Source organism: Tachypleus tridentatus, chromosome 6 (assembly GCF_004210375.1).
Source record: "Tachypleus tridentatus isolate NWPU-2018 chromosome 6, ASM421037v1, whole genome shotgun sequence".
In the NCBI taxonomy this organism is placed as follows: domain Eukaryota; kingdom Metazoa; phylum Arthropoda; class Merostomata; order Xiphosura; family Limulidae; genus Tachypleus; species Tachypleus tridentatus.
Window position 1 is genome coordinate 61334786 of NC_134830.1, and position 64323 is coordinate 61399108.

At 35.7% G+C, this 64323-nt stretch overlaps 2 protein-coding genes across 6 annotated transcripts in view; both read left to right on the forward strand.

Moving 5' to 3' along the window:
• Positions 1 to 316: 316 nt before the first annotated feature.
• On the forward strand, positions 317 to 29631 carry LOC143252657 (uncharacterized). 5 transcript variants are annotated; one of them, XM_076505135.1, is made up of 6 exons: positions 317 to 699; positions 14354 to 16760; positions 17393 to 18614; positions 24010 to 24291; positions 25178 to 25613; positions 28155 to 29631. In XM_076505135.1, exons 2-5 carry the CDS (start codon positions 14599 to 14601, stop codon positions 25607 to 25609), a joined length of 4098 nt encoding a protein of 1365 aa, XP_076361250.1. In that variant the 5' UTR covers positions 317 to 699; positions 14354 to 14598; the 3' UTR covers positions 25610 to 25613; positions 28155 to 29631. The 5 variants fall into 5 exon arrangements, with proteins under 5 accessions (XP_076361250.1, XP_076361252.1, XP_076361255.1 ...); XM_076505137.1 differs by lacking the exon at positions 317 to 699 and adding an exon at positions 3179 to 3312; XM_076505140.1 differs by lacking the exon at positions 317 to 699 and adding an exon at positions 3341 to 3480.
• A 24836-nt stretch (positions 29632 to 54467) lies between these two features.
• The window catches only part of LOC143252658 (uncharacterized), a 21012-nt gene continuing 11156 nt past the window's right edge, over positions 54468 to 64323 (forward strand). Inside the window, exon 1 of the mRNA XM_076505141.1 lies at positions 54468 to 54652. Within this exon, the coding sequence (XP_076361256.1) occupies positions 54571 to 54652 (82 nt within the window). The 5' untranslated portion in view covers positions 54468 to 54570. The remainder of the gene's footprint in view (positions 54653 to 64323) is intronic.

Consider the following 64323-nt stretch of genomic DNA (forward strand, 5'->3'; position numbering starts at 1 on the left):
CAAGTCTTAAGATTCAAGATGAACAAAGGATAGTAACGAGAAATGTGACAGTTCGGCAAGTAAGAAATGTATTTAAGCTTTGTTCGATAAATATCGGTGTTTTCCTGTTATGTAAACATTTTGTTAAGGTGTACGGATGAAGAAAATGTATAAGTTTAGAGTCTGACGACATGCCATTGGGAAAATTTTCGTTGTGCAATACTTGTCGTGTGACTAAATTAACCATAAAAACATGGATACGTGTTCAAAGAGAGTACTTTAGATGTAGTCACGTGATCAAATAAGCTACAAGCTGCTGAATCTATTTTCGAGACATCATGAAGTCATAAGATTTCAGCTAGAGCCCACTTCCAAATCAGCCAATCCGTGAAACCGTACCAAAACGTCAATTCTGTGTTATGCAGTTGCAGTCCCAATAGTTAGAAAGATGAAGGTTTGGTGTGTCTTTGGTTTAAATATCAATTAGTGCAAGGATGATGTGATCAGGAGAATTACAGTAGTACGTGTTTTCACAAGTAAGAATAATTGACTTTAACAACACAAGGAAACACTTGACATTTTCTCAGTTAGAAGCAGTGTCTCGTCAGGAAAGCTTTATTTCTTAGCTCAGTAAACGTGGACGTTCTAAAATTAACCAAAGCATAGCATTCACCCGGATATACTTAAGTTGAAGCATCAGAACCAAAGATGACTAGAAAGGTTAGTAGATTTTGTTAGCTTAATCGTACCACATAATAGCAGCTAAAAAAGTGTTTATTTTTTCAAAGATCCATGAACAATGTTCTTATCTTTTAGAGTTTACAAAAACGACTGGAATGTAAACTGTACTATAAAATAATTTATTAAAATATCAATCTACCAAAAACTCCGGAATGTTTTGTTAAAATAACTAATACTTTGTCAAGAAAGCTGAATGGTTTACCTAGAAAAGCAACAATATTTTTATTTTCATTGTAGGCTTTCTTTTCCCCAAGTTAGCCCTACTGCTGACGAAAGAACATTTACTAGCATATTCCAGAGAATTTGGTCTTTGATGTTTAATAAATTATGTTGCTTTTTTGTGATATATAATATTTATGTAAGTTGATAGCTATACGGTACTTTTGGTGTGTTTTTTAACAGTTAGACTTTCACGATGGCTAAATTTCGTATCATGATTGTGAAACTCTGATCATATAACTGAAAAGTATGAACGTTTACAACACTTTATGGCCAGCTAACAAATTGTCGTGAACAATAATTTTAAATAACAGACAACAAGTAATTTTCAGTTCAACAGATCTCCCTTTCCTGAAAGTTAATATTAATTTTATGTTATGGCCTATTTAATTAGTATTATTGTTTCACTCCACTTACAAACAGTATTTTATTTAACTTCGATATGAAACGTATAGTCCCTCGCTGGGACAGCAGTAAATCTAGGGATTTATAACGCTAAAATTAGGGATTCCATACCCCTCTGTGGACACAACAGATAGCCCGATGTGACTTTGCTAAAAGAAAATACACAAATAAATGAAACGTATGTAACTAAAATATACTTCACTCTTTGTTAGTTCGTAGTATTACGGTAAAACGTAACATTTTTTTGCTTCATCCAAATGACGCTTAACATGTGAACGTTACTACTCGTTATTTAACATTAATATTGTCTTAGAAATTGTTTGTTTGATTGGAATTTCGCACAAAGCTACTCGAGGGCTATCTGTGCTAGCTGTCCCTAATTTAGCAGTGTAATACTAGAGGAAAGGCAGCTAGTCATCACCACCCACTGCCAACTCTTGGGCTACTCTTTTACTTACAAATAGTGGAATTGACCGTAATATTGTAACGCCCCCACAACTGAAATGGCGAGCATGTTTGGTGCGACGGGGATTTTCATGTTCAAACTGAAATTTAAAAAGAACAGATTGAAACGGTAACAGTATAATGGAGTATTACCTATATAAATAAACGCTTGTGTTTGTCATGTTTAGAACTTTTTCGTCAAGTTCTCTATCAAACTCTACAAATCTCATATCATTAGAAAAGCCTTTGTTAAAAGAGGATATTGGCTTTTCCATTCAGAATCACCTTACCTATATTTTGTTCAGTCAAAGCTTTTAATTCAATGGGTATGGTACACTATGGCACAGTGTCGTTGTCATCACGTGACGACTGGTTGCAATTTCAACTTTAGTTGTTTTTTTTGTTGTTTTTTCTATTTGCAAAGTATTTCACAAAAACACCATTTAACCCACGCGTAACTTCCTAAAAATTGAACGTTACACTAAATACAACTGGCATGGGTTTTCTCAAAATATTTAGGTCAAAAATACGCATGCGTAATTCGTTAAAATTCATATGTGTGTCCTACACTTACTTTCCGTTGCAGTAATTTTAGCTTCGGTTTGGTTTATAGGCTGCTAAAAACATCGTTTAGCTACATTTTTTGTACGTTTCTTTGTTTCAATTTGTACAACTGTGTCATAAAGTGAACGCTAATAACTGTTTCGTATTATGTACACTATTATAAATACCATTACTATATTTACTTTGAGTGTAGCTTTATTAAACAAAATTATCTCGACGTGGATTTGTTTGTCTGACTGCATTTTTTTTTTTTTCCAAATAGACCAGAAGTTATCCATCTAACACATAATGCCTACAAATGCTTAAATTTAAATGCCAGCGTGAAAATGATGGAATAATGAACATGAAAACTGCCGCAAATATTTTGCGGGTCGTGGTTAGTCTCCTAATAATTCCCTTACTGACATGTGGGACGTTGGCAACATAACAAGAAAGTCAAGAGGGAAAAACCACAAACGCATAAGATTTTTTAGTACTTTTGTAAGGGTGAGGGCGGGAGTTATTTTTCTCTTATTTGGTTTATTGTCTTATATAAAAGTCATTGTTAGAAATTAAAGTATAAACGTGAGCAGGAAAAAATAAAGTGATTGATGCGTGTTATTTTCAGTTTATTAATTTCGGTGCTGTGTGAAATTTCCATTAGTTTTAATCAAACATACAGTATAGTCTTGTAAAAGAAAACACCAACAAAAAACCATACGTGTACGTCATGATGTTCAGCCACCAAGTATAGATGAGAGTGAGTCAACTCGTATGTCATCGCTACCTCTCTGTGTAACTATTGTTGAAAGGTGAGGTGTAAATTTAGCTTCATGTCCTGATATAGTTGAGCACGTGGCACGTGGATAAGCGTTCCAGAAAGAGCATTTATATTAGTTGAGTAATTCAAGTTGTGTCACAAGTCTCAAGAGGGGAAGTCAGGTTGGGTAGCATATATTTCCTGATCACAAGCTAGAAGAGGTTAGTGAAATGTGTAACGTGTAAAATAAATAGCTATTACTCTTGAATAACTTTATAGATGTTTTCTTTTCGATTTTAGAGTTTGTTGTTAATTTCGAGCTTTCATTACATTCCTTGTACTTATTGGGCGCGAGTTGGGTTTAAGTAGATTTGGACGGTAGTGCACAGGTGAGTATGGATAATAAATTAGGGATAAATGAATGAGAATATTAGGAGTACATTCCTTGTACTTATTGGGCGCGAGTTGGGTTTAAGTAGATTTGGACGGTAGTGCACAGGTGAGTATGGATAATAAATTAGGGATAAATGAATGAGAATATTAGGAGATTACTGGCGCTCAGAGGCGATTGATCTATGTGAGTAGGTGTCAATGTAAAACCAGTTATAGAAGAAGTAAACGTAAATGATGAAATGCTCGGGCTATTTGCTATTCTGTGCATTTTGCTCAGCCTTGTATTAACAATATGCTTACTAGCTCAGTGTGTCTGTGTGTGTGACAACTCTATTCAAATGAGTTTGATTTTTTTATGGCTTACGTGATACTTTTAATATAAATAAGAAAGTAAACAAGAAAAGCAAAGATTTTAATTGCACTAGACACGTTAGCAATTAGGCTTAGAAGGCAGTTACAGCCTTTAGAAATTAAATAGCTGAATCATGATGTATAATCCTAGGCATACTGATAAATTGAGGTTTTACAAACAAGTTGTTCTCAGATTGGTTATCTAAAGCACAGTTCGTTTGACTATATTTAAACTAAATCGAATGACATGTTTTAAAATACCTTATAATATTTCAGAATGTTCACTTTTGCCGTTTTATAGTTTTAAGATGTAGGGCCGGTAGTAAATTCATAAAATAGTCACAAATGAAACGTCTGGTTTAACATTATTATTTGTTTGTTTTGAATTTCGCGCAAAGATATACGAGGGCTATCTGCACTAGCCATCCCTAATTTAGTTGTATAAGACTAGAGGGAAAGCAGCTGGTTATTACCACCCACCGCTAACTCTCAGGATACTCTTTTACCAATAAATAGTGGAGTTTACCAAGACACAATAACGCCCTCACTGTTGAAAGAGCGTTTCAAAACCTGCAAATAGGGATCGTAAAAAAAAGTAAGGAAACAAAGTTAAAAACACTGTAGACATTATTTATTCAATACAAACCCTTATTTTGATAACTCCAAATGTAATTCTGCGTAACAGTATGGAGCGAAAATAGAGGTTTGTAATTGGTGTAAATAACGCTCCAGCTTTGTTTCCTTACTTTTTTTACGATCCCTATTTTCAGGTTTTTAAATTCTCAAATATATATTTTTCTTGTTTGTTGCCTTTTTTATGCTGAAATATGGATATGGGATTGCTTGATACTGTAGCTAACCTTGTACATTTTAATGATAATGCACATAGCTAGTAGCTGGGTTATATAGTACATGATGATTTACTGTGGTTATTGACTATTTGATCACATTAATTCGAGATGTAAAACGTTAAACTGAAGATTGTCACGGAGATTCGTTTAAGAATATAGTAAACATTTATAGTTTCTGTGTAACTAAGTTCTCTTTCTGTACATAATGTATAACAATAGACAAATATATGCCTAAACTAAGACATAACCTCCTCCCCCAAAGTGCGTATAAAGTTTAAAGATGAAAATAAGCTGCCTTTTCAAATAAAACATATACGTCTAAAACATCACTTCATGTAAGTCATCGTATCTTTTAAGGTAGTTATTCGATGAATATACGTAATAGAATTTAATATTTATGTGTATTTATTCTTTTTACTCCTTCACTTCATACGTAGTGTAGGGGTTGGATCCTTAAAGACATCGATCGCATAGTGTACAAAGCATTAAGTGTACGCATTGTTACAGTCATCTAATATTGGCTGGTAATTCCTGTTTTACACTGTACTTACGCTTTTAAAAGGAACATCAAAAATTCGAAAAAAAGCTAACACTAATAACATCGTTTATGCTAGATCGACTTCTCAATAGCCATACAATCTTTACAGCACTCTATGTAGTATTCTACAAAAGGTTTAGGTACAATATACCAACGTGTATTTGTTCTAGTCTGGCAAGGGGATGATAATAATAATTAGCAACTGACATTTTTGAACTGACTTTCATTTTCTTGTAAGTCTAACATGTGTGCTCTTTGGTGCATTTTTATATGTCTACAGCCTTATCAGTCAATAGTAAAGGTTTTAAAGTGTTGTTTGAGCTGAATATTTACTGTTTAAGGTGCTTTTCGCCGAAATGTTCCCTTTGGGTTTTGTACAGTTCCTTACTATCTCTATGTTAAACTACTCTCTTAGTTTATGATAAGGTATTTTAAAACCTTGAAGATTTAAGAACTGACCATGATTTAGCTTAATTTATTTCAACATAAAAATACCAAGAAATATGTCCTCAATGTTTTTTTCTTTTGTTGTTGTTGTTCACTGGCTAGGGCATTTTCTTAACAAATTGCCTTTCGTTATTGAGATATTGGGAAATAGTTTCTTTTGTTATTTCGAAAATACAAAAGATTTAAATATAAACAGTCAAATCTAGCCTTGACAGACGAAAATATTATTTTAAGATATGACTGTTAGCCGGAGATTTATTTCGTACTAGAATAATACACAATTATATGCAGGATTCATAAGGTGGAAACGTTATAACACCCTCAATATCCGTATCCATAAAGGTCAAAGTAAGGATAGTAATGGTGTCACTATTGTTATTTACAAGGGTCGAAGTTAGGGTAGCAGTTCTTTAAGTATTAGTATTATGACAGTGATTCATAATAAAGATCACACAGGAATTTGCTCAAACTAGCAGAATACTGACACAAAAACACATTAAAAAGGAGATTTATTCATAAATTCACCGTCAAAATTTTTTTCGTCAGTTAAAACTACCCAAACATTGATAATAAACAAAAAAATTGTTTGTTTTTTAATTTCGCGTAGAGCTACATGAGGGCTATCTGCGCTAGCCATCCCTAGTTTAGCAGTGTAATACTAGAGATAAAGCAGCTAGTCATCATCACCCACCGTCAACCCTGGGGCTACTCATTTACTACGAATAGCGGGATTGATTGTACATTAAAACGCTTTCCACGACTGAAAGGGCGAGCATATTTGATGTGAGGGGATTCAAAGCCGCGACCCTCAGATTACAACTCTAGTGCCTTAACCACCTGGCCATGCCGAGCCCCAAAATAAGTGATTTCACGATTGTGGATAAAATAAAAAATTTTCCATTTGTTCATATTATTAATATTATTGCTTGACAAGCTTGTATCAAAATCAGCTGGGTATGTTCTACCAAAACCTAGAAGAATATAGTATGTGAAACGCTGCAAATGTGTGTCACCTACTTCAAAGTTGATTATTTGTCATTGAAAGTCAATTTACATGGTTATAAATACATAATAGCCGTGATGTTTTTATGAAAGGCTGCCTTTGTAACTCGACGCGTGTCAAACGCCTTTTTTACACAAAATATCAGGCAGAAAGCCACCTGACTCAAATATATTTTCTTTTAAATATAAGAAGCCTTATTTAAAGCGATGTTTTAGACGTATTTGTTTCATTTGAAAAGACTGCTTTTCTATTATAGAAATATTTTATGCGCTTAGAAGATATTCTATCTTATTCTAGGCATATATATTCCCATTACCCTGTATTAAGAAATCCAATACAGAAGAAAATTTAAAATATATAAATCGGGATCGCAAGAACATTGAACATGCAAGACAGGAGATATATTGCTGACAGTTTGCTCAAGCTACAAATCTCTATTATGAGGCACAAGAATTTTGCAAAAGAGTGAAATAATTCTTTTCATTAATTTTGTTGTGCTGCTTGTCTTTCTTCCATCCAAAAATATAGTGGTTTCCAAGCATGCGGATAAATTATAAAATACAACCCATGCATTTTGTAGCATATTCATTGGAAAATAGAAACTACCATGTGAAAGGTTCCCGATTTTGCTGTTTTGTATCGTTATTCGAGTCACTATTGTTCATCGTCACTCGAGAATTTCCACGACTATATTTCAGTAAGTTTCTAACAGTGGACGATAACCTAGTCAGACGGCGGCGATGATTCTCTTTACTGTTTTTTTACAATTAGTTGAAATCGTGAGTGAGTATTTAGTATTTATTACTACTGCATATAACTGTTGCCGTGTTTCATGTAGACAAGATAAACATGTTAGTGCGTCTGATAACGATATATAGCTTGAGAAAATAATGTAGACAAGATAAACATGTTAGTGCGTCTGATAAGGATATATAGCTTGAGAAAATAATGTAGACACTATGTCAAGCCTTGTTCCTTTACTTATTTAGAGTCATTAGTTGTAGGTTTGAAAATATAATATGTGCATTTTTATTCAACTTGTTTATAAACTTTTTTCGATGTCCCCTATTCCACAGGCCCGACATGGCCAGGTTAAAGCACTGGACTAGTTATCTGATAATCATGGGTTCGAATCCTTGTCACACCAAACATGCTCGCCCTTTCAGTCGTGGGGGCGTTATAATGTGACGGGCAATCCACTATTTGTTGGTAAAAGAGTAGCCCAAGAGTTAGCGGTGGGTGGCAATGACTAGCTGCCTTCCCTCTGGTCTTACACTGCTAAATTAGGGACGGCTTTTTGCGCGAAATTAAAAAACAAACAAACAAACCCTATTTCCCTTTTTAAATACTAATTTTGCTGATGTATGTTCAATTTAGAATATTAATATTGTGAATATCATTATCGATACAGGTATAAGTTAGGGTAGCAAAGCTTTAATATTACGTAACTCTAGGTTAGGGTAACAATGTTGTCATTATCATTTATTGATACCAGTTTAAGTTGGGATAATAATAATTCCAGTGTCATTATTATTAAGTGTAATTAAGATAGTAAGAATTACTTGTATTTTAAGTGAACTCTTAATGAATCCATCAGCTTTTCATCATTCTTATTGTTTAACATACTTGTGGTCACTAAAGTATGTCATTGTTTTATAATTTCACGACACACATAAGAAGCCAACCTTTAAAGTAAGGTGCAGGTGATATGCTTAAAAACTCAATATGATTTAACGAATCGAAAAAATTTGAAGATATTTTATTGTATAAAACACATTAAAACCTGAAATGTGTTTCGAAGGATATATCATAAGACTTAATATCCTGCTCACGATAGCCACAGGTGATTGGTTATAAATGTCGAAGATTAAAATCATAAGTTTAAAAGTGATTAAAAGTCATAAGTGTGACCTCTGTTGCTTGAAATGACTAAGGTACCAATACAGTTCTAAAACACCTATTGTAAACAGAAATGTCTTTGTGGTGTGCATAATGTTACATCAAGTTTTTCCTTCTTGGTACATTCTGTACTCTTGAGAATTAATATTTCTCAAGTACACAATAAAACAACTAAAATAGATTTACATTAAAACGGTACGATGTGATGTGACATTCAGTCAGAGTTTAACAAAATCACTTTGAGGGAATTTCGGAATATAGTATGGCAAGGATTATCCTACATTTATAAAGAATTAGAGCAAGTTAATCCCGCATCTGTTTCAACGCACATGAGGCTACACTTCACCTTCCTGTGATACTTTGGGATGATGTTGGTGACGCATTCTTCCTCTGGTCTCCATTATACTGACTGGAACAATTGTAATCTTGCTCAATGACACGAAGTTTGTCTCAGGCAAACATCGAACCAGCAGCCTGTCGACAACGTGTGTAACGCGCTAATCATTAGGCCAAACTGACTCCTATGTATTACTGTTGCATTATATTTAACTCAAGAGCGTGAACGTAATAAATGTGAAATGTCTGAACTTTATAATACCAGGATGATCATGTTAAAATTAGATATGTATGACATAAGACTTAATATACAACATAAAGGGAAGCTATAGGTTTAATTAGGAGGACCAGTCACTTGGGGAATTCCTATTTTTCATATTTAACTTTAATGTTTTACCAAGAATCATCTAAGTTTTATTCAAGTTCCTCATAACAACAACAAAAAAGAAGTAAATATTGTTTAGTTTCTATTAGTTCAGAGATGTAGAGCATTAGTTTTAAAGTTGTTGTGTTTTTTTTTTTCCAATATCTCAGAATTAAATTTGTATTAATGTTAAGTTCTATAAGTTATAGTTTTTTTTGTGTGTGTGTGATATCAATAACTCTTAACAGACGGAACGTGGCCTTGTGGTTAACGTGCCAGGCTGAGGATCGGAAAGCCAAAGATGTTTATTTTTGTGATGCTGCTGAACACGTCCCGTACTTTTAGTTGCTTGAACGTTGAAAATGTGACTGTTAATCCCGTTATTCCTTTAAAATTAGCCCTATAAGTGGTAGGTACTGCTGACTGGTTCCTTTCTCTGTGATCCGTAGTTGAAAATGAAGAACGGGTTATACATAAACCTTAGGTACCTCTGACCTGGCTGTTTAGTTCACATGCGTATAAAGTGCCGTTTAGGTAACTCCCAGTGGCATAGCTTTCTTTCTGCGAACGTAAAACGCTAGAAACCGAGTTTCGGAGCCTGTGGCGGGCAGAGCACAAAATGTCCTTTGTGTAGCTTTGTGCTTAACTTCAAACAAACAGAAAGCCGTTTAAGTAAAAACTGGAAATACCAGTTTTAAATTAATTCTTTTTGCCTGTTGTCAGATAGAAAGTTATAAGTAAACATCGGATCGTGATAACATTCTGGGGCGTGTTATATGTGAATGAGTGGTAATTAATTTCAAAATATTTTATATCAAGTAAATTCCTTATATTACATATATATATCATCAGCTGAGTTATTGTTATGAAAATAAAACTATAATCTTCAAGAGAAATTTCTGGTGAGTTTAACACAAGAGATAACTTTACGAGATATCACATTACCAAGTATCTTGATAAAGACGATATACGTTTCCGGCTTACCATTTTTGGCCCGAGGTATATAAATAAACTCTAGCATCACTGCTGGCTTAGAAAAGTACTTACATATAAGCTTTAAAAAGAATGGAAATTTTTTGTTGAGAACATTAAAACCTAGAAAATTGTTATTTTTGAGAAGCAAGTGTTAGGAATGGTAGAAATATAAATAGTCATTTCCAAGAAACTTTATAGTGTAAGAATATGGTTAGCTTTTGAATTGTTTTAGCTTCTTTTTACATAGCAAAGAATTACGTAAAGAATTGTATTAGCGTTATTCTTAAACATTATAAGTAATATGTTGTTATCTAAAAAGACTGTATTTATATAAGTGCATTTTAGTGTGTTTTTTAGATCATAGTCGATTTTTAAAATAACTGGAATCTTGTGTTTTTTTACGGTTTACTACAGCATGAATTTCAAGCATGTAAGTGCGTTGTTGTTGAATATTACTCAAAATGTTTAAGATGTTTTACTTTATATACTAACCAGGTATACAATTCAAAGTGTTTAGAGAGACAGATTAGCTGACTTACAATGACAGTCGTCATTTGTAAGCTGTCGAATTTAATAATGTGTTTTATTTGTTGTCAGTTTTTGAGAAATAATAAACATGTTTACAGTAAACCTAAGTCGGGAAACGCGTTGTGAAATAGTCGAGCATTTTCTGTTTACCGTAAATTCATGATTTTGCAATTAACGGTTGTGAAAGATGTACTTGGAGTTTTCTTAATATTTTAGGATGCCAAGAAACTGAACCGTATTGATGTAGTTGTGTCATTGTGTAATAGTTTGTAAATATACTGGTGACAAGTTGTCTGATTTGGTGCTCTATTTGTTTATTACTTCAATGATTAGTGTTCATGAGTTAAGAGTAGAATTTCAGTTTCATGCGTTGCTTAATTACCTTTTATTCTGTGAGAAGTTGTCAGTCGAGTGGTGGTAAGAACTTGTTTATTTCTGTACTGTTTTGTATAGATTATCATAATTTTGATCTTAACGTAATGCATTTCGTATGGTTGTGTGATTAGTTGTTATTGTTGTGTGATAAGTTATTATTGCTACATTGGTTAAGTGATTGACCAACAACATGATTATGTATTCAAACTATCAGTTGCTATATTTACATGTAAATTACAACCAGTGGTTCACACAAATTAAACTTACAGCTATGTTTTGGTCTCCATTGCTATAAAATAACTATAATATTTTTTGTTCTTCCTTTTTCTTTTTAATTTCGCGCAGAACTACATGAGAACTACCTGCGTTAGCCGTCCCTACTTTAGCGGTTTTAGACCAGAAGGAAGGCAGCTATTCATCACTATCCAGCGCCAACTCTTTAGCTACTCTTTTACCAACAAACAGTGGGATTGACTGAAACATTATAACGCTCCCACGGCTGAAATGGCAAGCATGTTTGGTGTGACGGAGATTCGAACTCGCGACTTTCAGATTACGAGTCGAAAGCCCTAACCACCTGGCCATGCTGGGATTTTTCTAGACTTTCACATTGTGTCTACAATATACAAAAACGACAACAAAAAAAAAACACACATAAAACTACTGTTCCCAGAACGTTATTGTCAGGAAAACATTAACTTGAAATCTTTAGGTAATAATGTTTTATAGGCCCTTATTATCAACATCGTTTATAGAGGTTGTTTACATTATGTGAACGAGCTGAGGAGTATTTTTTTACATTTTCAATAAAAAATATTAGTTTAGATTTATGTTCAATTTTCATTTTCAAGTAATTGGCAGTTAAATGTTACACTCTTCTCAAACCTTAATAAAAATTAAGTGATATGACCTTCGTGCATAACTTACTGCTTCTGTAGCAGAAATACATTCAGTGTCGTGTGTAGTTGAAGTTATGTCGTTTACATCAGAAAATAGCAGACTCGGCAGTGAAACATGACGCTCAGGCACGTGTAACAGATTCAGAAACACGTGACCTAATTCTATTTCTTTCGGCTTAAACTCGCCAAACGTTTTATTTTCCAACTCAAATTACTCAATTTAATTTTTTATATATAAACATTTTAAATTGTTAATAATTTATATAGTTGCTTTAAAATTTAGTCAAATGGATTCTTTTTGTTTTTGTAATATTTATGTGCTTAAAAATTCGGTGCCCCTGATAAAACTACATGTTTAGTTAAACTGGCTTATTTAGTTCCAAAATATGATAGATAAGTCAAATATAAACTCAATTATATGATTATGTGACCTTTAAATTTTCTATAATTTGCCACTTTAGAAAACGTGGTGTATTAACCTTTGATCCATAATGAATAAAGGATAATCAACATCCAATTTTAACCAAAACCTAATCCAGAAAAAGTCCTTATACTAGATGAAATTATCATTTAGAAAAACCCAGTCGATATCATATTTCTTCACTATATTTGACCAATGTCGTCATTATTTGACTTCTTTCACATAATTCCTTTTTTCATTATTACCTTTAAATTCATTCAATAACATTGATTGCTACTCGAAAAAATCCTAGCGTTCGAGAAACAAAGTAATTATATTAGGTAATTCCTCTATAAAGAGGTGAATATTTTTTATTGAAAACCACAGGAACCGTCAGTGTTGAGCCATTTAATACTTAGATCATATACGTGGCACTTGTATTCTTTCGCAGAAAGATTTTTAAAACAGTTAACATGTTTGTTACCTGCACCTACTAACAAGTACTTAGTTGTGAAGATAATGTGAAGCGTCAAACATTAGGCAGTGGAAAACTGTTGCTTCGTGACTTGTCTGACTTAAATGTTACAACGAAACTGACTGTTCTCATAACTTAAACCTCACCAAGCAATGCTGATCCTTGTTTTTATATAGTGTGCTGTTTGTGGCAAATATTTGATACCATACTGAACTAATTTGTTTTATATTAAGTTTGGCCCGGCATGGTCAGGAGGTTAAAGCACTCGACACGTAATCTGAGAATCGCGGGTTCAAATCTCCGTCACACCAAACATGCTCGTTCTTTCAGCCGTGGGGGCGGTATAATGTGTCAGTCAATCCCACTATTCGTTGGTAAAAGAGTAGCTCAAGTGTTGGCGGTGGGTGGTAATGACTAGCTGCCTTCCATCTAGTCTTACACTGCTAAATTAGACACGGCCAGTGCAGATAGCCCTCGAGTAGCTTTGCACAAAAATTCAAAACAAACCAAACCATATTAAGTTTACTAGAAATCTGTCGAGATGTCCTATCACACAGTATTTAGGATTTGGAGTCATTTTTCGGGGTTAGGACTTTTTTGAAGCACGTTGACCAATGAGTCATAGTTCTGAGTTAACCAAGTATTTGATAACAGGTTCATTGGTGATGAAACGAACATATTATTGTTTGCGATATTGTGAAATAAACCTGACTAAAGCTGCATAAGTTTAATATTGTCTAAGATTTTGTTTGTGTGAAGTTAAGCACAAAGCTCCAGAATGGGCTATCTGTGCTCTGCCCATCCTGGGTATCAAAATAAGTTTACAGACATTTCGATGATTCCTCTCGGTGGAGTCAGCAGATAGCCCGATGTGGCTTTGCTATAAGAAAATACACACGCGTATCAATGTGCTACTGGGAAGCTTTTGTAAGGTAATTAACTGTTTAGAGATATAAGTGGTATTTTGTACGAAGTTGTGTTATAGTAATAAATAGCACTATATACATGTGTGTGTGTGTATAGGTTTTTTTCTTTAAATAATTGTGAATTATAAGATAAACCTACAAAGAATTGAACTCATTTATACTTGTACACACGCTATGTATGCCGCTGTGAAGTTCCCATTTAATTTTAGATGTTAACTTCTGTGATACACAGGCTGAAGCAAAACTAGTCCTTACTTTGGATTCTAATCAGTTTTTAACTCCACTATAATATTTACATTTTTATTAGCAAAACACTTGTTAATGAAATACTTCTCTCAATTTGTTTTTGTGATTGATTTTAAATTTCAACGGTTATCAATACGATATTGTGTACTGTACGTTCTTGATATAACACTTTCTGTGATTCAGAATAACTTAGATCTAATTAAATTAAATAGTGTTGCAAGTTCATAAAGATTGATAAATATTTTTCTTTTTCTAGAAAGTTCAAGAATGAAATCAACCCTCAGAAAATTGGAGGATAAAGAATCACTTCTGCGATCTCGTATCTTATGCAGCGTATATTTGTACAACTTTTGACACCTGTGGAAAGTCATAGACAAGTAATTTCATCTTGGTAGTGAAGAAAGGTTTAGTTTTCGTCTAGTGAATAAGAACCTTGTTTATCCATATTATTTTTGGAAATCTTGAAATTCGTGAGCGTTCGTATAGTACGGAATAAGGATCATGTCTTCAGCCTGGAGTCAACTAGAACAGCTTCTCACTTGCGCGATCTGTTTGGACAGATATAGAAATCCCAAACTACTTCCATGTCAACATACATTCTGTACAGACCCGTGTTTGGAGGGTCTTATAGATTATGGTCGCCGGCAGATAAAATGCCCAGAGTGCAGAGCGGAGCATCGAATCCCCTATCAGGGAGTTCAGACATATCCTACAAACGTGACTTTAGTGAGGTTTTTGGAGCTCCATAGAGACGTCACTGGGGAAGAGCCAGAACCTCCACTATCCATGATGGAGCGCTGCACCATATGCAGCGAAAAGGCTTACGTTGTTAAATGTGCTCATTGTGATAAAAAAATATGCGATGAATGTCGAGAGGCTCACACAGATATTCTTCGTCGGGAAATCGGTCGAATTAACAACCAGGTCAGAAGAGGTCTTCAAAGGCTATCTGAATGCTTGGTGACTACTCAAAACAATACAGAAAAACTTAAGCAAAACTGTAATAAGGTTAAGGATGAAATAGAAGAACTGGTTCGTCGCTGTACTAAAGATTTAAAAGATTCGGAAGACAAACTCCTTCTGGAGCTGGACGAGTACTTGCAGTCTGAGACGTGCCAGATGAAACAGTTGAAAAGTCATCTGGATGTTGAAGTGGAAAATTTTAACAGTAACTGTGAACTTGTAGATAAGTATGTCAATGAAGATATGGAGTGGACAGACGTCGAACTTGTCCAGTACAAAGAAATATTACTGAAAACTTTGGAATTCATTCGAAACTTCGAAAGTGATCCTTCAGATTTTTCTCGTCGCGTTAGATTCCACACCCGAGCTGATTCCGACGTTCTGCATCGAATGTTGATAGATTTAGGAGAGTTAAATATTTCTTCATTAATTGCAAAACCTTCAGTTACTGTATCCGCACCACCATCTAATGCTCTGATGAGGAGTCAGAGTGACCATCGGTTAGCCAGTCAATTTCAGCGTCGTCAAGAAGGGAGAACACAGCTTGACCTTAACAGAATGTTGGGAAGTCATACCAGTGAGTTAGAACGAGAAAGCAGTTCCACTGGCTTTGCCCGAAACTGGCGAGAAGCTGGAGAGGGAAATAGTTACAAGCGTTTTGGAGAGCGAAGAGATTATGACATATCTGATAGAGAAAGAGGAAGAAGTAGATTTTTAAAGGACGAAAATGGAGCTTTAACGTACAGAAACTGGCGAGACGTAGATGCTGACACATCTTTCTACCGGTCTCGGTTTACTAGAGATCATTCTGATGAGAGTCAAGAACAAGAAGTAAATATTGGGCGAAGTGTCCGTTTTGAGGAGCCCCCTGAGAAACAAGAGAATTTATTTAAAACAAGTGATGCCACTAAGGGTCCCTTGAGTGGAGTCGTGAAACTAGTAGATTCTCCGTACTTCATGGAAAGACTTCACCAGAACGAGGTTCGTCAGAAACAGCAGCAGTTGGAAAAAGAACAGCAGGAGAAAGAACAATCTAATCCTATACCTCCCACTTCTGTTCCTGTTTTTCCACGACAACATATGAACCGTCAACTTAGTGAAGATGAAATAGAAAAACAAAAGAAGCAAAACAAAGCAGCAGCTGCTGCAACTGTCCCCTCAAATGCATCTACACCTGAGGTCAGCCCGCCACCCACTCCAAACACTGATTCCTCAAACCGTCCTCTAACCAGAAGAGTTTCAGCTCTACAAAAATCTGATGATTCTACAGCTAAACGTAAGAGCCTCGATCTCTCACAGAACACCCAAAAATCAGTGGAATCTCCTGGGGCATCATCTTCCTCATCTCCTGTATCAAGTCCACCTCCCACTCCTACCAACCTCGAATCATCAGCACGCCCACTTACCAGAAGAGTATCAGAACTGCAGAAATTATATGAGTCAACAGCAAAGACAAAAACTCCCGAATCATCAAAGCGCACTTATAAATCAGGAACATCTTCTTCAGATGGTTCTACAGAAAGCAGGATATCATCAAGACGGAGTTCCCAACAAGACGATGTTCCAGATACCTCCGTTCTTCGTCTAGCAAAAAAGCACGAAGGAAGTTCGTCAAATGAGCCAGAACCTGAAAAAACAAGTGCTGCACGTACATCAGAAGTATCACACCCCATAAGAGAAGATGACAGGCCAAAGTCCAGGCAAGTATCTGAAAATAATGGGTTAGTAGATTCTACCGAACTATTTGCTTTCAGTCCTAGTCACGAAATAGTTGGAGCTGTGTCTCACATCCAAGACACAAAAACCTTAGAAAATAAGGAGAAGCCAAGTGCAGCAACTTCATTAGCTGCATCCCCTCGCCGTCCTTCCTGGAGGGAGAGAAAATATTAAAAATTCACCATTTTTTAAACTTACTTTGAATCAACAATTAGTAGCTACAAACCCAAGTTCATACTATTGAAAAATCGTGTCATCAGTAATATTATCATATTTCATCCAACAGCGAACTTGTACTCGAGATCAATGCTAATAAACCAACCTTGAACGAATATATCTACTGCGATGCCTAAAGAGTTAAAAGAGCAACAATATTGTATCCAAATCAAAAAGGCTACTCTAACCCCTTCCCCTCAAGAATCTCCTTTAGCCAGAGTTCCATAAAATCCAGCATAAAGGACAGTTCGTCAAGATGGCCGTCTTCATAGTTTTATTTATTCTGTAACTAGTACAAAATATTCTTACGAATTTTATCTGAATACTCATAGTTCCTGTTGCCGTTGTAAGTAACCAAAATATATATTCAAACGTGACACTGTTTGTTTTCTTTCTATAGGTTTATCCGTTCCTCACTGGGCAAGACTCAATCGGCAGAAGCGGATGGTAAGCAAGGCAATCCTCCTGTGACCAGTCCCACCTCTCGCAGAAATGATAGTTCATTAGGAAGAAACTCGTCACAAGTTAAGGAAAGTGACGAGAAAAAGACTCCAGTTCAGTCTTCCTTTTACGGAAGACTTCTTGGCCAACAAGCAGCCTCCAAGACTCCAGTTGAAGAAGAGGACAGCGAAACCGAAAGTGAAAGCGAGGTCAGCAGTACGGAAACCGAAAGTGAAGAACCAGAGGAGCCTAAAAATCTCAATATTAGCGTGAATAGTCCTGCTGCCACAACCACACTGTCTCGAAGAGCACAAAATTCCCGACAAAGTACTGATTTATCTGGAAAGGATGCTTATCCTTCCACGGGATCCCGTCCTTCTCATTACGATACAGCTAGAGAAGAGACCAAGAACCGGTCAGCTACAAGAAGTAGTTTGATTCGTGACGAGGAACCTCACTATCCAAGCAGACATGACAGCTCCATCCGAAGAGCACCACTTGAGGACGATACCAAAGACAGTACATCTGCTTATAAACGCTACCTGGCACGTAGCCGTAGCTCAGCAGGCCTAGGTAGATTGTCCACTAACCTCGATGATAGGCCTGAAGATCTTTACAGGGGTGCTTCAGACCGGTACCGATATGACACAAATGTTGGAAGTAATCTCCGCCGTACTAGAGTGTCCCGCAGTAAAAGCTCGGCTGATATCCTTGCAGGCGAGGAAAGCCCAGATGATGATTTAACGTCACATCGACGTAGGAAGAGCTACACTTTTAAGTCCAGTAGAGATGATAGCCCTGACGATTCAGCACCCACCGGATCGAGATCTTGGGCGCAATATATACGAGATAAGTATGGATCTCGTTCGTCAACAGGTCTTGGTTGTTCTGGACTTCGCACTCGTACTTCTCGTGGCCTTTATTCCAAAAGTGATAGTGATGACAGCTCAGATGACGAATCTCCTAAAGGACGCAGCTCAGAATCTCCATCTTCCAGACGTTCCCGAAGCCAGTCCTATTCATTTAATTATCCAAGAATTTCTTACATGCATAAACGAAAATGTATTATGAAATTGGGCGTTAGGGGGAGTGAACCATCCTGTTTTACATGGCCCAGAGGAGTCTGTGTAGGACCAGACAATACCATTGTTGTGGCGGATAGTAGCAACCACAGAGTCCAGGTAACAGTCGTATTTTGAAACAAGCGATCCATGATGTTGTCTTACTTCAACAGTCCTATGGGTTAAGGGTGATTTAGAATTTAGATAACTTCATTTTCTATAAACAATGCCCCTCCAGTGGCTAAGCGGTATGTCTGCGGACTTATAACGCTAAAAACTGGGTTTCGATACCCGTAGTGGGCAGAGCACAGATAGCCCATTGAGTAGCTTTGTGCTTAATTCAAAACAACAACAACAACAACTATAAACAATAACTGGCTACTGCCGTTACTTATCCATAATTAACTTCGATAAAAGGCCCGGTATGGCCAGGTGGGTTAAGGCGTTCGACTCGTAATCTGAGGGTCGCGGGTTCGAATTCCCGTGGCACCAAACATGCTTGCCCTTTCAGCCGTGGGGGCGTTATAATGTGACGGTCAATACCACTATTCGTTGGTAAAAGAGTAGCCCAAGAGTTGGTGGTGGGTAGTGATGACTAGCTGCCTTTCCTCTAGTGTTACACTGCTAAATTAGGGACGGCTAGCGCAGATAGTTTTATAGTAGCTTTGCTCGAAATTCAAAACAAACAAACAAATAAGCTTCGATCGAAAAAAGTTACGTACTAACATCAGAACTAAACATGAGCTCAATAATGAGTATAGCTTATTAAATATACTTTTCTAACATTATTAATTCTAAAGGCCAAAATGAATTATCTTTGTTTCATAATTTGGGTATTTTCGTTGTTAATAATTATTTATATATAATGCTGAGATAGACCTCAGTGTTGACGAGAATGCTGTCTAACCTATATAAAAACCAATGTGTGTCATGCTATGTCTTACTTGATTTTTCGTAATAGGAGGAATGATAAAAGCCAAAATGCATTTATGCAGATAGAATAATTCGATTACTGTCTATCTGTTACGATTTTAGTGACGGGAGTGCAAGGGGTGTGTATGTGTGCCATGAAACTTTATAAGTGTATTGAGTGTTGATATAATAGCTTGGTTTTGCAGAATTTATTTATTTCAATTAACTGTAAAATATGATATTAAGTAATTGTATGGGTTAGGGCTGATGGTGTTTACTCTATTATTGTTGACGGGCTGTACACTAGATCATAAATAAAATCTACTTAGGTTGTTATAAAGCGACACCTGTCATTCCGAACTAGTTAGTTAGTTATCGCCATTAGATTCCATCTAGGAACATAAGGCCGCAATTGCTTGCGGATTCTTCAACAAGTATTTAAGTGAGTAGATTGTTAGCCCACTGCACCGAGCCGTCCCTAATTTAGCCGTGTAAGACTAGAGGGAAGGTAGCTAGTCATCACCACCCACCGCCAACTCTTGGGCTACTCTTTTACCAACGAATAGTGGGATTGACCGTGATATATAACGCCCCCACGGCTGGGAGGGCGAGCATGTTTGGCGCGACGCGGGCGCGAACCCGCGACCCTCGGATTACGAGTCGCACGCCTTACGCGCTTGGCCATGCCAGGCCGTATTCCGAACTAGTATTATATCAAATAGTGAAAATATGCAGATATTCAATCAGTAGATATAAGCGCTTTAACTCATTCTGATTCATTTAGTAGAAACCATCAACTGATTTGAACAAGCGTGTTTAACGCCCCCTTTTAAAACAAGCACAGAAGAAACTTAAATTTTAGTTAAATTTTAGAAGCTAAGAAATGATAACACTATGTAACACTTTTTTTTCCTGGATTGTAAGTGTTATATCCCAATTGCTTATGTTGTAAAAGTACAAAAAATAGCCATTATTCCCTTCAAACTTTGCTTTTGTGACCTGGATAATTAAAATTAGAAATTAACCTATTTTATATGTAAAAACGGGCATATTTGCACATTTTCTTTTACATAATGTCTAAATAAACCAACATATGAATCAAGATTTACATGTATTTATACTAAAGTTATACAAAAATGAACAAAAATGTTTAGAAGTGACCAGTTTTTCGAGATTTGCAACTGTAATGTAAATCATTTTCATGTATCAGCCTCCAAATACAGTCTCCCATCATGTTTTCGTCATATGTGGCGTTCAAAGTCCAGTGGAAGCGCTCGCTTTGCTCCTCTGAGTATGCTCCCATGTTCTCCTTGAATTTATCAAGATGAGCGTCAAGGATATGGACTTTCAGGGATATCCTGCAGCCTATTTTGTCGTAGTTCTTCACCACAGTCTCAACCAGTTCCACATAATTTTCGGCCTTGTGATTGCCCGAGAGCCTCGAATCACTGCGAGAAAGCTGCCCCAAGCTTTTTTTCTTTCCCACTGAGCTTCTTGAGGAATTCTGTGCACTCCAGGATCTTATTTATTTGTGGTCTACAGAAGACACTAGCTTTGACCTTTGCCTCAGACAGCTTAAGGAAGAAGTCTCGAAGGTACTTGAAGGCTGCAGATTCCTTATCAAGAGCTGTGACAAATTACTTCATAAGAACCAATTTAATGTGTAAAGGTGGAAACAACACCTTCTGGACGTCCACTAGTGGCTCATACTTGATATTGTGCCTCCCTACAGAGAATTCGGTCCGTTGTGGCCAGTGCTTTCTGTTGTAGTGCGCTGCTGTGTCTCCGCTGTCCCAAAGGCAAAGATAACAAGGAAACTTGGTAAAGCCTCCTTGGAGACCCGTCAGGAATTCCACCATTTTGAAGTCTCCGATTACTTCCCAGCTATACTCATCATACTTCAAGGCTTCTAGCTAGATCATGGCGCTATTGTATTCCTCTTTGAGGTGCACCGAATGAGCCAGGGTAAGAGACGGATACTTATTGCCGTTATGGAGCAGCACAGCTTTGAGGCTTCTGGATGAGCTATCAATGTATAGGCACCACTCGTTCGAGTTACAGGCAATTCCAATTGTCTCACACCGACCGGATACATTAAGGCAGAATCAGAGTGAAGAAGCTTGAAAAATGTCGGTGACACTTCCTCTGACTTGGAACATTCTAGAAAATTCTTGTAAGTTCGAGAAACGTCTCTATCAGCTACTCAGCACTGAATATACCTGGAATGTTCTGGAAAATGGGTAAATTTGAAAATTTCATTGCCCAGGTCACAAAAGCAAAGTTTGAAGAGGAAAATATGTCTTTTCCATTTACTTTAGGCATAAGCAAAAGGGAAATAACACTTTTTGCCCAGGAACAAGAAAACGTAAAAATTTTGTTACATATTATTATAGAAACCTCTCCTTGCATGTAATGTTCTGTATTAACATTAATGAGAAATAACTGTAATCACTTCCTGCTCTTTACATTACGACTTTATTTTCAGTTAACGTATTTTAACCTTATGTGTTATATAAGAAAGAAAACGAAGAAACCTCAAAACTGTTTCAGTGTCTCTGATGTAAGTTTCAAACTACATATATATATATATTATTAAAAATATTCTTATTTTTAGGTATCAAGTTTCAAACTTTATGAAAGATATCTTATAACTACCTTTTACGTGCTGATATAGGTATCACGTGGTAAACTATTGTATGCCCATTAAACACAAAATTTTTGTAAATTGAATGAGATGCGATAACTTACTCATTCCGATAACAACAGTTCGCAACAGTTTAATCTTAGAAATTACTTGCTCCAACCTCTTTGATGTTTTACTGCATTTATTTGTCATCTCGAGATAAATTTCATTTTAAACACTTTGCTGTTCATGTATCATATGTAGGCTTAGGTTATTTTTTGGACAAGTTCAGTCAAACCCTATGTGAACATGTGGAAGAAAAGGTATTCAATCAATAAACAGTCCCCCGTTGGTAGAGCGGTAAGTCTACGGCTTTACAACGCTTAAATCAGAGGTTCGATACCTCTCGGTGGACTCAACAGATGGTCCGATATGGCTTTGCTATAAGGACAACGCGCGCACACACAACATTCAATAAACATGGAATTTCGATATTCAAGATTTAAATTATGCAATGTTTAAAAGAGTCCGACATAATTTGGTGGGTATAACACTCGACTAGCAATCTGAGGATCGCAAGTTCAAATCTCCTACACTGAACATGCTCGTTCTTTCAGACGTGGAGGCGTTATAATGACGAAGTCAATCCCACTATTAGTTGCTGAAAGTTATCTCCAGAGTTGGTAACAGGGTGTATTGACTACTTGCCTTCCTTCCAGTTTATCGCTAGTAATGTAATGAACGGCTAGTACTGATAGGCCTTGTGTAACTTTGCGTGAAATTAAAAACAAATCAAACAGAATTTTAAATAAATATTACATTTTTACCTATTTGACTCTTCGGGTTTTTAAATACACCCGTTCTACGCACGGGGAAACACTCTGATCCTTAGAGGTGACATGGGGATTGTTTGTTCGTTCTTTTTAATTTTCGCGGAAAGCTACACGAGGGATATCTGTGCTAGCCGTCTCTAATTTAGCAGTGTAAGACTAGAACGAAGGTAGCTAGTCATTACCACCCACCACCAACTTATGGGCTACTATTTTACCAACGAATAATGGGATTGACCGTACATTATAATGCCCCACCGGCTGAAAGGGCGAGCATGTTTTTGTATGACGGTGATTGTCAAATAATCGTTTATATAATTAACAAGATCTATTAATCTTCATTTCTAGCCCATTTACTCAGATTAGCTATCGTATAATAACGACTAGATCTGATGTTTTTACTTAACAAAATTTTATTATTTTACAAATCCTTTGTTTAATTAACTTAAGTTTACAGACTCTTAATGTTTTAATATTTCTAAATAAAAAAAAAAGCTATACATTTTGATTTTAAAATTGTAACACTACAAGTGTGCGAAATTAAAATCACCCTTCCGTGCGTTTTCATTGGTTAATTCGCAGTTTTATTCTTGTATGTTCGTCTCTTTCGTGGGGTTGATAGGTGCTTTTCCCTCTCACGGCAGCTATTCTTTCTGCCTTTCAGTAATAAACAGTCACATAGTTACGAAATTTGTAATTCTGAAATGGTTGAAGTAAAAACAGTGTGATAAAATCAGTGTTCTTACATTAAACTGTTCGTGGCATATCTTGCAGCCAGTATATTTGATACTTAATATTTTAAATATCAGGCACCCTGAGCTTCAAGCATAACTTTCTTGATTTCTATTTGCTTACATGGCTACTTTTAATCGAACAGCGAGATTGACTATTACTTTTATAACGCTTTCATAGCTAAAAATCAAGAACGTACTCAGAGACGTCTTGCGCTTGAACCTTGGACCTTTCGATTCCGATCTACTGAACACTAGGCCACGCTTGTCTTATTTTTACTAATAATTCGACACACACTAGTCATTGTTTGGTGTTAGATCCCTACAGTCGAAGTATTTGATCAATGGTGGCGTGCATATCACATATTTTTTTATGCTCAGATAATTAGGTAAGCTTGTATTTTGTTTTCTGCCAACAGGTTTTTGACTCTACCGGAAAGTTTTTACAAAAATTCGGTACCTATGGAAGTGCAGAGGGAGAGTTCGACTGTCTAGCTGGCATAGCCGTCAACAGGATAGGGCAATTTATCGTCTCTGATCGTTACAACCACCGGATTCAAATATTTGATTCCTCGGGCAAGTTCTTGAGGGTCTTCGGCAGTGAGGGTCGTCTTGATGGAAGATTTAATTATCCCTGGGGAATTACTACTGACAGTCTGGGTTTCATCTATGTCTGTGACAAAGAAAACCATAGAATTCAGGTAAGCTAACTTGACTTGGAATCAGACTTTGTATTGAATATCATCCCAATGTTTACATCTTGAATTTTTAACGCCTGTAAAATATATCATCATACACTTTACGTTTCTTTAGCTTGGTTTTATGCAGTAATATGTTGTTGTATTTTTAACTTATTGTCAGATTAAAAAACGTGTTTATAAATAGCACAGGAATGCGTTGTATATAATACTGGCTTTTGGGTTCACTAACACAAGTAATAGCAACGGCTAGGTGACCATATGTGGAAAATTAAAATAGAAGGCACTTGAAGAAATATTTTAACCTGTAGTCACCATGATTTCACATGCAGGCAGGACTAAAAAAGCTTGCTGTGTAGTTACAATTATATTTATTTTCCTGATAGAAATATCTGTTTAATGATTTTATTGTCCCGAAATAGAACGTGACTCTGATTGCATCAGTATTGTCACGTTACGATGTTATAACTAAGATTATGACAATAATTAGCCAAGTCTTTATTTTTAAGATGTTAAACACATTTTCAGTTGTTTTTTTTCGGGAACAATGTGTCACTTTCGAGGACTGCTCTAGTTAATTGTGATCGTATATTCATTTCATTATGACTAGAAATTTCAAATGGAATTATAAAAGATCCACCTTATATAAAAGCTCTTGGGTTTCCAAGCTTCTTTAATCGTGACGTATTTGACCTCGTCGTGTTCGTATTTACTGTCTCCAAATTTCTTACCATTATTACATTCTATACGATGTTGATCTTCCATTTTTGTTATTAATTCATTTGTGAGTTGTTTACGTAATTTTTCTTAGGAAAATCTTCATATACGGTTGTTTTCTTACAAGCCGGTACATAGTATGGCTTATTGATTTTTCATTATTGGACTACAGGTCTTCCAGTCAGACGGTACCTTCGTGGGGAAGTTCGGTACTTTTGGAACCCGGCCGGGTCACCTTGAACATCCACATTACATAGCTGTCAGTAATACTAATCGAGTCGTTGTGAGCGATACCAACAACCATCGCATCCAGATCTTCGATGTTAATGGCCGTAGCTTATCTACTATAGGAAATGAAGGATCAGAAGAGGGACAGTTTAAGTTTCCCCGAGGAGTTGCTGTTGATGACCAGGGTTACATCATCGTAGGGGACAGTGGAAATAATCGTATCCAGATCTTTCACCCTGATGGCTCTTTCCTAAGGGCATTTGGAAGTTGGGGAGCTGGAGACGGAGAGTTTAAGGGGTTGGAAGGTATAGCTGTTACGTCAAACGGATGTATCCTCGTTTGTGACAGGGAAAACCATCGTATCCAAATGTTTTAAAGCAGTAAGTATAAATTCGAAACAACTGGTTAACAAGTTCAGAAATATATCAATGGCTGTCCTACAATTACCACCCACAAAAAATGATATATTTGGTGTTATTTAAAATAGATCAAGGGCTCTCTAATAATTACCATTCACAAAAAATGATATATTTGTGATATATAGAATAGATGAAGGGTTCTCTAACAAAAAATGATATATTTGGTGTTATTTAAAATATATAAAGCGTTCTCTAACAATTACCACTCACAAAAAATGATATATTTGGTGTTATTTAAAATAGACCAAGGGTTGTCTAACAATTATCACTTACAAGAAATGATATATTTTGTGTTATTTAACAAGTTACCCCCCCAGTGGTTCAGCGGTATGTCTGCGGACTTACAACGCTAAAAACAGGGGTTCGATACCTGTGGTGGGCAGAGCACAGATAGCCCATTGTGTAGCTTTGTGCTTAATTCAAAACAACAACAACAATTTAACAAGTTACTCCAACCAAAAAAATACAAATAAGCAGAAACATGTGCAGTTATATGAACAATCTACCTGGTAAAAAGACTTATTCAGTTATCGAATGAGAAGGATGTATAGCAGTGAAGACATCCACAGGTAACTAACTTGTCATCCTAACGAAGGGGGGACTGACCGACATTCTGCAAAATTTACCCACTAGTGCTGGAGTTTGCTTTACTGTTATTTAACTTTTCATTCTGTTTCCATGACGATAATAAAGATATTAAGAATGACGTTATTAACATGAGAATTTCGACATTTTTTTACCAAAAGATTAGAAAGCTTTTGTCACAGGTAGTAATAAAAACGTCTATGGAATAATTACAAATATACCTCAAAATGTTATCGACATAATTCCGTAATATAACATTATGCACATGTGTATTTAATGTAACAGCATTAATGAGCACTAAAGATGCGTAAGTAATTGGCTTTATTTTCAATTTCCGAAAACTCGGCTCAACGGAACTATAACCCTTCAGAATTGTAGCTCTAATCCTTGCAAGAAGGCATTGACAGTGACGTCATAAGTCACTCCGATGAGAATAAATCTTCAAATATTTAATACGTTATCCTATTTAATACGTTAAAATAATACACCAATGGCTAGTTAACCAACAAGTTATTCCGAAATGAAGCCACTGACAACAACCAACCAGCTTATTCTGAAAAGAAGACAATTACGTAACAACCAGTATTATTACAAAAGATATCGACAAGGTATATCATAAACTATCCATAAAATGAATAAAAGAAGACATCTGACAGTTACATCACAAATATCTTGACGAACTTTTAACTTTTCTGGCTTAAACAGACAGCCAAATCAAACAACTTTTAAAGTACTTAATGGATACATCTTTGAATCAGTTTGTATTGAATACGTTATCATTGGTTTGTTTGGTTTGAATTTCGCGCAAAGCTACACGAGGGCTATCTGCGCTAGCCGTCTCTAATTTAGCAGTGTAATACTAGAGGGAGGACAGCTAGTCATCACCACCCACTGCCAAATTTTGGGCTACTCCTTTAATAACGAATAGTGGGATTAACCGTCACATAATAACGCCCCCACGGCTCAAAGGGCGAGCATGTTTTGTGTGGCGCGGATTCGAATCCGTGACCCTCAGGTTACGAGTCGAGTGCCTTAACCACCTGGCCATGCCAGGCTCATTGTCATTGAAAGCAAGTACAAAAGATAGTGGGTTGGAAGAATGATAACCATTTGCGAGAAAATGGTTGAGGCAATGATAATTTAGTTTAAAACACAGTTTAGTGTGTACTTGTGAAAAGTTATCGTAATTTGTAAACCTTCAGTAATAACTGTGTTAATTACGAAGTTCAAGTAAGATATGAAATTTCTGAAAGTAGATAAAAGCTCTAAATCAATACGTCATGAAAAAATATTTCTATTAAGTTGTGTTTTTTAAAAATGTTATCAAGAAACAAACATACCGAGTTTCCGATTAGAAGAAGTACTTTAAATTTAACCCCCCACTAGTACAGTGGTAATTCTCCGGATTTACAACGCTAAAATCAGGGGTTTGATTCCCCTCGGTGGGCTCAGCAGATAGCCTGATGTGGCTTTGCTGTAAGAAAAACACACACAAATACCCTTTTAATTTAGTGTGATTGGTTTTAGTTTTCACTTAAATCTAGAATTTCGATTTTATGTAGATTAGTATTCCTGTCTCTTTGAAGTATTCTGTGTCGAACAATATGTATATGTATGAGTGAAATGTTTGTGTTATCTCGTGATTTGGAATGTTAAAGACAAAATGTTTTCTTTATAAACAAGGTGAAAGTCCTAGCAAAATGTTTCTTATATTTCAACGTTTTTTTATTAATGTGAATGTATACCTATCTATTTTTAGTAATGTGAATGTATATCTATTTTTTATTAACGTGAGTGTATACCTATCTATTTTTATTAATGTGAATGTATACCTATCTATTTTTTGGTAATTATGATTGTTCATTTTCTTCCTTTTTTACACTTACTGATAAATTTTGTTTCTTTTTATTTTTGCAGATGGATTCATCTTGAGAAATAGTTTAGAATCCATGGACTGATCAAAAACGTTCCTTTTTATAAGCAGTTATTTTCTCTTCGTTATCAGAGTTAAAAAGACCCTCATTTTAACCACTTACCTCTCTACCATCAGAATTACAAAGGATATTCTCAGTAGCTACTTGTTTTTGTTGTGGTAGTTAGAAAGGTCTTTACTTTAACAGTTTATTTATTTCATCGTTGTCAGAGTTAAAACAAAGACCCTCACTTTAACGTTTTGCTTATCCGTCAGAGAGTGTGATAACTTTGTCACCAACAGTTTGTTCATCTTCCTGTCACATAAGTTAATTTTTGAAGTGACTCATTTCTTTGAAAAGCATTCCGTGTATGAGTCAGGCATATGCAAAAACGCATGCACTGGGAGACTTTTTTTTGTCAACTAATGAGTTTTCATTACTTATTCTCGAAGGTCTTTCGGATATTTTTTGTTATATGTAGAAAACATTTGCGTCAGACAAAACTATACGTCAAGCATTTTTTTCTCTTCCAAATATTTAAATTTATATTGAAAGGAGTTTCCTTCAGATTTGTCAGGTGTATTTTTCATGTATCTTTTTTTCAATGGATCTTAATTTAGTGTCAGTCATCTCCAGTATAAAGAACTTCTAGTGATTTTGAACATTTTAATTCTTTATGGATTAGTAATTGAAGAAATTCGTAACTTCACAGTTATCTTTGGACTTATTTCATTTCTGAAGCGTATCAGTCATCTGGGTGTACCACAGATTTCTATTAATCTGTACTACACTTTCTACACAGTTCAAGAAACAGCCAAATAACTTGAATGGTGCAGGAATAACTATCACAGCGTTGCTGATGAAAATCATTTTTTATGAATTCACTGAGTAAGGTTTTTATACAAAGAACTAGTTGAGGCAGATAGATCGATTCGTGCAAAATAGGATTAACCAACGGTATTCGAAAGCTGATTCTGTGTGAAAATGGACCTAGTTATCGCTCAAAATATCATCTTGAAATGACAATTACTTCTGATTCGTCCTCTGTTTTTAAATATTATTAATAATTAATATGGGAAACATTTAGGCCACAACTTGAAAAGTTTACAATTCGTCACTCTTATTAGAATTAATTGATATTTTCACACGTTTTCTGTGACATGTTTATGACTGGAACGAATATTAGAGAAATATACGAATTTATCGAGAAAAATGAGATATAACGAATCAGGGGCATTTTGTTTGTTAATTTCGTTTCTGACATTTTAAATATATACGAGTTTCTATGTAAGTGTAAATGTTATTGTTATATGTTTGTATGAAGGCTGAGTTTTGTAACTTGCTCCTGTCTATAAATAGTGGTTCTCACTACTTTGTCTGTAAAAGTCAGATGAGGATTAACTAAAGTAACTATTGGTTTTACAAAGAGTTTTGTAGTTTATTTCGCCAAAATAAATTGTCCATATAACTTTCGTATTTTATTACGCCTTGTTTAAACGCGTGATGTATTAAAATCACTGAAAAAGTAGAGTATTTCGGTTTTACTAAAGAACGTCTGCGTTTTCATATTATTTTACTTTTTTAACAAAATGTTATATTAGACTGTTGTACCTTAGTTATCAATTACATCCCTGTTCACGCATAAAAATTTCAATGTTCCATCCTGAAATTACGTAATCAAAGCTTAATTTTGACTCAATGGTTCTTATTTTGTATCATGAATTCTGTTTATCATATTTTATCATGCATCTTGTGATGACTTATGTTGAGTGCTTTTGTGATTCTTTCTTTGCAACATATGAAAACTGAATGATAATCTTTGAATTACGGTCGGATATTTGTTTACAGTAGACATACACAAAGGTTAAAGGCACGTAATTAAACAATTTTGTGAAATGTGTCAAACTGGAGGCTATTAGCTAAACTTACAGCCAGATTTGTCTGTAACTTTAGAGCAGTGGTTTCCAGGTTGTGTCGCGGCAAGCTGGTGGTGGTATCGCAAGAATTTCACAGAACAAAGCGTAAAAAAATATTACAAAAATATTGCATGCGGCACCAGGGGTGTGGTGCAAATTAAGGTAAGTTGGTTAGGGTGTCATCAGTAAAAAATGGTTTAGAGAAAATTTCCTATAATATCTAAATTTAAAATGTTAAACCACTGAGCTCAAATAAACGCATAACTCAACGAATTGGAAGTGAACTAGAACTATGTATGCACGTGGCGAATAATCAGAAATAACGCGAACGAACTCTTCTTCCTCTACCCATATGAAACAGGGTTTCTGTTGCTAAAAATACCACGTGTTCATTTCTCCATATGTTTACCACAGCATCCTCTTAGAGGCCTTGGGAGACATTTTACAGTTTCAACTTAACGTAGCCTAATTACATCTGTGAAGTACATAATTATAAGGTTCACTTGCTTATCATATCCTTAGTACAATAAAAAATATACACCACAGAAATGTTCACATGCATGCTCGATTACATTTCAAAACGAAAGCAACTAAAGTATTGTTAAGTAATGTAACTTTGTCTGTGTTTGGATAATGTTACAGGAGAAGTATGTGCTTTTTCATGAAATACACACTACTATAAATTTTAAAGTATTCATACGCGAGTCTTTGGGATTATAAAATATTAGAATATTTACAGGGACAGATACACCTTTCTCAATTATTAAATTGAACAGGTTGGTAAAACAAGATCTCAGTGCTGTGTCAGCTTTATTAAGAAAAACGTAAGTTTGCAGATCAGCTCAAAGATACTGTAATTAGTCTTAGATATGGATAAGGCTCACCACGAACAACACAATGTTCTTTAAAATCAGAGGAATTGAGAGGAGAAATGTATTTATCATAAAAAGATTTTAATATGTTTCAACCATTTCGTTTGAAACGTATTTGAGGAGGAAGTTTTGTTGTCCTATTTTTTAAATCAGGTTTTATAGGTAAACTTAGCAAAGTTCGATAAAAGAAACGTAATTAACGTGTTAAAAGTGGTCCCACCGTGAAACTCCGGGGTTCGATTCCTTGTGATGCACACAGCAGATAGCTCAATGCGGCTTCATTCTAAAAAAACAGTGTTAGACGTGTTACGTAATAAATGGCTTCAGAAAAAAAAAGAAAGGCTTTCTTATTTCTCTGATTTATTTTTATTGTGTTCTTTTAACACCATTGAAAACTGTATTATAATTAGGCTTTTAATAATTTTATTTGGTTATTTGGAGACTCACTTTTATAGCATCCAATAAGAAAAAGTCACATTGTAGTTATTTGACTTTGTGATTGATATCAAAGGTTTGTTAAGAAATTACAAGAGGAAGAAACTGTAAAATTGAACAATTTGGAATACTTTTGGAATTTGTTTTGTACCATAACAAACCATAAAAAACACCTTTAGAAACTTCTATATCCTACTGGAAAAACAATGAGATGTTTTAAGATGTGCTTAACAGCATTTTCATATCGTCAAATTGATATGCAAACACGCACACAGTTATTAATAGTTCTCACTCATATGTTTGTTGGAATTCTTACATAACTTACACAGGGAATGTCTTAATTTTAGAGAAGTTACTAAGAGTAGCTGTCACCGTACCTAATTTAGAACTATCGACTAGAAATAGGCAGTCATTCAACAACACCCTACCGCCCCAAAATCACGCTAAGAATCTGACTGTCATTCTTATAACGCACTCACAACTTACAGCGTGTGGAATATTTTAGACCGGCCCCCAACACAAATCCGGTTTACTAGTTATGAAGTCCAGGCTTACACCACAGGACCAACTCCTTCCTTAATTTTAGGAAGATGTTTTTAAATTTGTTTTTCTGAACTGATCAGACATCGGGTACTAACTGTATGGAGGGGCACTACTAACAGACGTCAGACATATATGTAATCACGCAATAGGTGCACAAAGTGTATAAAGAAACCACAGTTGTTGGTAGCTAAAACGTCATCAGTCGTTAATATAAATTAACAAATAGTCAGAAAATAAAAACAAGTATAACAAACACAAAGTTTTCAATTCTACCTCTGCTAATTAAAAACAGCATATAAACGTAATCTTCACAATGGCTGCCAAAACTATTTCCAAGGTATCTGACTCTTCCCTATATATATATGTACTGTTAATATAATTTATTTTACAAATAATGTTTAGTGAAATGTGTATAAGTATGAATACAATTGTTTAGCCAGGGTGATAGCCTTATAGAAATGTTGTTGTTGTTGTTTTTTTAAATATGGGATATCTTTTCACAGATAATGTTTCAGCCACGTAGATGCATTTATGGAGTTAATGTTTCGACAGAGTGATTTTTGTGGTTACATGATTTTATTCTAATGGTTTTAGTACAGCTCTGGCTTTCAAATGTTTGCCTTATTTGCTATAAAACATTTATTCCCTCTGAGAAATAAAAATAACCTATATAATCAAGCTCAAAGTGGCTATAACGACAGTTCTATCAACATTTATTGTCATTGAGAGACATAAAAGCTGAGCAAAATTCAATACATAATAAATCTGAAAAATAACCATCCTATCAGTATCACTTGTCATTTAGAAAATACATACACAGTAAGCCTAGCGGAATACTTCCGTCAACATGTCTGTTCAGGTAGGAACAATAAAGTTCTGCAGGTTACAATACATGGTAAAATTATTAAAACACAGTCCTATCAGTATTACTTGTCACTCAGAAACAAAGGTAAAACTAAAACATTGTCCTATCAGTATTTCTCGTCAGCTAGAAATAATAACGTTTTATCACCTAGCTAAGAAAAGCAAAAAGTGTGTAATTAATATATATTTTTTTTACTTACCTTTATCACAATGTATTAATTTTTACTAATATCCACATATATATATATGAGGAGTTATCTAGCTAGAAGACCATTAGCAAAAATCAGCAAAGAAACTCTCTCCCATCTCCTGTAAGGCAGCTTGTCTGTATATGAGGGATCGAACCTATCGGCGAAACTTTTGGGTTTGTCATTTAGTAAGTAATTAAACTTATTCATTTCTTGTCACTCAGACTCATACAAGTTTGAAGACTAACACTGGATATGAAATTTCCTGAAACTAAACGTGCGTTAATAAATATACATTTTTCTCCAGTAGTAGGCACGTATTTTCCTAATACTGAACATAGGCTGCTTCTGTACCATTAAATATACTTTACATTTTATAGTGATAAATAGATATTACTTGTTAAAAAAATAAGTTCATGTTGTTCACATCGTTTCACTAGGTTAACACCGGATTAGCATGTGAGATACAAGAACTGAGGCTTTCTAATACCTAATAACTTAATTTACTCTGTAATAATAAAAATGCATTATCTCTGTAGTACTAAACGTGTTACACTCATGCTACCAAATAGGCTCATTTCCCTACAGTGTCGGTGATAAGTTCTGAAGGCTTATAACGTTAAAAATCAGGTTTAAATATCCGTGTTGAGTAGAGCACATATCGCACGTTGTGTATCTTCGTGTCTAATATCAAGGAAACAAAATATAAATATGCATTATTTCTGTAGTTTGAACTAATTACTTTCATAAAAAGAAACTAAAGGTGTAAAAGTTTGAGTGCATTAGTATCTTCTTTGTTTAAAACACAAAAAAATATCTGTCTGTCCGTTAATTAACCTCTCCTAGGTCGATAGGCCAACCTTAAAAGATAATTTATAGGATGATAGCTTGTTACAAGAGGCATGCTATTGGAGGTTCACAAACATCCTCCAACCCAGTTATTGCTGTAATTGAGTATTTATTATTTTTGACGTAAGTTAACACTAACTAAATTCATAGATGCATGCTATTGGAGATTCACAAACATCCTCCAACCCAGTTATTGCTGTAATTGAGTATTTACTATTTTTGATGTAAGTTAACACTAACTAACTTCATAGATGGCACTACATCCTTAAATAAACTATTAAATTTTCTGTAACACAACATACGCATATATATCTCTAAGAGTGTAGTAGCACTTTCCATGGAAAAATGCAAAGAAAAAGAAATGCCGCCATTTGCAATACTGCATAAAATTAGCTGAAGCTTCTAATCTAATGGCCACCGTAAGGTTCATATGAAAAGCTTTTTTCTTGAGTTATATGTATACACCCACTTCATACTTTGACCCGTGACCTTACAACTTTATCTCGCAGAAAACTACTGCAGCCAATGCCCGTCAATTAATTAATAACGTGAAACACTGTGAAAGGACATTGAGAGCTGGGTGTTGGAAGTGGGTAACAGAAACACCCCTACCGTCACTGCTTTGGTTGTTACCTCTTTGTACAAAGTCACCCTGAACATTGTCCAGTGTACCATGTTTTAAGTGTATACACATAGAGCTGTTATAGCTTATACAAAAGTTTGGTGATATAATAATGACTACTGTAATAATACATTATGTTATAAATAAACTGTGTGAACGTTAGAATTTTTATGTTATTTATAATATTATCCATCCACACTTTTTTTTAAGTTCGTAACGTGGACAAAAGGCAGGTACCTCACCTTGTATTGTATAATAATAAACACAATTAATCTTATTGTGTTAAACATAAATGACCTCTAAACACATATTTTTGTCGTGTTTACAATGTTTTATGGTTGTTACCCTGGAAGTTACTAATCACATATCAAATGGGTGCCATTTCGACACATTTGAGAACATTTTTTTATGAGGGATAATCATAAGGCAGTTGATATATAAATAATTTGATCTACTGTTTTAGACTTATAATCATAAAACTGGAACAGAAAAATGCAAAGAACTTTACACATTCATATAAAATGACCAGAACAATTCTACAGAGTACATTTTAGATAATTTTAGTAGAAAAAAAAGGCATGATATAAAATTTAAACAAAAATCGCTACGATAGGTATTGTTTAATATTAATTATTAAAAACTCAAACGCTTCGTCATGATACTATGTGGACTAGTGTTCTTGTTTCCTTCTTGCTTACTGAATGTTGCACTGTTACATGAAAAAATACTTCGCAGATCTTTTAATACTGAGTATCTACAACTTTGAGATCACTTACAGCACCTTTAACTCGTGCATCAATTGGTTGGACCAATTCACAGCTTCCTTGGTCACGTAGATCAAAGATAACTTTTTCTCATATTCTTCGTTTGCCATTTTACATTTCACTTCACGATCTGGATGACGTGGATCAGGTTTGGAAAAGTAATAAGATGGTGCACTTCTACATAGAAAAGGCAGCGCTCCCTAAAATGAAATGATGGTGCACTTCTACATAGAAAAGACAGAGCTGCCTAAAGTCAAACGATGGTGCACTTCTCTATAGAAAAATCAGTGTTCCCAGAAGTAATAAGATGGTGCACTTCTACATAGAAAAAGCAGCGTTTCCTGGAGTAATAAGATGGTGCATTTGTCTATAACAGAGGCAGCGTTCCCTGAAATAAAAAAAAATAATGCACATTTCCACAGAAAAGATAGTGTTTCCTGAAATCAGAAGATTTTGTTTCCTGGTTTAACAGCAGATTCGTATAATGTGGCCTTACCTTTGGGAGTACAGTCAGATGCACAGTTTTTTAGTATATGCAATAGAGTTAATTCTTTGTGGCTCAACATACATTAGGCTGGATTTATCTGTGCCACAGCTCAGAACAACTTGTAAGTATCACTTGTGTTGTTCATAGGATACCTGTCCCCTGCTGGGACAACGGTAAAACTTCGGATTTACAACGCTAAAATCAGGGGTTCGATTACCCTTGGTAAACAAAGCAGATAGCCCGATGTGGTTTTGCTATAAGAAACACATACTCATAAGATACCACAGAAACCTGAAGACGAAAAATACAGTTATTAGAACCTCCCCATTATATCACACAGACATAATGTGAATAATATATTACGTACAAGTATGTCGTATTATTATGTAAATATACTGGCCATGTTTTCTCTAAAATAGTGTAATTTAATCCTGTTATCTAGAAAATTCCAGCAATTGTAATCGCATTCATATGTGTGTGTGTGTGCGTGTGTGTTTTTTATAGAAAAGCTACATCGAGTTATCTGCTGAGCCCACCGAGAAGAATCGAACTCCTCATACGTTTGTACCTAAAATTTAATGTTCCAGTAACATGCGTGGTATTTCAGATTTTTAAAATTGTTTGTTATTCTTTTAGTTTCAAAAATGCTGTAGTTAGATTACGAATGATGATTTTAACACAATAAACACACATATAGTTTAATAAAGGTTTGATCTTTATAAATAAAAAGTATAATAAAACGTCTACACTAGCCTGAATAGTGTGTGGATAGATTATGTACTGGCCCGGCATGGCCATGTGGGTTAAGACGTTCGACTCGTAACATGAGGGTCGCGGATTCGAATCCCGGTTCCACCAAACATGCTCGCCCTTTCAGCCATGGTGGCGTTATAATGTACGGTCAATCCCACTATTCGTTGGTAAAAGAGTAGCCCAAAAGATGGCGGTGGGTGGTGATGACTAGCTGCCTTCCCTCTAGTCTTACACTGCTAAATTAGGGACGACACGACTAGCGCAGATAGCCCTCGAGTAGCTTTGCGCGAAATTCATAAAACAAACAAACAGATTATGTACTACATACTCCAGGCATATTTTTTATCATCATTTCTATTGCTTTTGTCCGAACACGTTGAGTGTCTTATATTTTATCTTAAGTGCTTATACGACTAATAAATTTCTTCCCATTCAAATATCTGCTTTTTATTGCTATATATATATATATCCAGAATTTTATTTCTGTTTTGTTCTTTCGGCTGCCGGTCATTTTGAATTTTTTCCCCATTTTATCATTCTTTTATATAAACTTCATTCTTCTCGAGGGGGGCAGAGAGCAAAAACATCAAGATATTTTTTGCTATAACTGATAGGAAATACGAATTGTTATAGTGATACAAAAAACCTGCGGACTCCATTGGCAGTTATTTTGAATTTTCACTTGGGTGCCAAAGCGACATCTGACTGAAATATGATAAACATAATCCACTCACATTGAAACAGCAATAAAATATTGCAAGTGTTCTAAAATACTTTTTATCATGGCAGTCAGCCTATTGTCTTGTCACTAAAAGCAACGTCGAAACCAAATGGTTACAGCTTATAGTATAAAAAGTCATTTCCGTTCGTGTTGTAGTCGGAAGATTTTTTTCCTTTTCTTTTCGAGTTTAGCTTAATTTAGTTAGAACGAGGTCGGTGATCTCTAGCTTCTGTTTTTCTCTTTAAATAAAAAAACGAGAATTTTGGGTTATTCTTACTCTTAAATGGGACTAAAAAATATTCAAGTCAAGAATAAAATATATTATCAAATTACAAGAAAGTTTGACGACCATTGAAACCAAATGTGAGTTTTGAATACACACGTGATTCCGAAATTGAAGGACATAATTATGTTGCAGTGAGGTAAACAGAACGTTTTTGGAACAAATTACGTCACACAAATCTTACTCATGTGACTGTTTTGATATGAATTAAAGTTTATTCAAACATCCACTCTGGACACCTTTTTTTTTTCTTTTCCTTAGCTGTAGCTCTCTTACTTTACCCCCCCCCCTATCCCTTACATAATAAAACTAGCATCATGTCCACTTGGGAATTTAGTTGCTGCGTAGTATGTTGACGAGGCCCAGCATGACCAAGCGTGTTAAGGCGTTCGACTCGTAATCCGAGGGTCGCGGATTCGAATCCCGGTCGCACCAAACATGCTCGCCCTTTCAGCCGTGGAAGCGTTATAATGTGACGCTCAACCCCACTATTCGTTGGTAAAAGAGTAGCCCAAGAGTTGGCGGTGGGTGGTGATGACTAGCTGCCTTCCCTCTAGTCTTACACTGCTAAATTAGGGACGACACGACTAGCGCAGATAGCCCTCGAGTAGCTTTGCGCGAAATTCAAAAAACAAAAAAACAAACAACAGTACGTTGATGGGAAAGACAATCGATCTCTGGAAAGATAACTTTCTACCAGTGACACAGTAAGCAACAAATGTATGTGGATGCATACATACGAATACCTGGGGGGTATCTTGGGGGCAAGTCGTTATAATCACAGATATAAATATTGAAGTAAATTTTAAGTGAATGAATGGGAAGAAGTTACCTTTAAAGTTCCTCATATTTTATGTTTATAAATTAAATTTGATTTTACATCTTTAAAAAATAAAGATTGTGAAAATGATGCGTAAGGTAGCTACACTGCTGCCTGTTGTAGTTTATATCTGATCATCCGTCTTTACTTTAATTTTATACAAAAGTAGCATTCAAGCTAGGCCTGAAACATAGATTTTATTTCACTTTAACCATACAAACTATTATTAAATGAAATTCCTTGCCATTGAGAAATTAGCGAGATTTGGTTGTCACTCTTAAAATGCACCCACAGCCCCAAAGTGGACACCGCTTTTTAGTTAGTTTTGTTGTTGTTGTAATAAGTCACAATTCTATGATCCTCAAAAACAAAGTCCGCCGCGCTAAACACTTTGACGCTTCACTTTGAAGTGTTTAGAATAAGAATACGGTGCTTATAAGATTATACTTTTCAACATATTCTTTTAATCAGTCCTACATAACCTGAATATATTACGTGTTCGAAGAATCATATTACACTGCTACAAGTCATGGGTGAGTTTATACATTTACCTTAGTTTTGACTAACATACTTATACTTATTGTTAATTTATTATAGCCTTATTAAGGCTACCTGTCATTACCATCATACAATAAAACTACATTCGTCAATAAGTATTTCATTTTATATCAGTTATAATATTAGTTATAGTAAGCTAGTCATATATAGGTTATTTAACAATATGTCGCACACTTTTTGAGTTTCTCTAAATTAGAAACTATTTCTATATATTTTTAAAGCAAATATTTCATTTACGTAAGCGGATTACTTCTAAGGATTAATATGTGACATTGCCTCTGGTGATTGTTTATAAAGGACGACATTCTTCTCAAGCTGGCAAGAAAAACATCACGTTTTCAAATAAATTTATAGCATCATCTATGTGTAAACATAAAAACTAAACGCAATAAAATTTGTACAATACTCGACAAGTTTAATTTGTTGAACATAGATGGGTAATACTTGTTCTTGGAGGTTCATATCTTAAACGTAAATACAGAGCAGTTTGTTACTCCGCGACGTTTTATAAACGTGACCAGTTTTCGTTACGATGGCTTCGAAACAGAAATATAGTTGCAATACTTTAATAATTTTAGTCGATAGATAGCAATATCTGAAGTCGAAAGCTGGTAAAGTATTGTTATTTCATTAGCCAAATATCTACGAGAAGAAAACAAACAATCACTTCATTGTATGTCTTTCTTTTTAACATTAATCTGTATCTGCCTATTAAAATATCAAACCAGAGATATGTGAAAATAGCAGTCATGTTTATTTACATACAATAACGATAATAATATGTAAGCCAATGGTCCATAGAAGTCAGTCTTCGCTTTTGTTGATTCTAGATTTGTGTTTGTGAATACAGATTGAATATTTAAATTTTTTGGTTAGAAATAATTTACCACAAATTAGTAGTTTGATGGGCAGAATGGTCGTAAAGACAGATTTTACTTGTTCATATAACACTATGTAACACAAATGTTGTTCCTGGATAGTAAGTGTTATTTCTTAACTGCTTATGTTGTAAAAGTACAAAAAATGGCCATTATTCCCTTTAAATTTTACTTTTGTAACATGGATAATGAAATTTAGAAATTAACCTATTTTCTATGTAAAAACGGGCAAATTTGCACATTTTTATTTACATAAGGTCTGAATAAAACAACATATGAATCAAGTTTACATGTAATTATACTAAAGTTAAACAGAAATGTTTAGAAGTGAGTAGTTTTTTTCCAGATTTGCGACTGTAATGTAAATCACTTTCATGTATCAGCCTCCAAATATAGTCTCTCATCATATTTTTGTTATACGCTCCTTGGTAGCGACGTTCAAAGTCCAGTATATCTTGGTGGAAGCGCTCGCTTTGCTCCTCTGAGTATGCTGACATGTTCTCCTTGAATTTATCAAGATGAGCGTCAAGGATATGGACTTTCAGGGACATCCTGCAGCCTATTTTGTCGTAGTTCTTCACCACAGTCTCAACCAGTTGCACATAATCTTCGGCCTTGTGATTGCCCAAGAAGCCTCGAACCACTGCGACAAAGCTGCCCCAAGCTTTTTTTTCTTTCTTACTGAGCTTCTTAAGGAATTCTGTGCACTTCAGGATTTTATTTATTTGTGGTACGCAGAAGACACCAGCTTTGACCTTTGCTTCAGACAGCTTACGGAAAAAGTTTCGAAGGTACTTGAAGGCTGCAGACTCCTTATCAAGAGCTGTGACAAATTGCTTCATAAGAACCAATTTAATGTGCAATGGTGGGAACAACACCTTCTAGAGGTCCACTAGTGGCTCATACTTGATATTGTGCCTCCCCACAGAGAACGCGGTTCGTTGTGGCCAGTGCTTTCTGTTGTAGTGCGCTGCGGTGTTTCTGCTGTCCCAAAGGCAAAGATAACAGAGAAACTTGGTAAAGCCTCCTTGGAGACACATCAGGAATTCCACCATTTTGGAGTCTCCGATAACCTCCCAGCCATACTCATCATACTTCAAGGCTTCTAGCAAGGTCTTGACGCTATTGTATTCCTTATTGAGGTGCACCGAATGAGCCAGGGGAAGAGACGGATACTTATTCCCGTTATGGAGAAGCACAGCTTTGAGGCTTCTGGATGAGCTATCAATGTATAGGCGCTACGCGTTCGAATTACAGGCAATTCCAATTGCCTCACACCGACCGGATACATTGTGGCAGAAGCAGAGCCCATTTTGATAAGTGAAGAAGCTTGAAAAATGTCGGTGACGCTTCCTCTGACTTGCGACTTGCACACTTTCATCTAACAAATCTCACTCCTTGAGTCTAGATGTTAAAAGCTCAGCATTCGACTTTGTTAGACCAAGATTTCTGATCAAGTCATTGAGGTCTCTTTGGTTGGGGTAGTATGGGTTTTTCTCACCAGCTGCACCTCTGAAATTGTAATCTGGATTTTTTAACGTCTACCTCCTCTTCTGATTTGCTGCTCTCTTCTGAGGATGGCTACTTTCTCTCTGGCAGAGTGGGTACAGGGAGCTCGGGGCAGTGTGGTACTGGGACGATGGATGATGAAAGGTCCAGATACATGATAGAAGATACATTCTTGCCAGCCCGACGTTTGGAAGGGTCCACCATGAAGAAGTACGAGGGGCCTGGCATGGCCTAGCGCGTAAGGCGTGCGACTCGTAATCCGAGGGTCGCGGGTTCGCGCCCGCGTCGCGCCAAACATGTTCGCCCTCCCAGCCGTGGGGGCGTTATAAAGTGACAGTCAATCCCACTATTCGTTGGTAAAAGAGTAGCCCAAGAGTTGGCAGTGGGTGGTGATGACTAGCTGCCTTCCCTCTAGTCTTACACTGCTAAATTAGGGACGGCTCGGTGCAGTGGGCTAACAACCTACTCACTTAAATACTTGTTGAAGAATCTGCAAGCGATTGCGGCCCTATGTTCCTAGATGGAATTTAATGGTGATAACTAACTAACTAAAACTATCCTGCGAAAGAGCAAAATAAAATTATTATGAAGAATAAATTTATTTCATCCACAACTAACGTGTAAGAGGTTCATGCAAAATATCTTATACGTGATATTTTTCTATACAATTGGAAATTTAAAAAATAAATAAATTAAAAGATATCTAAATTTTAAAAGGTTTAAAATTTATATAATATAAAATCTTACTATTCAAGCAAACAAAATTGTCCGTCTTACCTTCTAGAGTTTTTTTGCAATGCTCGCTGGTAAAATAAGGTGCCCAGGGTTTGTCTTGATCCCCGACAGTCATGCCGAAATATACCTTGTAGGCTTCACACATTTTAGCAGATGCTGTCACAAAGTACTTTTTTCGCTCTTGTCTTGATAAATTTGCCACATACATAGCAGAATACGTCTGGAGAATGCTTACAGCTTCTTGATGCCATTTCTGATAAAATCAGATAGGTGTTCATTTAGACAGCTAGAACTAAACAGAAGTGGTGAGTGGTGAGTCCCTGTATATATGTATTACTATGGAAAGTTCTAGAAAATTCTAAAAGGCTCTTGAAAATTTTCAAAAGTTCTACAACATTCTAGAAAGTTCTTGAAAATTATTGTAAGTTTGAGAAAGTTCTATATTCGCTACTAAGCACTGAATCTACCTGGAATGTTCTGGAAAATGGATAAATTTGAAAATTTCATTACCCAGGTCACAAGCAAAGTTTGAAGAGAAAAATAGGTCTTTTCCATTTACTTTAGGCATAAGCAAAAGGGAAATAACACTTTCTGTCCAAGAACAAGAAAAAATAAAAATTTTGTTACATAGTGTAATTGTTCTGTGTATTCCACAGTTGTACTTCTGTTTGTCTTTCCTAGTCTGATGTGAACAAACTTCTTCGCAACCTGCTTTGAACAAACTATTTACTAATCTGAATAAACGTTTCTTTCTTCCGTTAAGTCTCATTTATATTTATTTCATAATATAATATATAGATACAAAGTTTTATTAGTTTTATAGTCTCTGATTGAATTATAGTTAACAGTTCTCTATGTCAGAACATTGTGGATCAAGGAAAACCTATTAAAAGTTATATATTGCTCAAAAATTTTCATTTTAATGTTAAAGCAGTAGTATCATTTATTGCTCAGCTGTTATTGTCATCTACCGCCGTCCCTAATTTTGAATTTTCGACTACAGAGAAGACAACCGACAGACAACATCAACCGCCATCTCTTGGGATGCTCTTTACAAACAAATAGCAACATTGTATCTTAGGACGGCTGGTATGGGTATTAACACTTTTACTAATAAAGCAGAAAATAACGTTTCGACCTTCCTAGGTCATCTTCAGTTTAATAACTCTCATTTGTTAACTTGAAGATGGTTTAAGAAGGTTGAAAAAGGATAGGATGTTGGGTGTGACTGGAATTCGAACCCGCGACCGTCAGATTATGACTTGAGTGCCTTAGCGACCCGGCTATGCCGGGTTTTTTCTTAAGTTATTAAGTTACTAGTATTTTTCTGCTTTGTTTTTAAATTATTAAATTAATGGTATTTCTTCTGCCTTATTTTTAAATTATTAAATTAATGGCATTTCTTCTCCCTTGGATTTAAATTATTAAATTAATGGTATTTCTTCTGCCTTGTTTATAAATTATTAAATTAATGCTATTTCTTCTGTCTAGTATTACGTTACGTATTACATATTTGAATTTGAATTTAAAAGTTAATTGAATTATCCATTTGTATTCAATTTATAGTTTCCAACAAGACTGATACGGACAGTTTTCTTTCTTAACACAAGTATATTTCAGTATATAACCAATAACACAATTTTTAATACCAGTTGTTACAAATAGTTACTACATATAATGATTTATATATTAAAGTTTTACAAACTTACAAACAGTATTGAGTTTTATATCTGCTCTGGAACTGAATATTTTATCGACAGTTAACGATAAGCGAATTACTTTCGATTGATATCAGTACAGTGCACTTAACGGGTAGTTATGTATCTTTCCACATATGAGTTTTTCTACTGAAGTTATGCAATGTATTCGTAGAAATATAACGTTTGAAGTTAATTCACCGTAGTTAAACGGTTTATAGTGTTCGAAATCTATAAGCATTCGTGGTCAAATATCTGTCGTTTTGTCACAATTATAGTTTCTGAGGTTTATAGTACACTAAATGTAACAAACCAACAATATAAAAGTGTCAACAACACTGCTATTTTACAATATACATATTTACATTGTTGATTCTTACACTCGAGAATATTCTACAAATTTAGGGAATAGGTGGTATTTTCGCAATAAACATTTAACAGTATAAGTTACACGCACTTCTGAATATATACTTAACTAAAACAAACATCGATATTAAAATAAATATATAATAGTAAATCCGATACACTTCTTTTCAAATTATTAAATCAGGTTCAATATACATAATCAGGACCAAAACTGCATAGTAGCCAAATAACATAAAACTAAAGTGAAACTGTAGTAGTTAACAATCGTTCATCCAGTCAAGTCCAACAGCTCAGCCTATTCTTGAGTGTCAATATTAGTGCCATCTCTACGTCAATTTCAAGTCAAGCATCTTTCTTTCCATGTAAGAAAATATCTTACAAACCATAAAAAATATGTAAATCATTGAGTGTTATTCCTTTAAAACAAGGGCTAATATAATTAACATTCCTTTATTTATATGTAGATATCTCAAGTTGATGATCTGTGTGGTAACGTCACTGACTGCCTCTCCTGGTGTTTTATAAATACTATTTGTAATGTGATAACCATCTCATTGTCGTGCTTGTTACACTCCGCGGGTCCATTAATATCACTACAAACATGTGGTTAAAGAAACAATTTAACTTATCAAACCTATTAGTTTCACCTAATTATGGTATTAACGTAACAAACTGAGTTATTAGATTCATTAGTTTCAGAAAAAAATTGATGATAATGAAATAATGTTACTTTGAGTGGCTATTAGTCTCATTGAAACTAATTTCATATTGTCTGTTGTCTTCATAGAAATAGCAGTGTTAAGGAAACTAGCTAACTTGCCACATCCATTAGTTTCAAAACATATATGTTGGTTGTTTGGCGTTTTACGTCGCAAAGCAACTAGGCTATCTGCGCCAAACAACCGGAAAAATAAAAGTAAAATTATTAAAATTCTCAAAAAGGAATCATGTTAAAAAAACAAAGTTCAATTTTGAATTGAAAACTTGAATAGCTTTAAAAAGGCCGATGGTCCTTAAAATACTAAAAACATTTGTATGGTGGACAGTGTCACTATCGCCGATGACATTGTCTAGCGTCAGGGGTAAAACTGTGGAAAAAATATGTCTAAAATGGTGCCTTCGTTGAGAGTCGTAACGACGGTATGACAGTAAAATGTGAACTATTGTGACCTAAGTGTTACGCAGACCTCACATTAGTGCACCAGTCCAAGATAAAAGAGAACGATGAGTTAAGAAATTGACCAATTCTTGGTCTAGTTAGAACATTTTCTTTCCGATCCTTATAGAAACAAGACGGACAAAGTCCAATAGAGGGTTTTATATGGGAAAGCTTGTTATCATGTTGCTCATTCTAAGTTGACTGCCAACTGGCATGGAGCTGAGCCTTGAATACAGGACCATAGTCCATGTATGGAACAGGCACAGCAGTGATAGTGCTAGAGCAGACAGACTTAGCTGCAGTGTCAGCGAGCTCATTCCCGCGAATACCAACGTGGCCTGGTATCCAGAAGAACTGGATAGAAGTAGATATCCAAGAGAAATGGAGCAATCGGTTTTGAATAAGCTAAGCGAGTTGGTATAAATAATGCAATTCGGGTACTGCATAGCTTCTGTTAGACTCTGTTACAAACTCTGGACTGGGGAAGTGTAGAAAGTCCCGTGCAGAGTCAAAGCTTTTGATGATGAATAGGGTCCAGCATCTATAAGACCGAGATCCTGACAGAGGTATAGACCAGAGACTCATACTTCAGTTTCAATCGAATGAGAGAAGTATACATCTTTAGCATAGATTATTGATCTGCGGAGGATGTTCAGTGTACTTGTACACTTGATTCGTAGTTGCTTAGTGTGTGATATAAAGGTCAACTTACAGTCAAAGATAAGCCCCAAGAACTTTGCTTCAGGGACCACAGGAAGCATAACTTCACCGACACAGAGTTTAGGGTCGAGGTGAATACCCCATTGGTGGCAAAAGTGCATCCGAAAGGTTTTAGAGAAAGAAAAGTTAAAACTCTTTGCTGTGATCCACATCAGTAAATGATTGAGGATAGTCTGTAGCTACCACTCAATAAACCTCATGTTTGACGACTAAAACGAGATGTGGAAGTCGTCGACATAGAACCTGTTTGCAAGAGTAAGAGGGAGTTGTCCAGTGATGGCATTAATCTTTATACTAAAACGTGTGAAGCTCAAATACAGCCCTGAGGTCCTCCAAGCTCCCGTAAGAAAGAACGGGAAAGTGTTGGACTCACACTAACTTGGAATTCCCTGTTCCCTGTTTTTACAGGGACAGCTTGTCAAAGCAATTGGACAGTAGTTTGGAGGAATCTTGGGATCCTTTGAGGGCTCAGAGAAAGGTAGGCCAATATTCTGGCACCACTCCTCAGAGACAACATTCTTCTGCCAGATCCGGTTATAAACAACAAGAAGAATAGCAAGAGAAGAGAAAGATGGCACAGAATCTCGTAGTGTATATTATCAGGTCCGATCGATGCACTGCCAGACTGATGAAGAGCCAGCTTGAGTTCTATCAGCGTAAAGCAGCGAGTATAGTCATAGAGACGATCAGCCCAAAAGGAAAGAGTTGCTCGCTCTGCTTAAGTCTTGATGGTTGAGAAGGTGGAAGATGAAGCAGAAGTGCTAGATACCCAGCAAAAGCTTTCGCAGAGAGTAGCGTCGATGCTCTGGACATCAGCAACTTCCTCGCCATCAGAGACCAAGATCGAAAGGGGACAGAACTATATTATCCACTGACCTTCCAAATATTGTCCCATGTGACTTTGGAACTGGTGGTAGAAGAGATGCTGGTTGTGAATTTTATTCAAGATTCCTTCTGGCTATGATGTCTTACCTGCCAAGCATGTGCACGGGTACGCTGAAAAGCGATGCGGTTCGAAAGTGTGGGATATCTACGGAAAGTATCCCAGACCCATTTTTAAGCCTTCCGTTCCACGTGGCAGGCAGTATTTCACTATGGACGAGGATACTGTGGAAAACGTATCGAGGTTTTAGAAATGCATTGATAATACAGTCAGTCACTGCTGCCACGCAGTCGTCTATCGAGGGCTTACAGACGACGGCAGGATCTAGTTCCACGAGAGCAGGAAAAGAGGGTCAACTGGCGTGATCCAACTTTCACCGGGGCACACGGGTCGGGTGGCATTGACTACGGCCAATCTTTCTCAAAATGATAAAAAAATAATCACTACCTCGTGTGTTACTGTCAACCCCCCATGAAAAGTGGAAGAATAATGAAAGAGTGTAGACTGAGAGATCAATAGCAATAAAGGACAGACTAGGTGCATGAAAATAAGTATAAGAACCAGTACTGAAAAGAGAAAGGTTGTGACCTGAGAGCATACTCTCTATGGAGTGACCCCTCCCATCAATATCAGCATCTCCACAGAGGGTATTATGTTCATTAAAGTCTCCCAGGATTAAAAAGGGAGATGACAACTGTTCAACGAGAGCATCAATGTCTGATTGATCATAGGTCTCTCCAGGAGATAGGTAGAGAGAACAAACAGTAATGGTACAACCCTGGGAAAAACAGATGGCTACGAACTCCAAGGGTGGGCAGTGCCACCCCTCCATGCAGTCGTCCATCACAAAATCTCTCATTTCTGATGTCATCCAAATTATAATGTAAACCTAGATAGTTCCACCTTACGAAAGTGGCCATTTTTACTTATCTGTAGGCGAATTGAGTAAAGATTATTTCTGTTTTCGACCACGCCTTTTTTTTTTTATTATTCGAAGGAGGTCTAGCGACCTCCATGAATCCTGCCCTGAATCGATTGGGCAAATATCTGTGGTTGGGAGAGACTTCTAGCGACTGAGGGCGTGAACAAATGATCGTTCTGCATCTCTTGGTCAGAGAAGAAGATGGACCTGAGGAAACACCCTTACCTATGACCAAAGGAATTGGATTCAGGGACCCGTTGGAAGGAATGGTAGGGACAGAAATGGGTGTTGACGTTGATTCATCAACTTTATTGACTATGGAGAGCAAAAGACTTTTCACCTGGTTTGAGAATGATTCTTTCAGAGGCACGGAGAGATACGTCTGCTCGCCCACTGTAGCAGTAGAATGAAATGCAGCAGCATATGTCCGAGATGGTGTGATGGACAGTAGCTTTCGAGCCTCTGGGTGAGAAACGTTGTGAACCGTTTTCAAACTCTGTACCTCTTTTTCTTCCACCCACCTTGGACGTGAACGAAAGTAAGATAAGTAAGATCCACTACGTTTAACACAATAAGGATCCATTTCACACCCATAGGCATCGTGGTCCTTTCCGCCACAACGAGCACACGTCAAAGAACCACGACATGATGTCTTTCAGTGGCCGAGCCACTGACATTGGAAACATCTGAGAGGGTTCAGAATATATGGCCGTACCTTGCAGTTAAGACAACCTGTCTTGACGGTGGCAGGCGGACGTGGTGATGTAAACGTTAAAATAAGGACGTTGGTCAGCATCATAATTCCATCTTTTGAAGTGGAGACACGCCTCACTACTGAAGCTCCTTGGGTGGAGAAACCAGCGAGGATCCCTGACTCGGGGATGTTCTTCAAATCCATGTCAACAATAACTCCTCATGTCGAATTCAAATTAACATGAGGAGTGACCTCAATGGCTATATCCCCAATGTCCTTCGAATGCAAGAGGAGTTCACTATGTTTAGGAGTAAATGTTTCCACCAATATGTGACCGGAACGAAGCTTTATGACTGACTTAGGAGAACCAGCAAGTCCTTCTAGTCCCTCTGAATAAAAAAGGAAGACATTTGCTCTAAATATTTATTTAATAAAAAATGTAATATCAGAAAATGAGGTACAGGTGTTGAAGAAGTTGCAGATTGTTGTTCAGAATCTTCAAGACGTAGTCGTGTACCAATGGTCTGTTTTTACTACTTTTTTTTTTTAATTTGATTAGGGGGATCCGTAATAAAGAAAGAATGTTTTGGTGTCCACTGACCACACCCACCATGAAGCCCTAATAAAGGATTTGACTTCGTTTGTTTTATAACTATTGTAGTAAAGGAAAACTAATTTGTATGGTAAATAATTTCCTGACAGTCATTGGCTTAAAGAAACATGCTGACTTGTCATCATTTTCATAAATATAATAGCGTTAAAGGAATGAACAGAGTTGTCTGGTCCTTCAATCGCGTAATAGTCAAGGTATTAAGGAAACAACTCGAACTGTCTAATCAACAGGTTTCTTAACAATTGTGCCTTAGAAAAATGAACTGATTTGTCTGGTCCATTAGCTAGATTCATACCAATCGTGGTGTTAAAGTACAAGATGACATGTCAAATAAATTAGGTTAATAACCATTGGAGCTAAAGAAACAATCTAACTTGTCTGGTCCTGCAGTTTTGTCGTAGTTAAGATGTTAAATAAAGAAGATGGCTTGTCTAGTATATTTGCTCTATACTGTTATAGTTAAGAAACAATTTAATACGTGTAGCAAATAATTCTATAACAATAGTGTGCTTAAGAAAACAAACTGGTTCATTTTGTTTTTAAGTTCCATAAAACTCTGAATTTTAACTAAACAAATTGACTTGTCTCGTCTGTTAGTTTTATAAAAGTAATGGCCTTAAAGAAACAAACTGGGTTATACAGTTTTCAAGTTTCGTAAGAATAGATGTGTTAAACAAAAAGAAGCTGAGTCGTCCGTCCTTTAGTTTCATAAGAATAACTGAGTTAAGTAAAAAGAAACTGATATAGTTGATCCTTTTTTTTCTAAATTATTTCCTGGATAGCACGTTAAAATCCAAATTATTATTATATTAAAAAACTAAAATAATAAGTATTTATTTAGGCAAAGTTGACATCTTATACATGGTATTCGAGTCCATATTGACAGACCTTTCCCTTATACCCCTCAAAATTACGTGAACTCGCTTTCTGCATGTTTTGGTCATATAATTATATTTTTCTAATTATTTCCTGTTGATTTTTTCTAATGAAAGACATCTCAAGTTATATACATATCACTGAGTTTTAAATTGAATACAACTTGGATACTTATATGTATATGGATTAGGCAGTCAGGCTAGAATGGCCTAAGTTTTGGCAATGGATGCGGTTAACTAGTTGCCTTCTGTTATGTTTATCAAATTATGAACGGCCATGCACACACAATCTTTACCTAAGTTTTAATAAAAATGATAAAAACAAATAAACAAGAACTTCGACATTGTAAAAGAACCTTAGTAATTATTAACAACTTCTAAAAACTACAGTCAGATATAGTTTAACTTCGACATTGTAAAAGAACCTTAGTAATTACTATATACTTCTAAAAACTACAGTCAGATATAGTTTAACTTTGACATTGTGAAAGAATCTTAGAAATTATTGTTTGTTTGCCTTTTCCCCCCGCCAGTACAGCGGTAAGTCTACGGATTTAAAACGCTAAAATCAGGAGTTCGATTTCCCCTCGGTGTGCTCAGCAGATAGCCTGATGTGTCTTTGCTATAAGAAAAACTCACTCACTCAGTTGTTTGCTTTTGAATTTCGCGCAATGCTACACGAAGGCTATCTGCGCTAGTTATCCCTAATTTAACAGTGTAAGACTAGAGGAAAGGCAGCTAGTCATCACCACCCACCGCCAACTCTTGAGCTACTCTTTTACCAATGTATAGTGGGACTGGCCGTAAGCTTATAACGCTCCCACAGCTGAAAGGGCGAGCATGTTTGGTGCAGTCTAATGAGTAAACGCTGACATATATTAAAAACTCTGAGAGTATATTAATGATATGCTACTTATTTTATTGAAATTGTTCTTAATTATGCCCACAAAAAAGACATTAAACGATATTATAAGCTAGATAATAGACGGGTTTTCTTGAATAACTAAGCAAATTAGCAAAGACTTACATACTCACTTGTTTACTTTGGTACTTACGTTCAGTTTTGTAGTTTGACAAACACATACATAAAAACTTGTAGTTTTATAAGAGAAAATACACACTTGTACTTTGACAAACAATTATATTAACGCATTTAATTTCATTAACAAACACATACTTGTATTTTGAAAAGCAGTTGGATAATTACTTGTAATTTTATAAGCAAATATATACTTGTACTTTGATAAACACATATATACATACTTGTAATTTTAAAAACAAATACCTATTTGTAGGTTGACGAATACGTACGTAACTACTTGAATTTAACTTTAAAAATACACACTTGTCGTTTGCCAAGCACATAGATAAATCCCTTTAACTTTTCAAATACATATATACTTGTAGTTTGACGAACACGTAAATACCTCTAACTTTATAAATATATAAATATTTGTAATTTTACAAACACATAAGTTATTCTTGTCCAAAGTAACGTTTTCTTTGTATATGGTTTCTGACTGGAGTAGTGGTCATTTTTTCAGTGTCACTTTGCGTGAAAAGGTTAGGACAAGCCTTTTATCACCAGCGTCATTTTCTCACAGTTGTGTCGAGCACCATTCTGACATGCTAGCATAATATTATCAGTACACAAGTAACTGATTTTTACGTTGACAAGTCCTTCAAATGATATCTCATAAAGGTGGGTCAACAGCCCCAAACAACGAGCTAGTATTTTCTTCTTTTTTTTTTAATTTACAGATCCCCAGTAATCAGAGGCAGCAACGAAGTGGTAAGGCGCCGGGGTGTCGGTGTTCCTTGGCTTTATTCCTTCCAAACACGAACGTTTCCTGACGACACAGGTAATCCACAAAGGTTCACAGCCCAATGAACTCACCTAGCCGATGCCGTCTGGTGGCGTCGGTTTTACTCGTAAAGATGGAAGATAAGGTCAGTTTCTCTTAACGTGGTGTCAGTGAGCTATCACATTAGAGTTAAGAAAGTATAAAAGTACAATAGGCACAGAAAAGTCACACGTGGATCTTACAGAACCCTTCATTGTTGAAGCTTCTAATTACAATTATATATTTCTTCTGTAAAACTGGTTTATCTCCGGCTTTTTCAAATTGTATGATCTAACCGAATAAATTGAAGCCTTAAAGTGACATATGAATTATTTTAGTCTAAAGCAATCGCGTTCTTTAACAACGTGTAAAATTTGTTATTGTTAATATAACTTATTCGTGTCAACACAATTTATTTCTAATAACGTTATGTAAACAGTAAAATTGGTAACACGCATGCAAAAAAAAAACCTGTTGTATTCATACTTTGACGTATTGAGTTCTACCATAGGTTTTTAGTTGCATCATTGGTACATGTCAAACAAATCCTACCTTTTACATTTTGAATTTACCGAATTTTACTATACATCTTACATTTGATTATGTATTGCTGGCATACACCAGAACAAATACCATTGGAATGATTAACAAGTAAATATTGTTCTGCCTACGTATTATCAGAAATATAGGTATCCCTGATGATTTATATTGTAACAATAAGAAACCTACTGCATAAATAATAAAAAAAGTTTAAATGATTTTATAATTACATAGCAATGTGTAAAGTTAAAACATTATATATTTGAATGTTTTAAAGGCAAGTGCAGAACATTACCATTAATAATTATTCCTAAACGAAGCATAAATATTTTAGAAAACTAGTGTCGATTTCCCTTAATGTACACACTCACACATTAGGCCAAGTTTATAGAGGCTGGGACTTCATGATATTTAACGTTGGATCTTTCATGCGGATGCAAAATTCTAGACAATTCCAATATTCTAAATAGCAGTAACGCATTTGTTACTAGAAGAACAAGAACTGGTGGTTGGTGGTGATGACTAGCTGCTTTCCCACTAGTCTTACACTGCTAAATTAGGGACAGCTAGCGCAGATAACCCTCGTGTAGATTTGTGCGAAATTCAAAACAAACAAACAACAATGGGCTATCTGTGCTCTGCCCACCGCAAGTAACAAAACCCCATTATTAGCGTTATAAGTCCATTAACGTACTGCCGAGCCACCTGGGTAGGAATTTAAGATTGTGTTTGTGTTTTTATTTAACGCAAAGTTGCGAAGTCCATATAGGTCCATCTCTAATTTCGCAATACAGACCAATGAAAAACAGCCAATCAGTGACAACCTCCTACTCACCCCTCATATAATATGTTTTAAGTTCTTAGACATTCCGCTGTACCACTAGGAGGCTGTACGTTAGGAGTTGTTTTGAATTTCGCGCAAAGCTACTCGAGGGCTATCTGCGCTAGCCGTCCCTAATTTAGCAGTGTAAGACAAGAGGGAAGGCAGCTAGTCATCACCACCCACCGCCAACTCTGGGGCTACTCTTTTACCAACGAATAGTGGGATTGACCGTCACATTATAACGCCCCCACAGCTAAAAAGGGCATGTTTGGCGCCACGGGGATGCGTACCCGGGACCATCGGATTACGGGTCACACGCCTTACCCCACCAGGCCATGCCGGGCCGGCTGTACGTTTGAAACATTATGTTTTATATATGTTTTCAACCGTGGTAACAGAAACAAAATATTTTATAACATCTCAAAGATATTAGGGTTTAAGTTTGTCGTTTGTGTCTTAACCGAGACATCATAACTTTAATATCTTATTTATCTTCCAAGAGGAAAAAAATTACAATTTAATATTTCATTATGTTAAATGAAAGACAGCAGTTACTTGTTTTTAATTTAAGAGGTCATGAGAAATCGGTGGTATATCAGTTTCCTTATAAACGCAGTGAAACTCCACATGTTATATTAATACTATATCAGAAGAATCTTGAAAACCAAAATATTTCATAAACTATTCTCCCAAAAATAAAAAATAAAAAGTTAGTATTTTACAGTTTTTGTTTTTCAATTGGGATACTATAAAGTAAATATGATATATATGAATTAGTTGTTGTTTCAAAGATTCCAACTGTAGCATTAGGATCTGCTAAAGTCGTAAATTCTGTAACTTGTTTGTGTTACTTATTTTTAGAGCTAGATGTGGATATTCGAAGTTGGTGACCTAAGTTTGAAACTATGCGTTGTCATAAAACGTTCTCTGCATTATATGAGCGGTATGTAGAACGGTGTTACTGCTTAACAACAAACAAACAAATCTAATGTACAGTTGTTTGGAATTTCATGCGCTATTTTTCATTAAATAGCCAACTGTAGCTTTGCTATAAAAACATTTTCCTACCATACTGCTCTTTAATATAATATAACGTCACAAAATTAACACAGATTTAAGGTTTCGCAGTGACAATATATATATATATATATACCATTTAGTATTTGGCTGTCACCGCAGTAACCCACTGTCACTTATTAACGTAGGATTCTATTGTTTGATGTTTTAAGCGATACGTTGAATGAAAAAAAAGTCGAAGGTAAGGTATGTGAAAGTCAATGGAAAGACAAGAGAAAATAACCATGAAATCACTAATGACATAAAAAGTCCAAGTTGGCCCTGACAACTTCCTCTCGCTTTAACCCGCCCCTCCTATCAGCTACTCAACTCGAAAACCAATCATAGCTTTCTACTTATCCAACGCACGCGAGATCTTAGAGAAGGTAGACACCTGATAAGACTCAGTAGATGTCGATGTAACATGGACTATGGCAGTTGTAAAGGTAACGTCCTATCTACTGACCATACTGACCAGCGCTTCAATTCTAGTCTTCTTCCACTTCTCTAACGGTAGGTGGTGCTTTAAAGATAAAGACATAAAATATTTGGCACCATATATATGTGTGTGTGTGTGTGTGTGTTTGTAACGGTTTAACGAATCCTTTTTTTCTTTTTGTAAAATGTGTTAGAAAATTTTGGTTATTACAATTTTTGTTTCTGTTTCTTTCTGATTTAATGTTTCTATTTTCTTGAATATGGTTACTTACTTTACTACGGACTTGTAAAAGTTTTAGAGCTAAATAAAATATTGTCTCAGTGTCAAATGTTAAAGACGACACGTGTGTTCTATAAAACCTGGTTTGTTTCGGACATTCGCGCAGCGCTGGTTACAGTCCCTATTTGTGAACTGATAGAGGGAAAATAGCTAGTGAACAGCACACACCGCTATTAACCCTCATACTATGGACCACAAACCTGCGCTCCTCAGTCAAGCATGATAAACACTACGCCACGGTCGAACTACGTAAACGCAAACTTTAGCAATGAAATTCTGAATTTGCTGGTGCTATTTGTTTAACCTATATACTTATGTAAATGAGCAACCCAAAGAACTAAACCTGATAGCCAACAGAAAGTAGTTTGTATCATAAATCATGACACTCAGTATTGAGTTTGAACTGTATTAAATATCCTGATAGTATCGTGACGTCGTTTAAGAGAAAATATTTAGTTTAATATCTGAATATTAAGTTCAGAAGATATAACTGAAAAAGAAAACATCATTCAATGATATAAATTAGAAGTAAAGATTTAAGGATTAATTGAACAGTGAGTATTCCAAGTGTTACAGTGTTTATACACGTGGGGTTTTCTTCTTTACACTTTGCGTCTTCCCTTGACAAACTTGTAGGTGAGAGGGTTATTAATCCTTACACTACCGCTGCTCACCCTCAGGCGTGTAAAATTATCTCGCGATTAGCAAGTGAAATGTTGCTATGAATGGTCTGTGAGGGAAGTATTCGCTGGTCATATGGTAACAACGAAAACAAAATATTCAGCTGGGTGAACCTTGATGACTTTCAAAATCCGGACCAAGCCAGAGTATCAAAGCATGGGCAAGTTTTTCTTTTCTTTTTCTTAATGAAAGTTAAAAGTATAATAGCATTACTGTTTCGTGTTTGTTTAGGATATACTTAATTGGTCGTCTGCCCGTAGTCGTCCCTAACGTTTGAAGTGATAAATTAGAGGAAAAACAGCTAGTCAACAACAAACAGCCATTCAGCTAGTATGGTTCGACTCAATAGTGGGACTTTACTGTCACTCTTTTAACACACCCATGGTCTCAAAACGCACAGAGTGCTTTTGCAACAGTGGGATGTAAGACCAAAAACATTATTAATTAATACCGATCTCTGAATAGAATACCTTTCTTACTTTGGCCTAATAAAAAGTTTTTAATTAATACCAAACGTCTATTGCTATGCTTGTCTGATGTTGGCTTAATAAAAACGTCATTAATTAATATTGGTAGTCAATTGGTAAACCTGCTTCACGTTGGCCTAATATAAACATCATTATTTAATACCTGTCGTCCACTGGCATACAGATCTGAGACGAATCGACTGTGTGAGCTTTAATTGTATACACCTCACTACAGTCAATATCTTTTTTACGTAAGCAACGAAAAATATTTTCTATGTCATAGAATTTTCTAAAAGAAAATCCAAAAGGTCTTATACAATTTTAATGAGGTTTTATGCAGTATTCGTTTGTTTGTTTGAAGGTAACCACAAAGTTCTACAATAGAGCCATCTAGTGACTACATTTTATAATCTTCTCGTGGTCCACGTATTACGAAATGTTTAGAAGTAGACATAATGAGTGGTCTCCTAAGTAAGAATACGCCTTATAAAGGTGTTTTTATCACTAACAATCACTCAGTGAAGATTAACAGGGCTTAATGATTATTTTCTGAATATTATGGTGGATTAAGTTGTTTAAATCAACTAACCAACAGAGGTAATAAATGGCTGAAGATTGAATTCACTCAGGTCTCCAATGGGTAAAAGATATGTAAACAATTCTCTTCATTTTGCTGTTGTTCAAAGTCAAAAGTAGTTTCATTTCTTGCCTTGTATTAGCAACTTTTTATTTATCATATTTTATCCTACGTTTTGGCCGCGATAATATATTGCTGTCTTCAGGGATATTTTGTTTTGGAAGTATCCGGATTGGATCCTAGGTCTTCTTGGCGGAAGTCTTTGTGACTTTTCCTTTCGATCTCAGTTTTAGGCTTAGGTGATCGTAAAATCTACCACCAATGACAATATTGGTATCCGATCGCTACGACCTGATCGTAACTACTTTCACTATCATGTTTACGGATAGATAAATTTCTCAGTGCCAAGTTTATTTTTATGGAAATAATGTGAAAAACAACAACAAAAAGACACATTGGGAACATTTCAGAGGAATACTCTTTCTTTATAATGGTATAAAATTCTGAATTCACAAGAATGAGTTAACTAACGTTTTTTAAACAATAATGCGAATGACAAAGATCAGGATTCATAATATAAACATGATAAACATATGGCTAAAAACCGAATGTGTAGGTATATACACATTCGGGTTAATATCATTCCTCCTCCCTCACCTCCCATAGTGAAATTGCAGTGAGTTTCAAGGCTTATAATGGTTTCAATTCCTGTAGTGAACACAGCACAAACAGCCATTGCAAAACGCAGGCCGGACACACAAACCGCATGGTCAGGTGGTTAAAGCACTCGATTCCTAATCCGAGGGTCGTGGTTTGAATCCCCGTCACACCAAACGTGCTCGCCCTGTCAGTCGTGGAGGTTTTATAATGCAGTGGTTAATCCTACTACTCGTTGGTAAAAGAGTAGCCCAAGAGTTGGAGGTGGGTGGTGATGACTAGCTGCCTTCCCTCTAGTCTTACACTGCTAAATTACGGACGGCTAGCGCAGATAGCCCTCGTGTAGTTTTGCGCAAAATTAAAAACAAACCACATTCAACCACACGGCTCAAAATCAAACATGTGTGTACATCTAAATATGAGGAGGACATACTCGTGTCCACGGCAGTGAAAAATGAAAATAATTTAAGAAATAAATTTACCCTCAGAATTTTCAGTTATTTATTTTTTAATTTCGCACAAAGCTAATTTAAAAGTGTAAGACTAAAAGTAAGGCAATTAGTCATCCACACCCACCGCTGACTCTTGCGCTATTCTTTTGTCAATAAATAATGGAACAAACCTTCACAATATTATAACGCCCTCACGTCTGAAAGGGCGACCATGTTTAGTATGATGGGAATCGAACCTGAGACCCTCAGATTACTAGTCAAGCGCCCTGACAGGTTCGTTTTATTTTATCTTATACGTCAGTGAAACATTGCTAAATGCTAAATTGAAACAAAAAATTGCATTTATTTCATAAAGAACAGAAAAATTCTGTTGAGTGTGATAAAAGCTGAGGTAGTTCTTCTGTTGAGTGTGATAAAAGCTGAGGTAGTTCTTCTGTTGAGTGTGATAAAAGCTGAGGTAGTTCTTCTGTTGAGGGTGATAAAAACTGAGGTAGTTCTTCTGTTGAGTGTGATAAAAGCTGAGGTAGTTCTCCCCCACGAAAAAACAAACTCTTTTTACTAAGCAACCTTCTCAGACTTTAAATTTGTACTTTAACTTTTAACCCGAATGAATTTATGTACTAGGCATGTAAAATTGAGTTAGTTATTCCATGGCGAAAATATTTTATTTTGATTTATTTAAACTTTCAATCTTGTCATATTTATATCAGAAATGGTATTAATAGTGTTATCAACGTTATCCAGTTTGGAAATATGCAAAATAACTTCGTGTTGAAGCTCAAATATAATTATGTTGCTAATCGAATCAACGACTGGTTTCGAACTACATGACGTTTACTTTCACGGTGATTTAATGATTGATTGGTTACTGGTTGTTTTGAATTTCACGCAAAGATACCTGACGGGCTATGTGCGCTAGCCATCCCTAATTTAGCAATGAAGACTGGAGGAAAAGCAACTAATCGTCAGTCAACCCCCACTGCCAACTCGTGGGCTACTCTTTTAACCAACGAATAGTGGGATTGACCGTAAGTTTATAACATTCCCACTGCTGAAAGAGCGAGCATGTTTGGTGCGACGGTGATTCGAACCCGCGACCCTTAGTTTAGGAGTCGAAGTGCCCTAACCACCTAATCATGCCGGGCCTACTAAGTAATGAAATATATGTTTTTTATTAGAGGGAAGGCAGCTAGTCATCACCACTCACCGCCAACGCTTGGGCTATTCTTTACGAACGAATAATGGGATTGACTGTAACGTTATAACGTTTCCCAAGGCTGAAAAGACGAAGTTATATTGTAAGACGGGGATTCGAATCCACGACTCTCAGATTACAAGTCCACCTCTCTAACCATGTGGCCATACCAGACCGCGATTTAAGAAAACCAATTACAAAGTGTCTGATTTTTTTGTTCTTAAAAGTTAATTTGACTAATAAAAAAACAGTAAATTAGTATCTATTTATCTAATTCATTCAAGCTCTCGGCAATGCCACACAAACTGTTATTAACTTATAATGTATTATCAAAGTTCAAGGCTTTTATGTGGATATAATTTTTGACGGTACTTTAACTCTTGGCACCTAACAGAATAATTTTTATAACACACAGATTCTCATAGATGGAGTAACCAGAGAGCAGGACGAGAATTAGACTCCTCACCCTCGTCTACGCCTGAGGGGAGGGGAGGTTAATTATTATTAATATTTCTTTGGCTACTGTACACTGCTTGTACATGTTTTACGATGCAAATTCTATAAATGCTATATTTTGGGGGGTCGTTCCTCCTGTTCCCCATAGAATTGTCATTCCTATTCTTCAAATGCACTTCTCTTCCCGATTACACTATTATATTTCTTCAACAATGTATTTTCTTGTTTCACTGTACTTTATTCATATGATTGATAGCTGACTGGAAATGGAAGATATGTTATTTAAAATAATGTTTAGTAGAACTATGTTAAATATAGCTCTGTGTGAAACTAGTATTTTACTCTACTGTATTGATACTGATGTGTTTAACTGGACTATATAATTACTCTTTGAAAGCGGAGTTTAACTGAACAGTATAGATATTGTTGTTTAACGTTGCTGTTTAACTGGACTTATCGATATTGTTGTTCAAACTATGTATTTAACTATATCCGTATTGTTGTTTGAAAACTGTTTAACTGGATTGAATCTATATTCCTGTTTGAAATGGGTATTTAACTAGACCGTATCCATTTCTTTGTTTTAACTTAATATTTTGATAGACTCTATCAATATTGTTGTTTAAAATCTGTGTTTAACTGGACTGTATCTATACCATGGTTTAAAATCCCTGTTTAAGAGTATTATATCAATATTGTTGTCCAAACTTTGTATTTAAGTGGACTATATCAATATTGTTTAAAACTGGTATTTAACTGAACTGTATTTATATCATTGTTTTAAATCAATGTTTAAGTGGATTATATCAATATTGTTATCTAAACTTTGTGTTTAATTTGACCGTATCAATATTGTTGTTTGAAATCTGTGTTTAACTGGACTATGTCGATGATATTCTGTTGTTTGAAATTGGTGTTTAACATGGTTATGTTAATTTGGCCGCTTTATATCGATGTTAATCTGGACTGCGTTGGTGTGATTTCTTGTAATCTTTGTTTTACTGAATTGTGTTTATAATAGTATTTGAAATCCGTGTTTAACTAAATTGTTTTAGTGTGTTGAACAGAAATGTGCTGATAAGATTGTTCGAAGTCTACGCTTAGTTTCGTTGTGTAAGTTAATGTGATTCTTTATCTGGACTGTGTTCATCTGAGGATGTTTAAAATATAATGTTTCATTGCCTGTTCTGGTTCAATCGGTATTTGGTAGAATTTGCTTTATATGATTGATGTTTCACGACCTTAATGGAGTAGTGGGTTGCTGTCGTGGACATCTTCTAAAAGCATTTTAGTCATCGGATATTACTGATGTTAAATGTTTATATTTTATCTGACGTTTTAAAACATTAGTCTCCTTTATATATTTCATAATTATAGCATTTTTAAAGTTTTAGTTGATTATTTTGTTCATGACATAATAAATAACTTTTTATAAGCTTTAAGCCTCGATGATGTCTATTACTTAAAAGAGAAAACAGATGGCGCTCTTCTAAATACAAATACCCCAGTAAATTTAAAGGTCGTTTATGGGGGGTGAAGAGAAACAGCAGTTTCTGACCGCCCCTGGTTATTTTTCGTTCATAATGAACGAAATCATAATTTAACCAAAATTCCTACCATGACCTAAGTCCAAGGTCGTTTATGCAACATACTCCGGTAGGACAGTTGTACGTCTTTGGATTTACAACGATAAAATCAGGGGCTCGATTCCTGTCGATGGCCATAGCACATGGCCCGATGTGGCTTTGCTAAGCGAAAACACAGACACTCGCAAGTTTACGTTGTAACGGTCCCTCCTAATACAGCAGTAAGTCTATGGATTTGCAACGCCAAAATCAGGGGTTCGATTCCCCTCGGTGGACTCAACAGATAGCCTGAAGTGGCTTTGCTATAAGAAAACACACACACGTTGTAACGGTTTTCGAATATGAAACTCTTGCGAAAGAACGTGAAAACCGCGCTATTGCAGTGCTTAAGCATTTATGCATAGCGAAACATATTCCACACATCTACACTGTCAAAAGTATACTTTTTTTTTTTTTGTTTAGAACAGTCAACATTGTTTCGTCAATCATTCTTTCCCCCCTCCCTCCCCAGTTGAATTATCAACCTTTGAATCAACAAAATATTACTTACTAGAGTTGTATACAAGATTTGATGTTGTTACTTATTCCATTTAATCTTTGAAATGTTCATGATGAGGGCATTTCCCTCTGTCACGTGAAGATAGTTATGAGTCTGTCGCTATTAGGATGTCCTTATATGACCATAAAACAAGAGAAGCGTCATAGACGCACACACGCGCATGCTGGAACGCAAGTAGTCAACAATTTTTCAGCGTCGTCTTCTGCTATTGTTTGCCGAGCTTGAAGAATGACTATCGTCAAATGCCTAGGGCAAAGGGATTTATATCAGCCAATTATCTTAGGACGATATAGATGATCACAGCTCACCTTTCCTGGCAAAACTGGGGTGTACTAATTGAGACAGCAAACTGACAGCAAAAAAAACTTCTTTCGTTATCCACGATGTACTTCGGATAAACTTGAGACGTAAATATCCATAAGAAATACTTGGACTAATCCGTTTGTGTTATTAATGATGTCGAAGAAAAGGTAAAACGCGGCATTTGTTCTACATACTGATATCCTTTATTGTTATTGAATGTATTTGTAAAAAAAAAAAAAAATGCTAGTATAGGTTTTAATAGCTTGTGAGTAAGAATATTAATCGTAATTTTATTTTCATTTGTTAATACAGAAGTCATAATATGATTAATTTATATTTATATACTAAATCGAAATACAATATTTTTAAAGTGTATATTAGAAGTGTTTGTCAGTATTGCAATCCTAGAAATATACACCTATTGAGTCAGCATCTATCTGGCTATCGAAAATGGACGGCGTAATTCAATGTTTAGCGTGCCGGATTGTGAATTTGGGAGGTTCGTAGATACGGTCAAGTTGCCGTTGGTGCGTTAGAGGAGTGACAATCAGATCCCATTATTTGATTAAAGTTCTTGACAGGGTAATGACGAGTGATGTTTACCAGAGATTTCCGTCTAATTAATAAGTTCCAAATTGGAAACGGCTGGTGAAGATAGCTCTCGTGTAGGATTTTGTGTATTTTCGAAACAAACAAACAAATCTCGAGGAAATCTAACTTTAAGTGGAAATCAGTAATTACTGCGTATATAACACTGCGATGCTATGTTGCTTCGTGAAAATTTTCCCAACCAAATAATTTGTTCGACTTTTGATTTAAGTGCTGAGAAGTTTAAGTGGCACAGCGGTATATCTGCGAACTTACGACGCTAAAAACCTGGCTTCAATACCCGTAGTGGGCAGAGCATCAATAGCTCATTGTGTAGCTTTGTGTTTAATTAGAAACAATCAAACAAATTATCATTCGTATTATATTTCTTGAAATTAAAACCAATAAAGAAACTTAAGAAACAAACATCTAACGACATAAAATATAAGTGTTTGATTAACATAGGTTGACGGGCATTCTGCTTTGATTTCTATCTGATATCACTTAGTACGATTTGAACTTGAACATATTGTCTCCGGGATCCCATTGTGAGGACTCAGTGAAGTTTATATACGTATACACACACACACAGACAAATGAAACATAATTGATCGACCTTAAGTAGCAGAAGATGCGTGTTATGGCACCTGAGTAAATGTAATTTGGTTATTTATTATTCATTGTTTCGCCGGCTTAATGAGTTGAAAGTTTAAGGCAATCACTTAGCTTAACATTTCACTTAATTATACTTTGTACTTTGCTTTATGAAACAAACAAATTTGTACTGAACAACAACGTATGTGAAAAAAACAATATTTTACTTATTACCATTACAAAAACTAACCTCATACAAGGCGGCTTTGTCATAAAAGTAATATTATATATGGGATGGCTGAGAGATTGTGACTTCAAAAAGATACCTAAAACGATGAAATGCCTAAGATTTCGTGTTCAAATATATAAAGAGAATGGATGCCTTCGTTTTCTAGTCTGTATAGAAATTTTGTACATGTTATTAATGTTAGTTTTTTGAATTTCCCGCAGAGCAACGCGAGGGCTATCCCCGATAGCCATCCCTAATTTAGCAGTGTAAGACTAGAGAGAAGGCAGCTAGTCATCACCACCCACCGCCAACTCTTGGGCTACTCTTTTACCAACGAATAGTGGGATTGATTGACCGTCACACCTTAGGAAGCGTATTTGGTGATTGTTCTAGAAACGCACATATGATATAGTCATCATGCAATGAAAACATTCCAAAATTGTCGAAAAACTGTGACAAAGAAATTCAATATTAAATATTCGTCTGTTGTCATAAAGGGCTTCGTGGAACAAAGGTCGAGCATTCGGTAATTAGATTCGAACCCACGTGAGGCTGACTGAAAGTCCTAATTACTAAACTATGGCAAGCTGACAATATAATAAGACAATAGGGTGTTTTCGTTTTTCTTCTGGGCAACATCAAAAGGACGAATAATAAATATTGTCTTGACCAACGTTTCCTTAAATGGCATAAACTAAGTTGGAAAGAATTTTTTTGGGAAACAGTACGAATTAGTTAGTGTAAAATTACTTTCCATTGTCAGTCTTAAAACCTTGGAAAACATTTAGCTTGTACAAAATGAACAAAATTAGAAAGAATATCATTGGTTCTTAATAATATTCCAAATAACAACAAGGCGTAGACCGCCAGAGATGGTAGGCGCTGATCTTTTATTTTATTGGATTATCTTGTATGTGTGTGTGTGTGTGCAAAACTATTAAAATGTAAAGAAGTGATTTAAATATTCTACAAAACATGCAGAGTTAAGTTTGAAAGCTTTAGCCCTCTGCATCCTATTACCTAAAGAAACAATTAGTTTTAACTGAAATCATATTAGTTTGGAGCAAGACTCGTTTGAAATTACAGTCTTATACCTATTTCAAAACGAAATCATATTACATA

Bases quoted from the DNA above. Each gene is read 5' to 3' on its own strand.
- LOC143252657 (XM_076505135.1), top strand. From the start codon at position 14,599: ATGTCTTCAGCCTGGAGTCAACTAGAACAGCTTCTCACTTGCGCGATC. The intron at 18,615-24,009 runs GTAACAGTCGTA...TTCTGCCAACAG, and splicing joins GTAGCAACCACAGAGTCCAG to GTTTTTGACTCTACCGGAAA. The intron at 24,292-25,177 runs GTAAGCTAACTT...ATTGGACTACAG, and splicing joins AAGAAAACCATAGAATTCAG to GTCTTCCAGTCAGACGGTAC.